Here is a 72089-nt window from a genome sequence, read left to right as displayed (position 1 = left end):
GCTGCCCTTTATCACCCCTCCTCTTTGCACTGGCAATAGGGCCCCTGGCACACAAAATCCGCGCCAATCCCGACATTAAAGGACTTGAAATTGGTGGTCCACCACAACCTGTGTCTCTTCGCGGATGACATCCTCTTGTTCCTTACGTCCCCTCTCATTTCGGTACCCAACCTTCTATCTACCCTGTCCCAGTTCGCACAACTTTCAGGCCTGATTGTTAACCCCGGAAATTCGCGAGCTCTCAATGTTTCTCTGCCCCCTTCTCTCCTTTCACAACTACATACGGTGCTCCCCTTCTCCTGGGCGCAGCGCTCCCTGCCCTACCTGGGGATTAAGTTGACAGCGGACCCGCTGGAGCTTTTTTCGGCTAACTATCCCCCCATGCTCCGCCATCTCACAAACTTGATGACATCTTGGTCCTCCATACCTCTAGCCTGGATGGGACGCATCACTGTCACTAAGATGGTCATTCTGCCTAAAATATTATATCTCTTCAGGGTGCTTCCAATTAGTGTCCCCTCTTACTATCTTCGCCAGCTTCAGCGACGCACCTTTTCCTGTTTGGTGCAAGTCTAGACCTAGAATACCCGGCAGAACACTCTTTCTCCACAAACTCCGAGGCGGCCTAGGCCTCCCACACTTTACCAAATACTACCAGGTGGCCCAACTGGCCCAGCTGCCCAAGTGGCATGCCACTACCGAAATCCCCTTTGGGTATCCCTAGAAAGGGTTGAATGCGACCCACTCTCCATTGCTAACTTATTGTGGCTTACGCCCTCCAATCGCAGGTCCATCTCTAATCCCATCATGCGCCACTCCCTACGCCTCTGGGACGCCCTAAAATTCAAATCCAAACTACAATCACCCCACAACCCGCTGCTCTCTTTTCTACACAACCCATCCTTTCCCCTGGCCTGGGAATCCCCCTCCTCCTTCCGAAATTGGACGTCAGCTGGTCTACTTCAGGCACACTCTTTGATAGCATCCAACACCATTAAACCTTTCTCTGCGCTTCGTGAGTCCCACCACCTGCGGAGCTCTGAAATGTTCCTTTATCTCCAACTAAAACACTTTTTCGCCAAATGCATCCACACCGTCTCTTCTTTGCCCACCATGACTGCTTTTGAACATACCTGCCACCGTGACCCACACACTCGGGGCCTCATCACCCAGCTGTACTCCAGACTCATGGACTCCCCTGACAACACTCCTCCCACTTATACTGCTAAATGGGATCAAGATCTGGGGTCCTCTTTGGATATTGAGGACTGGGCTAAGATCTGGCACACGACAAAAGCGGCCTCCAAAAATATAGTTGCCTTGGAAACCAATTACAAAGTGCTGATGCGGTGGTATTTAGTACCCACGCGTATTGCGAAATACCTACCCTCCCACCCTGCCACATGTTCCCGAGGCTGCCTGGAGACAGGCACACAAATGCACATCTGGTGGACTTGCCCAACAGTAAAAACCTTCTGGAAAGAGTCTTCCACATTCTCTCGACCCTGATGGCTGAATCAATCACACCTGACCCCCTCTTGGCTTTGCTCAATGTGAAGCCGGACCCTGTTTCTAAATCTAGAGACAAACTATTCCTACAAGTCACCACGGCAGCCAAACAAACCATTGCAAGAGTATGGAAGTCCCCACACCTCTCCTTGCCTGAGGTTAAGCAACGGGTCACTACCGCCATGATTCACGCCAAAATTGAGGCTGTTCTGTTGGATAAAGTAGACAAATTTGACAGACTCTGGCAGCCTTGGGTTGACAATTTCCTTCCCTCCAACTTCGACAACTCCCTCCTACTGCCCTGATCCTAATCTGAGGCTTACCAGCTACTACTTCCTGTTCACTGACCCCCCCCCCCGGCGAACCTTCCTTCTTTCCACCTTCCCCCTCTTTCTCTACTCTACCTCCCCATATGTCCCCCTCCTCCCCTTCTGCACCCCTCTTCATCCTCTCCCCTCCCTTCCCTGTTCCACCTCTCCACATGTTTCTGTTCTGGCACCAACAACACACCTGTTTGAGCCTGTCAAGAACAACGGAGTACACTACGCAGGCCCCCATGTTTAGCCTGCTTTCTTGGTTTTACTGATTGTAAACTCTGTTTCCCCCGTCTAGTTGGTTAACCATGTGGATTCTCACACCCACCTATTCTTTCTCACGTGCTACTGTGATATTGGGCTATGTTTGCCCTTGATTGGCCTGCTGCTCGGCCGCCCCCCCCCACCCCACTTGGGCACAGAGTGTTCCCTTTATGGGGTGCCTGTGGGCTGGCAAAGCCAGTCGCAGATCTCTAGCCATGGCCCCCCTTGTTGCCTCTTATCCACCTACTCCTAAGTTCGACCCATGGTTATTGTAGCCGTTATTCTGTTAGCACATATGGATTGTACTTATCTTGTCACTCTTTTTAGCAATTGTTGTTACCTGTTTACTTTGTTCTCCAAAAAAATGTTTGAACAAGAAAAAAAAAAAAAATCAGCTTTCTCAATGAACATTAACCACTTACCGCCCGCCCGCCGTCATATGACGGGCGGGACGGTGCGGCTATTATCCTGGGCGGACGTCATATGACGTGACCCAGGAAATGCACGGCAGGCGCGCGATCGCGGGCGCGCCGCCGTGCACTGCTGGTGTCGGGGTGTCCCCGGGACACCCCCCGTCACCGGCAGGGGGGAAACAGCCACTGGGCGTGGCTGATTCCCACGTGATCGGCTGTGTTCCAATGACACAGCCGATCACAATGGAGGCGGCCGGGAGATGACCGCACATGCGCGATCGGGAGCGCGCAGCGCGGTCATGTCGGTGGCACTGTGTTCCGTAGGAACACAGCTGTCACCGGCAGTAGTAAACAGTCACTGACAGTGACTGTTTACTATGTGATCGGCTGTGAATCCATTCACAGCCGATCACAAAATGTAAACAAAGAGCAGTAACTTACTGTTACTAGCTCTTCTCCCCTCACACACTGTTTCCAGTATGAGGGGAGAAGAGCTAGAAATAGTGAGTTACTGCTCTGTGTACCTGCAAAAGTAAAATCACACTAATAAAGGTCCCCCCACACAGTCCTCAGCCCCCCCCAATGTCACCTGTCACCCAACAGTCACCTCATCAGTGCCCAGAAATTGACACCCATAACGTTCACATGTGAGCGCAGCGATCGCGGGCAGAATCACCGCGATTCTGCCCGCAATCCAGAAATCATTGCAAATTGCGGGACGCCTGTGCGTTGCCCGTTTTTTGCAATAGCACCCCAAACGCTGTGCGATGTTGCCACCATTTCCGCCTGCCGAATCGCGGTAACATCGCGCAAACATCGCATGACGCCCAAAAAAGGTACAAGAGCTTCTTTGGGGCGTCATGCGTTGTTTGCGTGATGTTACCGCGATTCGGCAGGCGGAAATCGCAGCAACATCGCACAGCGTTTGGGGTGCTATTGCAAATCACGGGCAACGCACAAGCGTCCCGCAATTTGCAATGATTTCTGGATCACGGGCAGAATCGCAGTGATTCTGCCCGCGATCGCTACGCTCACATGTGAACGTAGCCTAAAATTCACCGGTCACCAGAGACTGCCATCAGTACCGCCGTGCACCATCGCCCGTCACCTGTCACCCATCAGTGACCATCGCCCGTCACCTGTCACCCCATCAATCACCGTCACCTGTCACCCCATCAGTCATCGTCACCTGTCACCCCATCAGTCATCGTCATCTGTCACCCTATCAATCATCGTCACTTGACACCCCATCAGTGATCGTCACTTGTCACCCCATCAATCATCGTCACATGTCACCCCGTCAGTGATTGTAAACTGTCACCCCATCAATCATCTTCACTTGTCACCTCATCAATCATCGTCACCTGTCACCTCATCAGTCATCGTCACCTGTCACCCCATCAGTCATCGTCACCTGTCACCCCATCAGTCATTGTCACCTGTCACCCCATCAGTCATTGTCACCTGTCACCCCATCAGTCATTGTCACCTGTCACCCCATCAGTCATCGTCACCTGTTTGCCATATGCATGCAATCACTTACTGACCGCCTAACGACTATATGCGTCGGCCATTAAAAGCTAAATACTGGGGTTATGGCAGCAGATAGCCCCCATAACCCCAGTATTTTTTGAAACGGCGGGCGGTCGGCTTTCAGATAAGGGTGGTCCCAGTGGCAAATTCGCCGCGGAATTACCCTTACGGTGCAGGAGAAGAGGTGCCCCCCCCCCCTCCTGCCGCGTCCCAGATGTTTTCCCAGCTTACCGGACCCCCCCGGCAGCGGGGGAAAACTATCCGGTCCCGGATCCTCAGAGACAGGAAGTCGAGTGAGGGCAAGATGGCCCTCACTCAACTCTATGGTCTTGGAGGACCGGAGCTACGTCAAAAGACGTTGCCTAGCAACCGGTTTAAAGGGCCGCTTTTTTTTTTCTTTTTTTTTTTCCTCTTTCAAAAATGTTTTTTTTTTCTTTTCTTTTTTAGTGTAGTTGTGAGGTGTGAGGTCTTTTTGACCCCAGATCTCACAATAAAGACCTGTCATGCCTATTTCTATTACAAGGGATGTTTACATTCCTTGTAATAGGAATAAAAATGATCAAAACATTTTTTTTTAAACTGTGTAAAAATAAAAAAATAATAAATAAAATAAATAGGAAAAAAAAAAAAATTAAAGCGTCCTGTCCCCGTTAGCTCGCGCGCAGAAGCAAACGCATACGCAAGTCCCGCCCACATATGTAAACGGTGTTCAAACCATACATGTGAGGTATCGCCGCGATCGTTAGAGCGAGAACAATAATTTGAGCCCTAGACCTCCTCTGTAACTCTAAGCTAGTAACCTGCAGAAATTTTTAAAATGTTGCCTATGGGGATTTTTAAGTACCAATGTTTGGCGCCATTCTGTGAGCATGCGCAATTTTGAAGCATGACATGTTGGGTATCTAATTACTTGGCGTAACATTATCTTTCACATTATGGAAAAAAATTGTGCTAAATTTACTGTTTTATTATTTTTTAGTTAAAAAAAGTGAATTTTATTCAAAAAAATCGCATCTGGAAGACTGCTGCGCAAATATGGTGTGATAAAAAATATTGCAACGATCTCCATTTTATTCTCTAGGGTCTCTGCTAAAAAAAAATATATAATGTTTGGGGGTTCCAAGTAATTTTCTAGCAAAAAAAATGATTTTAGCTTGTAAACACCAAGTGTCAAAAATAGGCCCAGTCTTAAAGTGGATAAATGGACAACTTTGTGTAAAGCGCTACTTGGATGTTAGGCCTATGTGTGTGGCCAGGCTGTGAAAAAGTGTTACACATGTGGTATCGCCATACTCAGGAGGAATAGCAGAATGTATTTTGGGGTGCAATTTTTGCTATGTACATGCTATGTGTTAGAAATATTGCATAAATGGACAGCTTTGTGTAAAAAAAAAATGTGTTTTCATTTTCTTTCCACATTTTCCAAAAACTTGTGGAAAAAAATGACATATTCAAAAGACTCAATATGCCTCAAAAATTATACGTTGGGCTGTTTGCTTTCCAAAATGGGGTCATTTTATGGGGGTTTCCATTGTCCTGGTGCTCCAGGGCCTTCAAAAGTGCGATAGGTTGTCAGGAAATTATGTGTGTAATTTGTGCTCCTAGAATGCCGGACGGGGCTACTTGAATGTTAGGCCTCTGTATGTGGCCAGGCTGTGAAAAAGTCTCACACATGTGGTATCGCCATACTCAGGAGGAGTAGTAGAATGTGTTTTGGGGTGTAGTTGCAAGTATACATGTGCTGTGTGAGAGAAATACCCTGTTAATATGGCAATTTGTAAAAAAAAAAAAATCTTCATTTTGCAAAGAGTTGTGGGAAAAAATTACAACTTCAAAAAACTCACCATGCCCCTTATTAAATACCTTGGAATGTCTACTTTCCAAAAAGGGGTAATTTGGGGGGTATTTGTACTTTCCTGACTTTTTAGTGTCTCAAGAAATGAGATAGGCCTTCAGTACATCAGGTGTGAGCAAGTGTGATCAATTTTCAATGATTCGCACCATAGCTTGTGGACTCTATAACTTTCACAAAGACCAAATAATATACACTTACTTAGGTTATTTTTACCAAAGATAAGTAGCAGTATAAATTTTGGCCAAAATTTGTGAAGAAAAATGACTAATTTGCAAAATTTTATGACAGAAACAAAGAAAAATGCGTTTTTTCACGATATTTTCAGTCTTTTTTTATTTATAGCACAAAAAATAAAAAACCCAGTATTGATCAAATACCATCAAAAGAAAGCTCTATTTGTGTGAAAAAAAGGACACAATTTTTGTATGGGTACAGTGTTGCATGACTGAGTAATTCTCAGTCAAAGTGTGAGAGCGCTGAAAGCTGAAAATCGGTCTGGGCAGGAAGGGGGTGAAAGTGCACTGTAGGCAAGTGGTTAAAGTGAGGAAAATCTGGAATCAAAGCTCTAGCATGTAAGGTCTACTGATATGTTAATCTTTGATAACCTGCTCAAAGCTACTGAAATATTTGATACTGAAAATTTAAATAAAAAATTAATAAAATGTATAGTTTTACCCATTGAAAAATATTCCACATGATATGGCAGTTTTTTTCTGATTATATCTGTCTTTTTAATTTATTCAAATACATTTTCAGTTGTTCCTGAAAAATGAAATATCATGTACTAATATTTTCTTCTATGTATTAAATCAGTCAGGTAGATGGAAAGTATAAGAACAAAGTTACGAATGCGTTTTACTGCATGATGTGTGGGGCAGCATAATAAATTGTTCCCTTGAAGTTGCACCTATTGTATACTTTATGTGCACATTACATGTCTAAGATTTTATTCCTCTTCTGTTCACTCTGATTTGATTGCACTAAAGTCTTTTATTGGAATGTAAATTAACAATGTTCCATTCTTTACTGCTTTATATAAACCAGCTAATCATGATGGATGGGCAAATGCTTTATGTAAAAATATTACAATAAAATGCTTCATTGTTTCCAGTAGTTCACTCTGAAAGGAGCTAGAGAAAGTGATACATTTATGAAGATAAAAGATTAATGCACTTTATGATAGTTGTTGTGTGCTGTATTTTTAAAGAAATCAGAATATTATCTTATAGGGCATAATAAAATGTAAGCTATGTTACTGAAAAGTTAAAATGAATACAGTAATGCATAACTAACAGTATAACTTATCTTACTTTGTCTCAATCAGACGTGTGAAATGAAAAGCAGTTGCCCCCCACAGAGTGTTTTTAAAATGTTTAATAAAAGGGACAGAAGCAATTGAGCACTGTCTGTGCTACTCTTTTTATTTGCACTAACATACCATTATTCAGGACAAGCTTACTGAGTATGTCACCTGCTTCAAGGTCCAAGCAGTATTAATAAACAAATGATTTAGCAGAATGTTAATTAAAAAAACAAAAAACAAACAGAGGGAGAGGTATAGATGGGGGGGGGGGGGGATACCAGTCACAGCGGGGGTTGTTAACCACTTTACCACCGGAGGATTTTGCTGTCTTCCGTCCAGGCCACTTTTTGCGATTCGGCGCTGTGCGACTTCAACTGACAATTGCGCGGTCGTGCGACGCCGTACCCAAACGAAATTTACGTCCTTTTTTTCCCACAAACAGAGCTTTCTTTTGGTGGTATTTGATCACCTGTGCGATTTTTACTTTTTGCGCTATAAACAAAAAAAGAGCGTTTATTTTGAAAAAATAACAATATTTTTAACATTTTTTTTATATGAAATTCCCCCCAAAAAAGATGTAAAAACCAATTTTTTAAAAAAATTTTGGCCAATTTGTTTTATGCTACATATGTTTGGTAAAAAAAATCGCAATAAGCGTATTTTGATTGGTTTGCGCAAAAGTTATTGCGTTTACTAACAAAGGGAAAGATTTCTGTCATTTTTGGTGTTTTTTTTTTAACGCGTAATGGCGGCGATCTGCGATTTTTTTTGCGGGACTGCGACATTGCGGCGGACAGATCGGACCCTTGACTGACATTTTTGACACTTTTGGGGGTACCAGTGACATTACTGCAGTAATCAGTGCTATAAATATGCACTGTTACTGTAAAAATGACACTGGCAGGGAAGGGGTTAATTTTATTGGAGAGGGAGGGGTTAATGTATGCCTGGTGCTTACTGACGTGTAGGGGGGGAGGTGACTGAGTGAGTCATGGACAGATCGGATGTCCAGCTATGCTGAACAGTCCGATCTGTCACTCCCTGTCACTATGGAGATCCGCCCGCTGTGTTTACACACAGCGGGCGGATCTCCAGACTCGATCCCCGACGATCGGGTAAGAGCAGCGGCGATCGCCGCTGCTCCTCCCCTGGCCCGACTCCCGCTGTGAATGAAAACAGCGGGAGCGAGCCTCCGGCGGCGCGCAAGCGCCGCCCAGAAGGGGGAGTGTCCAACGACGTTAATACTACGTCGCTGGACGATAACGAACCACTCTGCCGCAGTAGTATTACTGTGAGCGGTTGTAGAGTGGTTAATCTGTTGAATAATTAATAAGAAAACCCTTACCAAAATGAAGATCATAATCTTTTGTGTCAAATTGAAATATCATTCTTAGTTCAAAAGTTTTTCTTTCCTAAATAGTTTTAAGTTCCCTTTAGGAACTAAGACAGTTCAAAAGTTTTCCTTTCCTGAATAGTTTGAAGTTCCCTTTAGGAACTAAGACATTGAGGTCTTCCATAGTGTGCTCCGGTAGTAAGAAATAGTTTCCCACAGGTGTGCAGAACTCATCTTTTTTATGTTCCTTTATGGTGTGTCTGTGCAAATTCATTCTTGTCATCAACTTGCAGTGTTTTTATTTTTGCAGGGTTTGCTTTCATTATTTGTGACTTTAAAAAGAAGGAAACTTCATTCTGATTATAGTGTATTGTCTGAGATTGGGTGGTTGTCTGAATGCCAGTATTGGGGGTTGTTGGAATATTTATTTCAGAGTTTCATCCTCTGGTATAATGGGATGTAAATCTTTGATTATCTTTCTTATCCCTTCCCTTTGGAAGCCTTCCCAGCAGTGGACCAGCCTGTCTCAGCCACCCTATTAAAGGACATACTGCATTCCTTGTGGACCTCCATACACACAGATATGACGCAGTGCATGTCTCAGACAAAGCATTTGGGAGAGAGAGTAGACATTGTCGAAGCCTCTATGGGAAAATGTGCACTCTCCTTTAACACTCTCATTGACGCTCATAATGGTCACTCAGAAGACATTGCCTGGCTCAAAGACAAGATAGTAGACCTAGAGGATAGGTTGAGGAGGAACAACTTAAAGCTCAGAGGAGTACCTGAGTCAGTGCAACCTCAGCATCTGGGAAAAATGGCTAAAGATCTCTTTTCTGCTATAGTGCTTTCTCTGTCTGAAAATGAATTAGCGATTGATAGGATCCACAGAATCCCGAAACCTAACTTCATAGCCCAAGATCAACCTCATGAAGTCCTCCTCAGGGTCCATTTCTTTCAATCGAAAGATAAGATACTATTAGAGTCCCGACAACTCCACACCCTACCAAGCGAATATCCGCAGATTCAGATACTTCCTGATTTATCTAGGCACACACTTCAGAAGTGCAGAAATCGGGCCACCATCACAAAGGCCCTGAGGAATCACCGCATCCCCCACAAGTGGATGCACCCTGCCTTCCTGACCATCACGCACAATGGATCCACAGTCACCATATCCACCCTAGAGTAGGGCCTGTCGCTGCTGCAACGTTGGGGGGATCATCCTGGAACAACCGCCTCCTGCTTCAGCCGCCATGGCTCCGCAACCTCTGTCTGGCCGTTATTAGTGATGTCGCGAACATAAAATTCGCCGTTCGCGAACGGCGAACGCGAACATCGGCGAATGTTCGCGAACCGGCGAACATTGCGAACCGCCATAGACTTTAATAGGCAGGCGAATTTTAAAACCCACAGGGACTCTTTCTGGCCACAATAGTAATGGAAAAGTTGTTTCAAGGGGACAAACACCTGGACTGTGGCATGCCGGAGGGGGATCCATGGCAAAACTCCCATGGAAAATTACGTAGTTGACGCAGAGTCGGGTTTTATTCCATAAAGGGCATAAATCACCTAACATTCCTAAATTGTTTGGAATAACGTGCTTTAAAACATCCAGTGTGTGTATACGATCAGGTATGATGTTGTATCGATCAGGTAGTGTAAGGGTTATGCCCGCTTCACAGTGACAGACCAAACTCCCCGTTTAACGCACCGCAAACAACCGCAAACAGACCAGAACCGACCAAAATGGGACAGGAACTGGGCTTTAAGGGTTAGGGTTAGGGTTAGGTTTAGTGTTAGGGGCTAGGGTTAACCCTAAGCACTAAAAATAACCCTAACCCTAGCCCTAACCCTAGCCCTAACCCTAATTCTAATTTTTTTTTCTGGTTCTGGACATGCTACAGAGCTGAAACTTCACAGGTACACTTTTTAGACCCCCAGACACTGAATCACACAAAAAAAGTTCTTAAAAATTGTAATTTTTTGTTAGAGAGCAAATTATTGGAAAAATTAAAAAAAAATAAAAATAAAAATGTTCTTTGGATTTAGCATCTGGGGGGTCTAAAAAGTGTACCTGTGAAGTTTCAGCTCTGTAGCATGTCCAGAACAAGAAAAAAATATGAATTAGGGTTAGGGCTAGGGTTAGGCTTAGGGCTAGGGTTAGGGCTAGGGTTAGGGCTAGGGTTAGGGCTAGGGTTAGAGTTAGGGTTAGGGCTAGGGTTAGGTTTAGGGTTAGGGTTATTTTTATGGCTAGGCTTAGAGGGTTAGGGTTAAGGTTAGAGGGTTAGGGTTATGGTTAGAGGGTTAGGGTTAGGTTTAGTGTTAGGGGCTAGGGTTAGGGTTACGGTGAGATACTTAGGGTTAGAGTTAGTAGCCATACCCCTACCCCTCTAACCCTCTAACCCTAAGCACTAAAAATAACCCTAACCTTAGCCCTGACCCTAACCCTAGCCCTAACCCTAACCCTAACCCTAGCCCTAACCCTAATTCTATTTTTTTCTGGTTCTGGACATGCTACAGAGCTGAAACTTCACAGGTACACTTTTTAGACCCCCCAGACACTAAATCACACAAATAAATAAAAAATATTAAAAATTGTCCTTTTTGATAGAGAGCCAATGATTGGAAAAATTAAAAAAAAAATAAAAATAAAAAAATTCTTTGGATTTAGCATCTGGGGGGTCTAAAAGGTGTACCTGTGAAGTTTCAGCTCTGTAGCATGTCCGGAACCAGAAAAAATTACGAATTAGGGTTAGGGTTAGGGTTAGGATTATTTTTATGGCTAGGCTTAGAGGGTTAGGGTTAAGGTTAGAGGGTTAGGGTTATGGTTAGAGGGTTAGGGTTAGGTTTAGTGTTAGGGGCTAGGGTTAGGGTTACGGTGAGATACTTAGGGTTAGAGTTAGTAGCCCTACCCCTTCCCCCTCTAATTCTAACCCTCTAACCCAAAGCACTAAAAATAACCCTAACCTTAGCCCTGACCCTAACCCTAGCCCTAACCCTAACCCTAGCCCTAACCCTAATTCTATTTTTTTTCTGGTTCTGGACATGCCACAGAGCTGAAACTTCACAGGTACACTTTTTAGACCCCCCAGACAATAAATCCAAATATTTTTTTTTTTTTTTAAGTTTTTTTTTTTTTTTTAAGTTTTCCAATAATTGGCTCTCTATCAAAAATGACAATTTTTAAGAACTTTTTTTGTGTGATTTAGTGTCTAGGGGGTCTAAAAGGTGTACCTGTGAAGTTTCAGCTCTGTAGCATGTCCAGAACCAGAAAAAAAGATCAATTTTCAGTAGAGCAGGGATGGTGGGAACCCCTTTTACACCTATATGATCTTTTTTTCTGGTTCTGGACATGCTACAGAGCTGAAACTTCACAAGTACGCTTTTTAGACCCCCCCAGACACTAATCCAAAAAAAGTCATGCCTGCCACCGTATATATCAGTGGTGGGTGGGCAGTGGCACTGCAGTGGGCACAGTACACTCTGTGGACCTGGCAGTCACTGGCACCCAGGCAACTGCAATTATAAAAAAAATATATATATTTTTACTTTGCAAGCTGCTGTGCCACCGTATATATATCAGTGGTGGGTGGGCACGCAGTGGCACTACAATGGGCACAGTACACTATGTGGACCTGACAGTCACTGGCAGCCCAGGCTGTTGTCGACCCCGGGCTTGACTCTTCGGTGCCTGCTGGGGGCCGACAACTTTCTTTGTACTCTTTGTTGCATAGAGAACAGATCTACGATGTCTGGAGGTGTCAACATGGCTCTGAAAGAGACTACTCTCACTACTCCTCCAGGCATCACTCCGATTCATGAATAGACATGTTTTTGACTGACCTCCCCTTATTGGGCATGGTCTCCTCTTCGGCTATCAGAAACATAATGTGGTCTGACGGACCAAGGAACGGACGTCTATTTGGCGTTGCAATGTCAAGAGATACTACAAGATCCTCTCTCTAGTAAATTGATAACAGAGCATTTACATGAGTTTTTCAAGCTTAATGCCCATTCAGTGTCAGACCCTTGGTCACTATGGGGAGCACACAAAGCATTCATATGGGGTATATGCATCCAACAGAGTGCGAGGGCACGGGTTTTCTTTTAGAGATCCGAGACCTCCCACAAAAGCGCTCCCACACAACTCATTGCCATAGCTTTAGCCCAGAAGAGGAACTCCCTCAAATCACATGTTATGGATCGCTATGATCGCCACCTTATATCGCTTAAGCTCTGCTATTATGCCCACGCCAACAGAGCAGGCAAGGTCCTAGCTGCCAGAATCAAACAAAAGCGTGCTAATGGACGCATTTCTCATTTAACCCACCACAGTACTGGGGCCAAACTTACCCATCCCCAAGACATTGCAAACAAATTTGCAGCCTTTTACAGCTCCCTCTACAACTTAGCTCAGGATCCCTCTACCATACAACCCAGTTCGGAGGCTATTCAACGCTTTTTAGACAAACTATATTTACCCACTCTCAACAAAGACCACCTCCAGTCACTATCTTCCCCGTTCAAGACTTCTGAAATATCAAAGGCCATTCATACTCTTCCTACTGGTAAATCTCCAGGCCCGGGCGGCCTTTCTAATGAGTACTATAAAATCCACAGTGCCATTCTGAGCCCCACCTTAGCTGAGGTGTTCAATAAAGCCACTCAAGCTGCTGCATTTCCCCATGAAATGTTAGGGGCCTATGTCACAACAATCCCCAAACCAGGTAAAGACTAGGGATGATCAAACTTTTGAAAAGTTCGGTTCAACCAGAACACCCGGATTTCCCAAAAGTTCGGTTCGGATTCCCGGATCCCATTGAAATCAATGGGGCCCGAACTTTGGGAATCAAAAAACACAATTTTAAAACCTACAAAATTCCCCTAAAAAGTGCCTAGGGTTCTGGGTCATGCCCCAGGGACTATGAATCAGGCAAAAAAAAGTTCTTAAAAATTGTCGTTTTTGATAGAGAGCCAATTATTGAAAAAATTATTGGGAAAAAAAATGAGATTTCTTTGGATTTAGCGTCTGGGAGGTCTAAAAAGTGTACCTGTGAAGTTTCAGCTCTGTAGCATGTCCAGAACCAGAATTATAGCATGCCAAACCTTCAAAAATGACTTTTTTGCTTAACCGCGCCTTTCTTTTGCTCCTAATCAACTGCACAGCCAATGTCTATGATGGGGACGTAATGCAGTGCACTGAGGACAAGATTAGCAGTGGACTTAATGCTTACAACAAGAACAGGCATTAACTTGTCACTGAGGCTTTATCAACTGTGCGATGTGAAAATCACCTGCAAGACCCACACTGCTATGCGACCCAAAGTTGTAACGCCTGTTCTTGTTGTAAGCATTAAGTCCACTGCAAAAGGCTTTGTTACACTGCGTCACACACATCTGCTTTATTTAGCTACAACTTTGGGTTACATAGCAGTGTGTGTCTTGCAGGTGATTTTCACATTGCACAGTTGATAAAGCCTCAGTGACAAGTTAACACCTGTTCTTGTTGTAAGCGTTAAGTCCACTGCAAAAGGCTTTGCTACTCTGCGTCACACACATCTGCTTTATTTAGCGACAACTTTGGGTCGCATAGCAGTGTGCGTCTTGCAGGTGATTTTCGCAACTGTTCGATCTGCATGAGATGTCTCAAAAAAGGCCCAGCATGAAGAGGTTTGTATAGTGGCCCGGGAGACAACTGGTGCGGCCTTACATGGAGTGGGCCGTCTGCTCTCCCCTCTTGCTTGCTTTGCCTCCTCCTGAACCTCAGATCCAACATCAGACTCCATAAAGGACTGAGCATCAGGCAGGAGTAGATGGCCGACACTGTGGTCAAACAGCTCAGCTGACTCCTCTGCCATGTCTGAAGGTAGGTCTAAGGGAGGACTTGAGGTGGACATGGACTCATCTTTATTTGCTCTGACAACTGCAGAAGACTGACCACTTTTCTCTGCCTGGGTCACTGTAGCTGCTGATGATGACGATGATGAGGGTTTGGTAATATAGTTCACCACCTCCTGTACGTACTGTGGACTTATAGCTTGGCCACTGCAGGAGAACAATCAAAATGGTGGCCTGGCTGAGGACTGACCAACACGTCCACCCTTGCCTCCAGACACCCTAGAAGCTGTGCCCCTTTCCGCAGCAGGGCCACGTATGCCTTTCCTTGGTCTACCTGACATAGTTGTCACTGAGGCTTTATCAACTGTGCGATGTGAAAATCACCTGCAAGACGCACACTGCTATGTGACCCGAAGTTGTCGCTAAATAAAGCAGATGTGTGTGACGCAGAGTAGCAAAGCCTTTTGCAGTGGACTTAACGCTTACAACAAGAACAGGCGTTAACTTGTCACTGAGGCTTTATCAACTGTGCGATGTGAAAATCACCTGCAAGACACACACTGCTATGCGACCCAAAGTTGTAGCTAAATAAAGCAGATGTGTGTGACGCAGAGTAGCAAAGCCTTTTGCAGTGGACTTAACGCTTACAACAAGAACAGCCGTTAAGTTGTCACTGAGGCTTTGGCAACTCTGCGCGGTGAAATTCACCTGCAAAACGCACACTGCTATGCGACCCAAAGTTGTCGCTAAATACAGCATATGTGTTTATCGCTGAAATGTATTTTTCACAATAGCTGACTAGCAAGCACGTATACCTGCTGTAGATATATCAGCAGTGCAACGTGCGCACTAGACAGAACCCTGACAATTAAAACTATCCCTACAAAAACTAGATTATTGAATCTGACTATAGTGGTATATAGTACCCTAACTACACTGCATATCCCTTTCCTCACACTAAAAGAACAGCTCCATACAGCAGAAGATAATTTCTAACTGACACTGTCTCTTTAAATTTTTTTTTCTAACTCAAACAGCACAATCGCTGTATTTCTAACTACACTGACAATCTTTCTGTAAGCTGACTGCTCTTCTGCTGATCTGGAGCTTTACAAGCAATCAGCTATGCAGCAAACGTTGTTTAACACAGCAGGAGAAACACAAATGCTTCCAGTCTCTACCAAAGCTTCTGTATTACAGTGCTAAAGGTTAGGCGGGGCTATGTTATATACTGAGGGTCGTATTCACTCCTGATTGGCCTCTGGTCCCCGTAGTCACTCCAATCACGTTCCTAGCAGACTCCTGCCCCCTCATTGGCTTTTACTGACGTTTCTGGGCCAATCAATGCCTTTTAAAGCCCGCTTCCTGTCCCATTGCATTTTGGGTGGTTCGGGTGACCGAATTTCCGAACTTTTACCTCAAAAAGTTTGGAATTCGGCCGAATTTCGAACACCCAATGTTCGGGTCGAACCGATGGTCGTCCCGAACCATTTGTTCATCCCTAGTAAAGACCCAAGTCTCCCGGCAAATTTCAGACCTATTTCCCTCTTAAATAGTGATGTCAAAATTTACGCCAAAGTATTGGCAGCCCGTTTACATCATGTTCTCCCCCGCCTGATTAAAAATGTTCAAATGGGCTTTATGCCCGGTCGGGTAGATGTCAGATGCTACCAGGCGTATCATCAATCTAAAAATCCTGATGACGTCAGATTACAAGCTGACGAAACGCATCGGGACGTATGACCGTGACTGCGCCTTTACGTCATTTCCGGCTCCCTGGTGGAACACAGCTGGACCGCGGAAGGCGTTCCTGTTCCAGAGACGGAGATTGTTATCCTTAATTGCCCTGTTATCGCTTATACATGTAAGTGCAACTGATTTCAATAAATTGCCTTAACACTTGAACGTAGTTCACTATTGAGACCCTTCTTTTCCTTCGGGTACGTGATGTGGGAGCCCATCGCCTGTTTTCTGGCATTGAAGGAGGAGTCGTTCTGGGTGTTATTGGAAGTTGGTGCTTATTCCATGATCTGTTGTCTGATGTCTTGTCTATACATGCCTGATTGACCCCCTATAACTGAAGAGGTCCACTCCAGCTGGTAAGCCTGCACACTAACTGGGTGTTCTCGCTTTCTGGTGGAGGTCTATCATCATTATATTGAGTGTTTGTCACCGTTTAAATCCAGATATTCATTGCCATTTCACAGACTTTCTTTTTATGGACTATTAACGGATTTATTTATTCATTCACTATATTTGATCACATTATTTATTGATCTTATTTATTTGACAATTTTAGCATAGATATTGTTTTCAATTCATATTAGTGGTATAGTTGAGCGCAATCTTTTTCTTAGGATTAAGTATATAATTTTCACATTTCACAAACACGTGTGGATTGCAGCTTCTATGTTTTGGATTTCCCTCACTAATGAATTCATTTATTTATTAATATATTAATTTATTAATTGATCACCATATATACATATTTTTTATCTTTATCTTTTTGCGTGGGTATTTTGGTTCATCACCATATATATATCATTTTTGTATCATCAATCTAGTCCACTTCGCAGAGAGAACGCCTTTTCTGCTCCTAACGTTGGAAGCGTAGAAGGCATTCGACAGAGTTAATTGGCTGTTTATGCGTATGACGCTAGAGAAGTTTGGCTTCTCTGGTGGCATACTCTCATCACTGTTGGCTCTCTACTCTTGCCCCACAGCTCAGGTCCTCACATCAGGCACGGTTTAGACACCATTCAACATTACTAATGGTACCCGCCAAGGTTTCCCCCTCTCACCCGCAATCTTTAATCTAATGATTGAACCTCTAGCGGAGGCCATTAGATCTGACGATGTGGTGGAAGGCTTCCAACTGGGTGATGTCTCCCACAAAGTCAATCTATTTGCAGACGACATTGTGGTCATTCTCACAAACCCCGCACGCTCACTCCTGGCTATCCATCGTATACTTCTCGAGTTTGGGGCGATCTCATACCACAAAGTCAATACCTCAAAATCATTAGCTCTAAATCTAGGAGTTTACTTTTCCAGGGACTGGACTCATCCGTACCTTTGTTGTGGTTGAGACCCATTCCTGGGACCTCTCTACCTCCTGGATTTTGACATGGGTATGATGACTAGACGCGTATGGTGCTCTCAGGGGATGTCATTTTTTATATTGCCTCTTCTTCCTGGAGTATTTTTTTCTCAGTGAGGTTTACACTGAAGATGTGGAGCTGTTTTCTCCCACATTCATGCCGAACCCTGTTTATCCTGGTACGCTGCTGCATTGGTTTATGTTTATATCAGCTAATAGGTGTTCGGTTCCCTTTATTACCTCAATACCACTGTGATTATGGATGCTTTTGTACTACTGTATGATTTTTCTTGTGACCAGAGATGTGACCCCTGCGAGGGTGCAGTATTTTTTGGATTATTGTATGTACCTGGTTGTCATTACTGCGCTTGTTTCCACCTGTTACCCTTCCCTTTTTTATTTCTGTTGTTTTCAATAAACACTTTTTTGGATTTAAAAAAAAAATCTAGGAGTTAGTCCAAACCTGGTCGCAGCCTTGCAAACCACATGCCCGTACCCTTGGTCCGATCACCAGATCCCCTATTTGGGTGTGAATATAACTCCTTGCCTATTGACCCTTCTCCCGCAAATATAGACACCCTACTGAAAAATATTAATAAAGAAATGGCCGATATGGCCAAAGTGGAACTATCTTGGGGAGGTAGAATGGCCGCTTACAAGATGTCCATCCTGCCACAGGTACTGTACCTATTCAGGGCGCTCCCCATCCCCTTCCCAAAAAAATATCTGGATGCTCTCTCGCGAGGCCTGCGTGACTTCATCTGGTACGGTAAGAGGGCGAGAGTGGCTGCCTCCGCTTTAGCATTACCCAAAAATCTGGGGGGGCTAAACTTCCCGATCTTCGTCTATATTATTGGGCCACCAGACTGGACCAACTGAAGGCCTGGTTCTCTAGCGTTGATGTATATCTATGGTCTTCCATAGAACGCCAACTTTCACCAACTAAAGACCTGCGTCTGCTGCTCCTGAGCGATCTCTGGCTCCCCTGGAAACTCTCCACGCTTCCCCCTACAATACAAGTTTCCCTGTTGGCGTGGCGGATGCTGGGGACCGCACAGGGGGAGCTGACTAAGGGTCCCCTTCATCAGATCTCTTCGATGCTGCTAAGGCTCCTTGAGTCACATATGCCCTCTCTAAAGACATCTCAGCTGGCCCTCTTAGGTTTATCCAAACTTTCACAGTTCTACACGACGGGTTCCCTAAGATCCCCGAAGCTGTTGATGCAACAATTTAACATACCACCCTCTCTCTCCTTTACTATCCTCCGTATTCACAGCTTTCTTACAAAAAACCCTCTACAAACTAGCCACATACCCCTTAAAGCCTGGAACTTCTACCACTCAGACAAGAAAGTTGCCAAAGGTATCTCCCTGTTTTATGACTCTCTACTAAACAGACCTGACCCCTCCAAATCAGTCCCCATGCTTGGATGGGAACGAGATCTTGCCTGCATTTCATTCAGGAACAGTGGTCGAAAGCTTCTAGCTCCACTTACCAATTTTCCCACTGCACGTCCCACTGGGAGATGATGTTGAAGATCACTAACAGGTGGTACTATACCCCATACAGGTTAGCAAAGGTTTTCCCATCACAATCAGACCTCTGCTGGAGGGAATGTGGTCACACTGGAACACTTGCTCACATCCTATGGGATTGCCCTTCCCTAACTAGCTTTTGGAACAGGGTCTTCCGCTGTATAGCTGAATGTACTGGTATTCGACAACCACCTAAGAAAGAATTGGCGTTGTTGAATCTGGGCATAGATGTGTACCCAACTTCCTATAGACAGATGTTCTACACATCCTCCTGGCCTCAAGAATGCTAATTCTCCACAGATGGAAAACCCTAGCTATCCCTAGCTTCTCTGAGGTGGTTGATATTGTTAATGCTAACTACCACCTAGAAAATTCCTTGGCGTACATCTCTCTTTCCTTTCACAAGTTCAGTAGAGTTTGGCAACATTGGAAGTACTCCCACTAATACTGACGTATACAGCATCACCTTATCCTAGCCTTTTATTCCTCACGGAGGGGACAGTTCTGCTCTCCCAACCACTTATGTTCCCAGTTGGGGTGTTGGGAGAGTAGTTGCTGCTCCTCAATTGTGCCAAACTTGAATCTAGCCATATAGACCTATTGTATCTCCAGTGCCAATAATGCCCACCTACCTCGAGTGTGCCTATGTTAACTCCATACCAGTTGTTTGTTTAGGGACACGTTTGATGCTCTTTATGTGCCTTATCCCCATTAACTGTGTACATTAATGCTGGAAAATCTCCAACTCGCCCATTGTTTGTATTATCCCTTTGTTGAATCTACGGTTATCTTGCAATGTTTACATGTACTGTATGTTTGTTAAAATCTCAATAAAAAATATAATTAAAAAAAAAGAAAGTACCCCATCCCACTGGGTGATACAGTTGATAATATAATTTTGGAATCCATGTTTGGGCATTTTGATATGTGTAAATTGGATGTATGTGTAAGTCTGATTAAAACTTGGACAACATTGGAAAAAAAAAATATATATATATGTATGGCAATTGAATTGCCTGTAGGAAAAATAGAAATATATACTTTACCAAACAAACCGTCCGGATTTCACAGACAGGGTCGGATCGGATAGCAGCGGGTGTCAGTGGAGATGTCTCCGCTGACTTCCGCTGCTCCATAGGGCTGCATGGAGCATTCGATCAGGTCCACCTGAAAAACTGACAGGCGGGCCTTATTGGAAAGCCCGTGTGAAAGGGGCCTAATTTATCCAATTTGTGGGTTGGGCAGAATGTGAGGCTTTTGGAGAGGACTGTTATTTCTGGTTCGCAGCTTGCTATCTGGGTAGTTCCTAAAGGGAATTTCAAAACTATTCAGGAAAGGAACTAAGAATGATAGTTCTATTCAATATAAAAGATAATGGGCTAAATTTTAATTTAGGTATGTTTTTTTTCTTACTCATTATCCAACAGTGTTTACGACCACCCTCTGTGACTGTCACTCTTCCCCCCCCCCTCCTCAGTCTATAGCTCCTTCTCTGTCTTACCTCACTGACTATCCTAATTTTATTGCCATTGCTGTGCACATTTGTTTGTTTTTTTCTTTTTTCTTTCCCTCAGAAACAATTAAGTACTGTCCGTGATACTTTTTTTATTTGCACTAACATACAATTTTTCAGGACAAGCTTTGGGGGTATGTCCCCTTTAAGGTCCTAGCAGTACTTTTCTTTCCTTCAAAAATTGTCCTTTTTAACATTCTGCTTAAACTTTTGTGAATTAGTACAGCTTGGACCTTGAAGAAGGGGACATACCCCAAAAGCTTGTCCTTAAAAATTATATATTTAAGCAAATAAAAAAAGTATCACCGTACTCAATTGTTTCTGTCGCAAGTGCATTAATATGGCTACAATCACCTCAAGCTGATAAAAGGGAACATTTTTAAATGCAAACTGTCCATGACTGAACTGAAAGTAAAAAACAAAGTTATGGCTATGTTTTAATAGGGTAGTTTACTGAAGGAGTATCAAATGTTTGCTTAGCAAAGTGAAAATTCATTGAACTCTCCAAATAGGGTGAAGTTGGAGCTAGAAGGAGTTAAGCTGGCCATACATGGATTGAAATTCATCAGGTTCAGCAGAGACCAGATGGATTTCAAATTATGGATAGGCAGGGAGGTTGTACAGAAGTTAATCTTCCTATCAACTTCTGTACAACTACCCTGTCAGACTTTCTCTGCTTGATCAGTGCTGCATGCTATAGCCGGCAGCTCTGATCAGTGTATTTTGATGGTGAAGATTTTTCCCTGTTATCAGAATACAATATCTCAGTGGGGAGGATTGAACTGGTTGGTTGAACCAAAAAACTGACTAATATATATGCTGTTTCTGTACAACCACGTTGTCGATTTTTCCCTGATCAGTCAGTGATGCAGATGCTCGCTGTGTATTCTGATGACAAGGAAGTCTGCCCGCTGTAAGAATACAGTAGCTCGGGAGGATTTCCTCATCTACATTGAGTGTGTGAATGGGGGAAATTGTGTCCATTTTTTTTTTTCATTTACCCGCTGGGTTTAGCTACATTCAACTGGACTTCTGTAATGTTAAGGACATTTTGTTGTTTACCAAGCCACTTCTCCAGTTCCAATGAGTGTCAAGAAGAGACCCCAACATTTATATCCACACCGTGAGACATTTTATTCTAATCACCATAGAATGAGTAAATATTGATTGTCCAAGAACAGCATGGGGGTTATGAAAGTTGTGGAACCCCCCTGTTCTCGTTGCATAATCTCATTGTTGATGTCATGAAGCCTGCATAGGTGTTAGTGCCATGATTTACATGGCTAAAGTTGTTGATTGTTTTCAGATTACCAGGGTAGAGATAGGAAATCAACATTTTATGTTGAAGAAAGATGGTGTTGAAGGCCCCCTCTCTGTTCCGAAATGGTTGTTCCATTTTGAAATATATGGATTCTTTTGTGCCTCTTGTGAACCAGTTGCCCTTTCTTTGGAGGTGTGCGAAAGTGATTGTGCAGCTTAACAGCCACCCAAATCACTTTCGGCAGAAAACAGACAAATAGCTTGAAAGATTTAACCACAGTTATGGCTACTAGAGGAGCTGGGAGTGTGTTTAGAAGCCTGTGCTGCTGCCAACATAAGCCATATCTCAGTGGCAGTGAAATAATTAAAGCCTAACCCAGCAATTTTTTTTAAGAAATGAAAGTTAAAATTTCTGGAAGGTATTTATTTTTTGTGAACCCATTTTTGTGATATTACTTCACTTCCTGTTCCTTCCTGTGGGTGGCGCTATGAAATATGATACCCAATGGAGAGGGAGGGGGCATTCACACAGAGACCAAATGGTGGTATAAATTCTTGTATTTGAACAATTGGTTATCAAGGTAGATTGCATTAACACTTGCAGTAGTAACACTAGTAGTAACACTTGTAGAAATGCTTGGAGTAACACTGGTAGTCACTAGTACTCCATTCTTATACAGGATACATTCAGATAATGCAAATGTCCAGTCATTAATAGCACAGGTTAGAGCACAAGGCATACAGTAAGGCATTAATTTGTAACAGCATGTCATTTAGCAATGACACAGTAAGACAGTGTTTTTTCTCACAACAGCAAAACATTATTCCAGGCAAGGCCTGCTTTACCAAGGGTGGCATCTGCTGTAGGGTTGGCTAACTGAAAACACACTAGTGGCTTTCCTAGTTTGGACATAGGTCTGTGGCAGCAGCTCTGGTGACCAGAAAGAAGAAGAGTATCAGCAATATTCCTATACTGTCCCTCCTTGAACAGGAACCTTTCCCTATGATCAGTCCCACTCTAAAAAGACGGTTACCTGTCTCTAACATAGCCACTAATTAAAAGGGCATCAGACCTAGCAGGGCACTGCTATTTATTAACACTGCCCCACTTAAGATGAATGCTGAAGGTGACCAGAAGTTGCAACTTCCAGTCAGACAGGTGAGCCTCTGCTCTATCCGTACAGCAGTGCAATCCCACTTATAGGATGGAGGACAAACTGCACCTGTCTAAATACCCACAGTAGAAAAGGAAGGCAAGAGGGTATACCCAGGACAGGAACACACAGATATGAAAAAAATAAAGCATTGTCAGAATACAAATTTGTTTGTTCTCCCGCCACTGGTTATCTGAGATTCACTGTAAATAATTAGGATCCTGATCAACATCAGGAGTTGGTTTAAACCAGGAGTAAAGAATTATCTCTTAGGTTAGTAAAGGTGAAGCCCTGCTTGCTTGAACTATTTTAGTTCTCTGGAAGTACATAGCATTTTCATAGTCTGAAAAGTTTAAATCACGCTCATGGCTGCAGTAGGAGCTGTTAGCATGTATCTGTTTGTTCGGCGGGCCTTGGGCTGTAATGTAACAGTGATCTAGGCAGTTGTAGAACTGGGCACTGTGTACTGCCTACAACCTACCCCTCCCCTCCAGGGCTCCCTGACTAACCTGTTCATCCCAGGAGCCTGGGAATCAGGATGAGAATAGGGAACATTTGTTTCTGGCCTCAGTGCATTTTCTGGCTGTTTTGGCTGGGGAAGCAACTAATCAAGAAAGGTATGGGCCTGATTGACTGAAGAATTATAATACACATTATATATAGCAAAATACAGGTTTTAATGAAAAGTGACAGTGTCAGTGTCAAATTACCCCCCACCACCAATATTCACCTCTCCAGTGATCCTCAGCCATTTCTTTTACGGTAGCAGCTGATTACATAATCCCTTTCATCGTGTAACAATTCTCTTGCCTATTGATGTCTGATGTCACACAATTCCTCATACTGGAAAGCAATGGCAGCCTTGTACTAGCTGCAATAGAGTAAGGAGTGGTGAGTTATTGTGGTAGAAGTGTTATTGTTGTAGCATTGAGTTATTGAGTATCAGTGGGTCAGTTGATACATTAGCTGTACAACTAAATAGGCAAAGTGACAGTGTCTATTTAAATTATCTAAAATAAATAAAAAAACAATACTATAATTTCCTGTTAAAAGTTTTTCAAAAGCCAAAACTACTTTCAGAAATTATGAAGTCCATACCAGGCCCTTATCTGGGCGTGCAGCCTGGCAGGTCAAGAAAGAGGAGGATGAGCAAGGTCCTCCCTGAACAATACCAGGCCACATGCCCTCAACATGGGATGGTGGGTGCTTTGGGGCAAGAGGGATATGGGTGTTTAACAAGGGGTCCCACCCGCCATGTGAATGGGTATCAGGTACATACAGTATCACACAAAAGTGAGTAAACCCCTCACACTTTTGTAAATATTTTATTATATCTTTTCATGGGACAACACTGAATAAATAACACATTGCTACAATGTAAAGTAGTGAGTGTACCCAATTAGCCATTTTCCCTCCCCGGTGTCATGTGACTTATTAGTGTTACAAGGTCTCAGGTGTGAATGGGGAGCAGGTGTGTTAAATTTGGTGCTATCACTCTCTCATACTTGTCACTGGAAGTTCATCATGGAACCTCATGGCAAAGAACTCTCTGAGGATCTAAAAAAAAATTGTTGCTCTACATAAAGATGGCCTAGGCTATAAGAATATTGCCAAGACCCTGAAACTGAGCTTCAGCACAGTGGCCAAGAGCATACAGTGGTTTAACAGGACAGGTTCCACTCACAACAGGCCTCGCCATGGTCAACCAAAGAAGTTGAATGCACGTGCTCAGCGTCATATCCAGAGGTTGGTCTTTGGGAAATAGACGTATGAGTGATGCCAGCATTTCTGCAGAGGTTGAAGGGGTGGGGGGTCAGCCTGTCAGTGCTAAGACCATACGCCACATACTGCATCAAATTGGTCTGCATGGCTGTCATCCCAGAAGGAAGCCTCTTTTAAAGATGATGCACAAGAAAACCAGCAAACAGTTTGCTGAAGACAAGCAGACTAAGGACATGAATTACTGGAACCATGTCCTGTGGTCTGATGAAACCAAGATAAACCTATTTGGTTCAGATCGTGTCAATCGTGTGTGGCGGCAACCAAGTGAGGAGTACAAAGACAAGTGTGTCTTGCCTACAGTCAAGCACGGTGGTGGGAGTATCATGATCTGATGCTGCATTAGTGCTGCCGCCACTGGGGAGCTACAGTTCATTGAGGGAACCATGAATGCCAACATGTACTTTGACATACTGAAGCAGAGCATGATCCTACCCCTTTAGAGACTGGGCCGCAGGGCAGTATTCCAACATGATAACAACCCCAAACACGCCTCCAAGACAACCACTGCCTTGCTAAAGAAGCTGAGGGTAAAGGTGATGGACTGGCCAAGCATGTCTCCAGACCTAAACCCTGTTGATCATCTGTGGGGCATCCTCAACTGTAAGGTGCAGGAGCGCAAGGTCTCTAACATCTACCATATCCATGATGTCATCATGGAGGAGTGGAAGAGGACTCCAATGGCCACCTGTGAAGCTCTGGTGAACTCCATGCCCAAGAGGTTTAAGTGCTGGAAAATAATGGTGGCCACACAAAATATTGACACTTGTTGACAGTGGTTTAGATATGAATTGGCTGTGTGTTGAGTTATTTTGAGGAGACAGCAAATGTACACTGTTATTCAAGCTGTACACTCACTACTTTACATTGTAGCAAAGTGTCATTTCTTCAGTGTTGTCACGTGAAAAGTTATAATAAAATATTTACACCCGGTTACGTCACTTGGTGACACTGCTCCCTCGTGACATCACAAACCCAGCATGCACCGGTCTGTGGCATCAGAAGAGGGTGGTGCCACCAGATAACAAGGTTTTGATTGTATGGCTTTCTATACATCCAACCATAAAAGTCCATTGCTGGCTGGTATTGCTGTTAAGAAAGGCCATTGTCAAGAGATAAGAAAACGGGAGGTTTTTTACAAGTAAAATCCAGAATGGGCCATCTGAGGATCCTAAAGAGAATTCAGGGTTACCTAGTTTCAGGTAGCGAGGTGAGTGGGTTAGGGATAAGTTATGTTTGAGAGAACAGATCCTTATGGTGGGACTAACTGTCGGTGGATTTTCATAAAGAGAGGGATGTGTGGGAAACACCATAGAAGCCTTTTTAGGGGAAAATACGAACAGTCCTGTTCTAGTATATCCCACTGTTTGGTGCTTATGTGTTTGCATCAGTCAATCAATTTGGTTAGATGGCATGCTGTCTGATATATTCTCGTGCTCTTTGGGGAGAGAAAGGAGGGTTTTTTTTTTATGACAGTCAATCAATTTGGTTGATTGACTTCACATTTTTTTTTCAATAATTGTCTCTCTATCAAAAATGACAATTTTTAAGAACTTTTTTTGTGTGATTTTGTGTCTGGGGGGTCTAAAAGGTGCACCTGTGAAGTTTCAGCTCTGTAGCATGTCCAGAACCAGAAAAAAAAGATCATATAGGTGTAAAAGGAGGGTCCCACCATCCCTGCTCTACTGAAAAATGATCTTTTTTTCTGGTTCTGGACATGCTACAGAGCTGAAACTTCACAGGTACACTTTTTAGACCACCCAGATACTAAATCCAAAGAATTGGTTTTTTTTAAAAAAAAAATTTTCTTTCAATAATTGGCTCTCTATCAAAAATGACAATTTTTAAGAACTTTTTTGTGTGATTTTGTGTCTGGGGGGTCTAAAAGGTGTACCTGTGAAGTTTCAGCTCTGTAGCATGTACAGAACCAGAAAAAAAAGATCATTTGTATTAGTGCAATTATAGAACTGTAATATGGCTTTGCTCTTTTCACACCTTGCCGGTTTAGTAGCAGGCGTTTTTTTGGGCATTTTTTTGGGCATTTTTTTGGGTTCTATAGAGGCAGGCAAAACTTTTGAACTTGTGTATAGTGGTATATATACCCGTATACACAAGTTCAGATGTTTTTCCTGCCTCAAAAGAACCCAAAAAATGCCCAAAAAAACACTTGCTACTAAACCGGCAAGGTGTGAAAAGCGAGAAGCCACTAACCTGTTCTGTAAGTGTTCTAATACAAATGATCTTTTTTTTATGGTTCTGGACATGCTACAGAGCTGAAACTTCACAGGTACACTTTTTAGAGACCCCAGATACTAAATCCAATTTTTTTTTTTTCCAATAATATGCTCTCCTTCAAAAATGACAATTTTTAAGAACTTTTTTTGTGTGATTAATAGTCCCTGGGGTATGACCCAGAACCCTAGGCGCTTTTTAGGGGCATTTATTGGGTTTTAGGGCTTTAAAATGGTGGTTTTTTATTACCGAAGTTCGGGTCCCATTGATTTCAATGGGGTTCTGAAATCCGGGCCGAACTTTCGGGTAGTTCGGATGTTCTGGCCGAACCGAACTTTTGAAAAGTTCGATCATCCCTATTCTTTATCCTGAGTGAATGCCTAATGTACCTCTAGCCATCAAATACTACATTCTCTGCTGTCAGTTAAACCCATGTGAGCTAATTTTTGGAGCCTATACAGGCTGACACTAACTTCTGTATCCTGTGTGAATGCCTAATGTACCTCTAGCCATCAAATACTACGTTCTTTGCTGTCAGTTAAACCCATGTGAGCTAATTTTTGGGGCCTATACAGGCCGACATTTATTTCTGTATCCTGTGAATGCCTAATGTACCTTCAGCTACAGAATTCTACGTTCTTAGCTGTCAGGTAAACCCATGTGGGCTAATTTTTGGGGCCTATACAGACCGACACTTACTTCTGTATCCTGTGAATGCCTAATGTACCTCTAGCCATCAAATACACTACGTTCTTTGCTGTCAGTTAAACCCATGTGAGCTAATTTTTGGAGCCTATATAGGCCGACACTTACTTCTGTGTACTGTGAATGCCTAATGTACCTCTAGACATCAAATACTCTACGTTCTTTGCTGTCAGTTAAACCCATGTGAGCTAATTTTTGGAGCCTATACAGGCCGACACTTACTTCTGTATCCTGTGTGAATGCCTAATGTAGCTCTAGCCATCAAATACTACGTTCTTTGCTGTCAGTTAAAACCATGTGAGCTAATTTTTGGAGCCTATACGGGCCGACGCTTACTTCTGTATCCTGTGTGAATGCCTAATGTACCTCTAGCTATCAAATACTACATTATTTGCTGTCAGTTAAACCCATGTAGGCTAAGTTTTGGGGCCTATACAGGCCGACACTTACTTCTGTATACTGTGACTGCCTAATGTACCTTCAGCCACAGAATACTACGTTCTTAGATGTCAGGTAAACCCATGTGGGCTAATTTTTGGGGCCTTTTATGGCCAACACTTACTTCTGTATCCTGTGAATGCCTAATGTACCTCTAGCCATCAAATACTGCGTTCTTTGCTGTCAGTTAAACCCATGTGAGCTAATTTTTGGAGCCTATACAGGCCGACACTAACTTCTGTATCCTGTGTGAATGCCTAATGTACCTCTAGCCATCAAATACTACGTTCTTTACTGTCAGTTAAACCTATGTGAGCTAATTTTTGGGGCCTATACAGGCCGACATTTACTTCTGTATCCTGTGAATGCCTAATGTACCTCTAGCCATCAAATACACTATGTTCTTTGCTGTCAGTTAAACCCATGTGAGCTAATTTTTGGAGCCTATACAGGCCGACACTTACTTCTGTATCCTGTGTGAATGCCTAACGTACCTCTAGCCATCAAATGCTAGGTTCTTTGCTGTCAGTTAAACCCATGTGAGCTAAATTGGAGCCTACACAGGCCGACACTTACATCTGTATACTGTGAATGCCTAATGTATCTTCAGCCACAGAATTCTACGTTCTTAGCTGTCAGGTAAAACCATGTGGGCTAATTTTTGGGGCCAATACTAGCTGACACTTACTTCTGTATCCTGTGAATGCCTAATGTACCTTCAGCCACAGAATACTACGTTCTTAGCTGTCAGGTAAATGCATGTGGGCTAATTTTTGGGGCCTGGAATGGCCGACACTTCTTTATCCTGTGAAAGCCTAATTTTTCAGACTGGAATTGAAAATCGATGGGTCTGTAAAGGTTCCTGCCAAATTTTGGAATTTATGCGGACCCATTTTAGAGATGTGTGAATGGACCCTACATGTATTAGACATGTATTTACCGGCTGCTGTCAGTTCTGGCTGATTTATGAAAAAAAAATATATATTTTTTGCTGTAAAAAAAAAAAAATTAGGGCAGCTTTTCCAATTGCAATATTTCCGTTATGACATTGTCCATGTGCTGGGACTATTTGTGCACAGCTAGTATGTCTTTTGTGGCTGCAAATATGACCTAAAGGTTTTTAAATTTCGCCTCCCATTAAAGTCAATGGGGCCCACCGCGAACTCACGGTTCGCGGACTTTTGAGAACATTTGTGGCTGACGTTCGCGAACCGCTTATCTCTAATGTCAATCTCAAAGGTTTGAAATGCCCAGACTCATCTGACCTTGCCCCAAAAATCAGCACCATGGGATCTTCTAAGCAGTTGCCTAGAAAACTCAAACTGAAAATAGTAGACGCTCACAAAGCTGGAGAAGGCTATAAGAAGATAGCAAAGCATTTTCAGATGTCAATATTCTCTGTTCAGAATGTAATTAAGAAATGGCAGTCATCAGGAACAGTGGAAGTTAAAGCAAGATCTGGAAGACCAAGAAAAATATCAGACAGAACAGCTTGCAGGATTGTGAGAAAAACAATTCAAAACCCACGCTTGACTATACAATCCCTCCAGAAAGATCTGGCAGACACTGGAGTTGTGGTACACTATTCCACTATAAAGAGATACTTGTACAAATATGGTCTTCATGGAAGAGTCATCAGAAGAAGAACCTCTTCTACGTCCTCACCACAAAAATCAGCATGTGAACTTTGCAAATGAACATATAGACAGGCCTGATGCATTTTGGAAACAAGTTCTGTGGACCGATGAGGTTAAAATTTAACTTTTAACGGAATGAGCAAAGGTACATTTGGAGAAGAAGGGGCACAGAATTTAATGGAAAGAACCTCTGTCCAACTGTTAAGCATGGGGATGGATCAATCATGCTTTGGGGTTGTATTGCAGCCAGTGGCACAGAGAACATCTCACGAGTAGAAGGAAAAATTGATTCAATAAAATTTTAGCAAATTTTGGATGGTAACTTGATGCCATCTGTGAAAAAGCTGAAGTTAAAGAGAGGGTGGCTTCTACAAATGGATAATGATCCTAAACACACCTCGAAATCCACGGGGGATTATATCAAGAGGCTTAAACTGAAGGTTTTGCCATGGCCTTCACAATCTCCTGACCTCAACATAATTGAAAATCTATGGATAGACCTTAAAAGAGCAGGGCTTGACAGACAGCCCTGAAATCTCAAAGAACTGGAAGACTTTTGTAAGGAAGAATGGGCAAAGATACCTCAAACAAGAATTGAAAGACTCTTGGCTGGCTACAAAAAGCGTTTACAAGCTGTGATACTTGCCAAAGGGGGCAGTACAAGATATTAACTCTGCAGGGTGCCCAAACTTTTGCAGACACCATTTTTTGTTTTCTGTTATTTTGAAAGTGTAAATGATGGAAATATAATCTAACTTTTGTTGACATATTATAAGACTGTCTAATCTGTAATTTGATGCCTTTTGGAGATTTTTCCATCTTTCCTTGGCTTCTTTATGCACATTAATACAAATTTTTTGCTGGGGTGCCCAAACTTTCGATCACCACTGTATAATATCACAAATATAGATATATTTATTCTAGCTGGTAATGCTATGGCTGAAATTTTTATGCCCTTGCTTTCGAAATGTTTGATGCCTGTCTACTTACTTTGTTATGGTGGCCCTGGTGTTCCGGTTGTGCACGGCACTAGATATGGCTCTAAAGGGCACTTAAAGCATTCCCATGATGTGAATTACATTACTGGAATGCTGAATTTATATCTGTTGTTAACTACATGTACTTTAAATAATTGGATGTACAAATTTGTGACGTCTCTAACTTTACCTGATGTAAAAAAAACAAAAAACAAAATAGATATAAAAAATATTTAAAAAATGAAAGTATCCAGTATGCTCAACAGCAAAAGTTTATCTTTTTATGCACTACCAGAAAATATGAGCATGAGAAGTTGATTTGTTGTTTTAGGAAACAAAAAAATCCCTTTCTGAGCACTTAAATGTCTCATGCCATCCATTTTTCCCAGGCTGTAACCCTGCTTTCGGATTTACTTGATGAAAGCTACTGAAAATTGTGTTTTAAAAATTGGAAATCACAAACTATTATTGTTTAACCCCTATAGCTAGCCTTTCCCAGTTCCCTTTGTATGTCTAGCCAACCAAAACAGAACATAGTTAACATTTATTAAAACTGTAAAACTGTTTCTTTGTTATTAAATATAGATTTGAAAAATCCATTTAGGTGTTACACCAGAAATGCATTTATTAAATATAGCAAAATCAATCATCCCGGTGTATTGGAATTCTTCTAATAAAACTGAGGTGAGGTGAAAAAGTTGAAAGCGCAAGTCAACTCAATCTCTGCTATATTAATAATTACAAATAATTCTAAATCTCAGTGGGTTTCTGGTGCTTCTTATTTAAGATACAAGTAGATATCTCATCCAGTGTTGCCAAAGGGAAAATATTGTATCACTTATAAAAATATTTGCTATCTGTTATATCAAGAATTCTTTCTGAATACAAGTGCCAATGTAATATTTCAAAAATGTCTTCAGAGTCTGTTAAGGTCTTAATGTGCATATGGCAATATTTTATTTGGAACCATACTCCTTTGTTCTCCCCAAACCATGATCAATGTCTTGTCAAATGTTGCAAGTAACATTGAGAGAAGAGATTTTGTGTACAACATTTCAGGAAACACAAAACCTAAGACATTTTTATAAAATAATATCACACTTTAATTTTATTAAAATAATACAATTTGATTTAAATATCAACATATGCATCAAAAGAGTGCATTGATATATATTACAATGTATAGCTATTAGACAATAACACTATCATTTGAGTGCTAAAAGCTTGCTTAGAATCCTTGTGACCTGTTTCGCTACTGAATCCACCTATTCAGAACTGAATATGTATAAAGTACAAAGAAATTAAAATGTATACATCTCAAAAATTATAAGCATGGAGTGAAAGGACAAGCATATCTCGGATACTGATCGTTGGAGTCGGGCTGACAGGGAGCCTGTGTGCTTATCTCCTGAGGAAGGAAGGGGACGGCCGCCTTTAGCTGGCAGTGTGGGATAAAGCCCGGGAAGCAGGAGGGCGCATGTCCACCAGCCGTTGTCCTTCAGACCCGAAGTGCACAGTTGACCTGGGAGCCCAGTACATTACTGTCACCCCGGATTATGCTCAGAGGCACAAACTGTTTCATGATGAGCTAGTGGCAAAGGGAATCCTAAAACCATTAAATACTGTAGTAGAATGGATAGCGATGAAAGATGGATCTTATAACCTTAAATATATATATATATATAAACTTGGACACTAACTGTCAAGGAAAATATATCTTTGCGCTTGAAGAGGAGTCAATCTCTTGACTATTATAACAAATAAATATTGCTGCTACTTAAACAAATAATGGAAGATATTTGTAAATACATAAATGGAAAAAAGAGTAGCGCACGAGATCAACTATATGTGACTCAAGATGTTGTAAGCAAGCTATGAAGGATGCTGCTAAACAAACATTTCAAAACAGAAGAATAGTAATCAAAAAAGAAGAAGAAGAACTAATGTCCATTCAGTCCATGAAATCCAAGGGTAAGTGAAATGAATTGGATTGCTAGGTCACCATCCACCACCAGGTGTCACACCAAAGAATAGTAGGATTGGCCACTCACCAGAACTCAATGCTCAGGTGTTCTCACACAAGAGCAGACTGCGCAGAAATGTTAGATGGATATAGAGCCAGAACCTGTTCACCACTGCTTCATAACAAATCCTTGCACGCACTCCCTCGGTGTCAGGATATCATGGAGAGAAAGAATGGCCCCACATAGTGAAGTACCGTAACCACAAATGCGTCCGAGCTCCGCTTCTCTCGGCCTGCCACAATGGTTGTGGCAGGCCGAGAGAAGCGGAGCTCGGACGCATTTGTGGTTACGGTACTTCACTATGTGGGGCCATTCTTTCTCTCCATGATATCCTGACACCGAGGGAGTGCGTGCAAGGATTTGTTATGAAGCAGTGGTGAACAGGTTCTGGCTCTATATCCATCTAACATTTCTGCGCAGTCTGCTCTTGTGTGAGAACACCTGAGCATTGAGTTCTGGTGAGTGGCCAATCCTACTATTCTTTGGTGTGACACCTGGTGGTGGATGGTGACCTAGCAATCCAATTCATTTCACTTACCCTTGGATTTCATGGACTGAATGGACATTAGTTCTTCTTCTTCTTTTTTGATTACTATTCTTCTGTTTTGAAATGTTTGTTTAGCAGTATCCTTCATAGCTTGCTTACAACATCTTGGATCTTATAACCTGTTGACTCCACATCGAGTGTCTTCTATTGTCAAACACTACCTCAGCCAGTCAGCAGGTGCTGATGTCTTCTACGAGAGACATGTCACACAGATAAACCTTAGAGGTGGGAAATGGGAAGTGTCCTGCAAATCTGGATCCCCTGAATCCTTTGATGTTGTCGTTCTTACCATGCCAGTCCCACAGATTTTACAGCTGGAAGGCGATGTTGGAAAATTAATTAATGAAAACCAGTGGCGGCTACTGGAAACTGTGAGCTACTCCTCCCCTTATGCCCTGGGACTCTTTTATGAAGCTGGCACACAGATTGAAGTCCCCTGGGCAGCCAAGTATATCACCAATAATCCCTGCATACGCTTCATCTCCATTGATAGTAAGAAATGCAATGTAGAGTCTTCAGATATTGGACCATCACTTGTAGTCCACACTAGTGTACCATTTGTAATATAGCACTTAGAACAAGAAAAAGATGAAGTGCAACATGTGATTTTGAAACATCTTGATACAATACTACCAAATCTTCCTAAACCAAAGAGCATCAAGTGTCAGAAATGGAGATACAGAGACCTTTCCGGATTGTCCAGGTGGTCAGATAAGTCTGCACAGCAAGCCCTTCCTTCTTTGTGGTGGCGATGGATTTACACACTCAAACTTTGATGGATGTACAGAATCAGCTGGGTGAATTGAAGAAACTTTAGACTCTTGTTTTAAAAATTGACATAGCCATATTGCGACCATGCCAGTTTTTCAGAGTAAGCGTTATGCAGTCGTGCTCTGTCTAATTACATTTCTTGTTTAGAGTGAATCTAAAATAGAAACCTTTTATTAAGAGAACAGCTAGTAACCTTAACAGGACCGAATACCTTTTCTTGTTTGTTATGGAATTGCAAACTGATTTATTATAGATTGCGTGGGTTTGCAATGCTGCAAAAATAAAAGATATCGTTTTTGCAAAAAAAAAATTATAAGCATAGTGCAAAATGTTTTGTTCAATATCTGTATGGATCTATCTGTAGTCAACATACAAGTTTACGTGCATATATCTCAATTATTGCAGCCTTCAAGCTTCTCTCATCAGCTATAGATTAGTGAGTTTTCCCAGGCTCTCAGCTGTTTCTATCAGCTGTGGGATAACAAATCTTCTAAGACTCCTAGCTGCTTCCATTAGCTGCAGAATAACAAGTCTGGCCAAACACCCTCTAGCTGGATAAGTCCCCGGTGCAGGAGGTATCCTATTTAAATATTATCTGTCCCTGGCTCTGTGCTTAGTTAAGATAGCATCTACTTCCTGGCTCAATGTCTTTTTGCTTGCCTGACCCAATTCTGCTATACTTGTCTTGGATTAGGGTTGTTTGCTACTAACCTTGACCTTGAAACTGTTTTTGGACTATGCTTACTTACTACCTGCTCTGGCACTTGGGCAGTCCCAGGATTCTGCTGACTGTCTACTGCTTGACCTTAAGACTACAGGTACCCTTCTTTGTCTCATTTGCTCTGTCCAAGTACCACCTGGTAAGGAACTATTGTATAGTGTTAGAGAAAGATCCAGGGGCAACCAGGTAGCATTAGGTATGCTTGCCCTAAGAGAATAGGGTTTGCTAAAGACAGAAGAAACACCAGCCAGCCATAGTTCCGGACCTAGGCACCTGGCTGTGCATTACACAAGCATGGTGACAGTAAATTTAAATTGACAAATTCTATATCCATAAAAACAGATTCAAACACGTCCCCATTCCAGACTTGCCACAAGGACATAATGATGATAGGAAGAATGGAAAAAAATAGAGCTCCCCATGGAGTGAGTCAGCAGAGAATCATTGAGAAACATATGTATGTAGGCATCCTCAAATGTGCGCATAAAGTCCATTTTGCCAATTGTCAGTGGCACAACAGTTATATAATAAAGTTTTTGAACGTCATTTTGTTTTCTTGGTTTTTGGTTTTTGCATTACTACACTGCATTTTCTTAAAAGTGTGGCACCCTCCTGGGTGGACACATTTGGTGGCTCTGTTCTGCTTATCAGGAGAGCCAGATCTGCTGGTTTAGCCTGCCCCGTGTTTCCGGTGTGATTTATTGGGTCTGGGGGAATCTCCCCACTGTATCCAATGAGGGAGCTTGTTGGACAGTGGAGGAACCCTAACCAATAGTGCACAAGGGTTTGTGGCTTTCCCAGTGGGTGGGCATTGCTGTGATGCATCCTGGGATTAGTGATAGATTTGGAGGGAGCATGTGACGGGGTGCCTTTTGGCAGGAGCAAAGTCCAAGGAGGAGGTGGATGGCTGTCACTCCTCCTGCTGATGTGAAAAAGTTGGTTCAGGCAGTCGGCCTATGGAACCAAGTGTGGAGCTGGGCTGCAGAGGATCCAGTGTGCTGACCAGTGGAGCTGTTGGGCAGAAGACTTTGGGGAAAACAGTATCGTGAGTACTAAGGGATCTGCTCAAGGGTCCGCCTAGGAGAGGAGATCACTTCAGAGAAGTCAGGGGATCAAGGAGCCAGCTCACACAGATTGTTACAGGAAAGGGGGTGCCAAGTAGGTAACTCTGAAGATTAGGGACAAAGGGGGTGCCAGGAAGGGCCCTGAAGTTGTTCTACGATACAGTAAAGTTTACCTCAGGATACAGTATACCTCAGAAAGTTCATTCAGTCCTGCATCACAATTTGTGACAGACTGAAGCAGCGGTCTAGCGGTGACTAGCTATATTCAGCATTACTCAGCATCATACAGTGTTAATCAGCGCTATTCAGCTCTATTCAAGTTGTCCCAGCCTATTGTGCATAGTTCTTCAAGTTGGAGTATCCCACTCATTCCCTTCTTCTATCCAAGTTCCAAATAAAACCTAAAAACCAAAGATACTGGCCTGCTTCTTGTCTGAGGTAAAACACTTGTAAAAATGCCAGACTGTTCTCTTGTTGCTAATGGTAACCCAGGGGAACCCACACACCGCAGTTCCCTTGGGAGTAGTGCTACAAAAGTTTAATAAAATGTCAAAACTTTGCACTTTGCACTTCTCATGTTTTTCCTGCTTTTTTGGCCAGCTAATGCCTCCTGTTTTGATTTTCCTGCAGTTTTCTATTGGAGGAGGGCACACACGCCTCCAGGGGGCCTAGAAACCAAATGTACATAAACTGCGGGACTCCGCTTACCCACCATGATCGGGCACAACTGACATTTGTGCCCAATCAGAATTATTGATCCTCAAGAGAAATTGTGAAAGCATTAACGTTATTGCTTAGCTATACTGTAGCACCTAACCTGTGGACATTATTAATTATATATTATTTTATATAATATTGTTTCTAATTATGGTTTCAACTATCATTATGCTTGTGTCATTATCATTATGCTCACAGTGATTGGCGGTGAGGTGGATGGATATTGGGTTGTCTCAGTCCGCTATTGGCCAACATACTACAAGCAACCACCAGTAGCCGAGGGTGTGTACCTCGGCCCCGCCCTACTTCCGGGTCATAGTGTCTTTTACCATAGAGATTAGTAGAATAAGAGGAAGTTGTCTTGTAAACCTTGTCTGCTATTGGTTAACACACTGGAGCAACCACCAATGGCCGATGTTGTTTATCCTGGCCCCGCCCTGCGGGGTGATGAGTAAGGATATTTAAGGTTACCGCCAAACCGCCGCGGTCACGCTCCCGGGGAAGAAGTGGAAATCACGAAACGCGTCGGGGCGTGACCAGGCGGTGTAACCAGGTTTTGTAAGAGGAGTTTGGAGCACCCAGAAGGCGCGACGTCCACGGCGTGGAGCCTGGACATCATCTCCCGAAGGGCATCCCTCTCCTATTGGTGACTGTGATATGCGTTTGATGACATACAAGAAATGTGAGTGTGCTACCTTATGTTTTTAGTTAATAAAGCCTTTTAAACGGTATCACGCTATTGGGATTATGTTTTTTCCCTCTCCATATGCTGCTGAGCTTCTTTTGACTGTGCTGGTGTGATTTCCGGTGTGGATACTCTGGACCAGTGACCATCATTATAAGCTTGAATGCTCAAACACGAAAGTGGGTTGGGCCACAGCATCTGGTGAGTGGGCAATTCTCCTCCCCCCTTGGAGCACGGTGGTGGTGGTGATCCCTTTGAGAAACACGCTTCTGTATTTTGTCATCCCAGGATATAGAGTGAAGGAATATGGACTGTTTCTGTCATTTTTTCCTGCTGCCTATGTAATATTTAATAAATATTTATTGCATTTGGGACTTTGTGCAGTCGGCACATTATTTTTGGCACTTTTCTTTTTGATAAGTTTGCGCTACAATATATACATAGAGATACTGTGGAGTGTCTATCTACTATATATCTTTTCTATATCATTATGCTTAATTTTACTTGCTTTTTATGCATATCCATGAAATTGTAATTTTTCAATAAAATTTATACTTTTTATAAAATTGTGTGTACATGTGAGTGCCTAAAAAGTCCCACCAATAGGGGAAACTTTTTCTTGTATCATTATGCTTAAGGCCTTATGCACACTGGACATTTTTTTACAGCTGCTGTTTTTGGCTTCAGATGTTTTTTTAATGCAGCCAGGAACCTCCCCAACATGTTATCCTATGCGTCCATACACACATAGACTGTTATCAGCAGTTTTTGGCAGAGGTGTTTTCTGGCTGGAAAAAGTCCCAGAACTAGTGGGTTTTGACAGTAGTTTTTCGGCTGTAAAAACAATCTAACTCAAGTTAAAGCTTAAAAACGCCCCAAAACACAAAAAAAAAAAAAAAAAGCTGAAAAATGCAGCTATACTGCATTTACTAGTGTTTTTGAGCCATGTGCTTTTGTGTGGATAGTTTTACTATACATATCGTTTTGTATAGTTTTACTAAATAAAAAAAAAAATAAAAAACCCTACAGCTGAAAAACGCTAAAAAACGATACTGCAAAAAAATCTGAAAAACTCCTTCTACAGCTACAGCTTTCTACTAGTGTTTTATAATGTCCAGTGTGCATGGGGCCTTATAGTTATGTTATTCTTTTTGAATTAGTGTTGATGGCAAGATGATGTTGCCATATGATATCAGGGGGTGGGATTGAATCTATTTTCTGTTTTTTGATTAGTGGATGGTTCTTTAAATGTCATTCTGTTTTGCACTGCACTTGTCACATGCATGATGAGGGGGTCCTGTAAGGCTCCAAAATGTTGCTATTATAATCATGATCACTGAATAATACTTTGGATTGATTCTGGAGATTCTTGGTATGCTGGTGACATACATCTTGCTTTGGCAGCTAGACTTGGTCTCACCTATCAAACCTAAGAAGAGGAAAGAAGGATGGGCTCAGGTACAAAGGGACCAAGCAGTCCTGTTTAAGGAGGTAGAATAAATCCCATCCAAGCCAAAGCAGAGTAATAGAGACCCATGGGGACCATCGGGAGAAAGAGACCTGGCGGATGATGGAGTGCAAACCAAGAAACTAGGAATTGCAGTGCACCCCTCATCCATCATTATCCAGCCAGAACAGTGTGGCCTAAACCTCATCAACCATCATCTAACCACTAGAAGCAGTTTTTAGAGAAAAGGTTGCATCCATGAAAAATATTCACCAGACACTGGAGTAATGAACAGCCTTGGCCATTCTTGCATATGAAGAACATTTTTTACACTTGCTGTTTTAAAGGGGACCTCAGATTGTTTGCAATACTTTGTGACGATACATGATTTGTTGATTACAAATACATTCCTTGGATAGATGTGTGCTCCACAGTTACAGTTAAATGGCTCCACAACTGTCAGACTTTGCAATAGATTTACAAACTGGCCAGTGGTTAGTTAGGGTTCAGTAAATTGCAGTAAGGCCCCATCAGCTGAATCTCTCTTGCTATATATAGGGGACATTGGGTTACATTGATTTTTATTTATTAATATTTGTCGTACTGCTCTAAATTCACTCAATGCATGTTGTGCAAGGCCTTTCACTGGTGAGAGAAAGAGAATAGAGAATAAACACCACTATTCATTTATTTATATTACTGAATGATAATGCTGTCAACATTCTATTGTTTTAACTGCTGTTAAGGCTGTTTTAATAAATCCTAGTAATCTGCTATTGGTACATTATTGTACTTTGGGTCCAATTACAGGGCAAGTAATCACTGGGTGGGGACATCATCTGGGATTTTCCTTGCCCTTCTTAGGAATAATGACTTTGCCCAGATATGAAACCCAATCAAGAACATGGATTCTAGGGATGATCGAACTTTTCAAAAGTTTGGTTCGACCAGAACACCAGAACTTCCAAAAAGTTCGGCCCGGATTTCAGAACCCCATTGAAATCAATGGGACCCGAACTTCGGTAAGCAAAAAAAAAACATTTTGAAGCCCTAAAACCCAACAAATGCCCCTAAAAATTGCCTAGGGTTCTGGGTCATACCACAGGGACTATTAATCACACAAAAAAGTTCTTAAAAATTGTCATTTTTGATAGAGAGCCAATTATTGAAAAAATTTAAAAAAAAAAAGAAATTTCTTTGGATTTAGTATCTGGGGGGTCTAAAAGGTGTACCTGTGAAGTTTCAGATCTGTAGCATGTCCAGAACCATAAAAAAAAGATCATTTGTATTATGTCACTTATAGAACAGGGATATGGCTTCGCTATTTTCACACCTTGCCGGTTTAGTAGCAGGCGTTTTTTCTGGCATTTTTTGGGGTCTTTTGAGGCAGGCAAAACATCTGAACTTGTGTATAGGGGTATATATACACACATACTTATATGTATATATACACCTAGACATATATAGGTGTGATAGTAGCAGAAATATATGCTTGCGCTAATGAAATAATTAACGAATTAACGAATTAAAGAATTTAAGTGTTAGGGACTGCAGATATAACAGGATGCCTTGTCGTGGCTCTGCAGCTTACATATGTGTTTGCAAATGCGTGTCAACTAAACCCCTGTTCTTTATGTATATTGAGACAGGTCTACTTGGTTGGTGGCAGACTGGAGGGTGAGTACATCAGACTGGGGGCTGGCTGGCTTCCATGCACCTCTTTTAATCCTTTTCAATTTGGTTTTTCCGATACAGGGATGGAGACGCTGGGCATACCTGCCAGTGTCTCATCTAAAGTCCCACATAGCCCACATTGTCTATGTAACTAGGGATGGAGGCACCTCGCCTACAGGCTAGTGCTTCATTTAAAGTCCCACCGTGCGATTTTCGTGCGTTTTTGGTGGATGCAGTCTAATTTGACCCCAGTTTTTTCATATACAGGGATGGAGACCATAGCATGACCTGCTTGTCTCATGTAAAGTCCCAAATATTTTATGAAATTAGGGATGGAGGCACTGAGCTATACAGGCAAATTGCCTCATATAAAGTCCCAATCTGTGTTTTACACTGCATCCGCCAAGGGATTGGAGGTGTATGCTTCTCAGCTGGTCGTTTTCAGTTTGTACCATCTTAAGAACATTGCTATTAGAGCATTGAGATACCATACCAGTCGTGGATGAAAGTGGGGTGGGGGAAGTTTGGGCTGCTCCCTCCCACCTGCTTCCTATCCACCCATTAGCATCCATGTGCTCCCAGAGTGGAGACACTTACATTTAAAAGTGTTAGGGACTGCAGATATAACAGGGTGCCTTGTCGTGGCTCTGCAGTTTACATATGCGTTTGCAAATGCGTGTCAACTAAACCCCTGTTCTTTATGTATATTGAGACAGGTCTACTTGGTTGGTGGCAGACTGGAGGGTGAGTACATCAGACTGGGGGCTGGCTGGCTTCCATGCACCTCTTTTAATCCTTTTCAATTTGGTTTTTCCGATACAGGGATGGAGACGCTGGGCATACCTGCCGGTGTCTCATCTATAGTCCCACGTGGCCCACATTGTCTATGTAACTAGGGATGGAGGCACCTCGCCTACAGGCTGGTGCTTCATTTAAAGTCCCACCGTGCGATTTTCGTGCGTTTTTGGTGGATGCAGTCTAATTTGACCCCAGTTTTTTCATATACAGGGATGGAGACCATAGCATGACCTGCTTGTCTCATGTAAAGTCCCGAATATTTTATGAAATTAGGGATGGAGGCACTGAGCTATACAGGCAAATTGCCTCATATAAAGTCCCAATCTGTGTTTTACACTGCATCCGCCAAGGGATTGGAGGTGTATGCTTCTCAGCTGGTCGTTTTCAGTTTGTACCATCTTAAGAACATTGCTATTAGAGCATTGAGATACCATACCAGTCGTGGATGAAAGTGGGGTGGGGGAAGTTTGGGCTGCTCCCTCCCACCTGCTTCCTATCCACCCATTAGCATCCATGTGCTCCCAGAGTGGAGACACTTACATTTAAAAGTGTTAGGGACTGCAGATGTAACAGGGTGCCTTGTCGTGGCTCTGCAGCTGACATATGCGTTTGCAAATGCGTGTCAACTAAACCCCTTATCTTTATGTATATTGAGACAGGTCTACTTGGTTGGTGGCAGACTGGAGGGTGAGTACATCAGACTGGGGGCTGGCTGGCTTCCATGCACCTCTTTTAATCCTTTTCAATTAGTTTTTTTATTAAATAATTAACACTAATATGGCTCCGCTCCTATAACACCTATATATGTGTAAGTGTAAAATACATATAAGTATGTGTGTATATATACCACTATACACAAGTTCAGATGTTTTGCCTGCCTCCAAAAACCCCCAAAAAATGCCTGCAATAACACATCTGGGCGGTTTCTTTTGGGCGCTAGCGTTTTTTTGGGTTCTTTGGAGGCAGGCAAAACATCTGAACTTGTGTATACGGGTATATATACACACATACTTATATGTATATATACACCTAGACATATATAGGTGTGATAGTAGCAGAAATATATGCTTGCGCTAATGAAATAATTAACACTAATATGGCTCCGCTCCTATAACACCTATATATGTATAAGTGTAAAATACATATAAGTATGTGTGTATATATACCACTATACACAAGTTCAGATGTTTTGCCTGCCTCCAAAAACCCCCAAAAAATGCCTGCAACAACACACCTGGTGTTTTTTTTTTCTTGGCGCTAGCGTTTTTTTGGGCATTTTTTTGGGTTCTTTGGAGGCAGGCAAAACATCTGAACTTGTGTATACGGGTATATATACACACATACTTATATGTATATATAAACCTAGACATATATAGGTGTGATAGTAGCAGAAATATATACTTGCGCTAATTAAATAATTAACACTAATATGGCTCCGCTCCTATAACACCTATATATGTGTAAGTGTAAAATACATATAAGTATGTGTGTATATATACCACTATACACAAGTTCAGATGTTTTGCCTGCCTCCAAAAACCCCCAAAAAATGCCTGCAATAACACATCTGGGCGTTTTTTTTTTGGCGCTAGCGTTTTTTTGGGTTCTTTGGAGACAGGCAAAACATCTGAACTTGTGTATACGGGTATATATACACACATACTTATATGTATATATACACCTAGACATATATAGGTGTGATAGTAGCAGAAATATATGCTTGCGCTAATGAAATAATTAACACTAATATGGCTCCGCTCCTATAACACCTATATATGTATAAGTGTAAAATACATATAAGTATGTGTGCATATATACCACTATACACAAGTTCAGATGTTTTCCCTGCCTCCAAAAACCCCCAAAAAATGCCTGCAACAACACACCTGGGCGTTTTTTTTTTTTTTTGGCGCTAGCGTTTTTTTGGGCATTTTTTGGGGTTCTTTGGAGGCAGGCAAAACATCTGAACTTGTGTATACGGGTATATATACACACATACTTATATGTATATACACACCTAGACATATATAGGTGTGATAGTAGCAGAAATATATGCTTGCGCTAATGAAATAATTAACACTAATATGGCTCCGCTCCTATAACACCTATATATGTATAAGTGTAAAATACATATAAGTATGTGTGTATATATACCAATATACACAAGTTCAGATGTTTTCCCTGCCTCCAAAAACCCCCAAAAAATGCCTGCAACAACACACCTGGGTGTTTTTTTTTTGGCGCTAGCGTTTTTTTGGGCATTTTTTTGGGTTCTTTGGAGGCAGGCAAAACATCTGAACTTGTGTATAGGGGTGTATATATATATATATACACACACACTTATATGTATTTTACACATACACATATATAGGTGTGATAGGAGCGTAACTATATTGGTGTTAATTATTTCATTAGCGCAAGTAGTGTTTTCTGCTCCTTTCACACCTATATATGTGCAGGTGTATATATACATACATGGGTGTGTATATATACCCCCTATACACATGTTCAGATGTCATGCCTGACTCCAAACATGTTCTCAAAAAATCCCTATAAACGCCTGCAGCCAAAAAGCAGGCTGACCGACGAGAAGCCATATTAGTGCACCGAATGTGACTTAAGATAAACTATCTTTTCTCTATAGCGGTCACCCTGATATGGAAGGGTTTTGTCACCCTGCCATAGCAGTCAGTGTCAGTTCACCCTACACTACACTACGGTCACCGTGGCACTTAACACTTTTCCTACAGAAACTAAATTTTTACATCTAACTAAAGTGTAAAAGAGCACTCTAACTACACTAGATATCCCTTTCCTCACACTAATAAATGCTAAATGACACTTTTAAAGTAAAATTAACAGAACTTCTTCCACTCTCTTCCATGTCCCTGTATTACAATGCTAGGAATTTGGTGGGGGCTATCTTATATACTGGGGTGTGTATTCACTAATGATTGACCTAGGGACCCCCTAGTCACTCCAATCACATTCCTAGCATTCTCCTGCCCCCTCAATTGGCTTTTACTAATGGTTCTGGTCTAATCACAGGCTTTTAAAGCCCATTTCCTGGCCCATTGCATTTTGGTCGGTTCTGGTTGCCGAATTCCGAACTTTTTCAAAAAAAAGTTCTAAATTCGGCCGAACCTCGAACAGTCAATAATAAACAAGCAAAACATTGGGGGAGCAAACCCTGAACATGTATATCTAAAGCCTGTGCAGCTATGGACCAAGCAACATGTATATTAAAAAAGAATAGCGCACACATGCAAAAGAAATGACTATCAAATATGGAGACAATCCATAAATAAAAATGGGGATTTAGTCCCACCATATGGCCATATCGTGCTCAAGCCCACCACTGCGTCAAAGTACCCCATTATCAGTGGGTCCTACACTATCCATAAAAAAGGGGTGAATCCAGACTCTCTAACCCTTGGAGACAACACTCCTTGCTGGGAAAGATGTGCTAATGCACTACAAGGGACTCCTCCTATATTTACGAGCACGATATGGCCATATGGTGGGACTAAATCCCCATTTTTATTTATGGATTGTCTCCATATTTGATAGTCATTTCTTTTGCATGTGTGCGCTATTCTTTTTTAACCACTTCCCGCCCGCCCTATTACAAAATGACGGCGGGAATGTGGTTGTGTTATCCTGACCGGACGTCATATGACGGCGGCAGGATAACACAGCTCTGGGCGCCCCCCGGGGGCGCGCAGAGCGGCGATCGGTGATGCGAGGTGTCAGTCTGACACCCTGTATCTCCTATCTCGGTAAAGAGCCTCTGACGGAGGCTCTTTACCATGTGATCAGCCATGTCCAATCACGGCTGGTCACATAGTAGATAGGAACAGCCGTTGATCGGCTTTCCTTAGTTCGTGCCTGACAGGCACGAGTAAAGGAGTGCCGATCGGCGGCTCCCCTGACAGGGGGGGGGGGGTCGGCACTGGTAATCAGATCATTGATTACCAGTGCAAACCCTCGGGGGGGATGCCACTAGATCCACCAGGGATGCCCACTAGGACCCCAGGGATGCCCACTATGGCCACCAGGGATGGCAATCAGGGCTCAGGGAGCCCCCCATTGCCCTCCCCATCAGTGCTGCCCACCAGTGCCCTCCCTGTCAGTGCTGCCCACAAGTGCCCATCATTGCCATCCTTTAGTGTCGCCCACCAGTGCCCATTATTGCCCACCAGTGCCGCCTATCAGTGCCCATTAGTGCCCATCAGTGCCGCCTGTCAGTGCCGCCCATCAGTGCCCATCAGTGCCCACCAGTGCCGCCTATCAGTGCCCATTAGTGCCCATCAGTGCCACCTATCAGTGCCCATCAGTGCCACCTATCAGTGCCTATCAATGCCGCCTATCAGTGCCTAGCAGTGCCACCTATCAGTGCCCACCAATGCTGCATATCTGTGCTACCTATCAGTGCCACATATCAGTGCCTATCAGGGCCGCATATCAGTGCCGCCTATCAGTGCCACCCCATCAGTGCCACCCCATCAGTGCCTCCTCATCAGTGCCTGTCATTGCAGTCTCATCAGTGCTCATCAGTGCAGGAAAAAACATATTTATTTACAAAATTGTATAACATAAACGAAAAAACTTTTTTTTTTTTTCAAACTTTTCGGTCTTTTTTTATTTGTTTAGCAAAAAGGAAAAAACCCAGAGGTGATCAAATACCACCAAAAGAAAGCTCTATTTATGGGGGGAAAATGACATAAATTTGGTGTAGGTACAGTGTTGCATGACCGCGCAATTGTCATTCAAAATGCAACAGCGCTAATAGGGGAAAATTGGCCTGGGCAGGAAGGGAGGGAAGTGCCCTGTATTAAAGTGGTTAATACTCGAACAGTCAATGTTCGGGTCGAACCGATGGTCGACCCGAACCGTTCGATCATCCCTAATGGATTCAGAAAGTGATATCAAGTGACACAAATACCAAGACAATGCTAAATTTTACATTATATTTTTTTCATCCATAAAATCTTTATTCAAAAAAAGAGAATTTTACAAACTTGAGCAATTGAAAACAGAAAGTGAATAATAACAAACATATGTCTTCTCAGAGGTAACACTCTGTTGATCACATACAATCGGTGCTATGAGATGTCAAGAGGTGAGTTAACAAAAGAAAGAAAACCAAAATAAGACAAAGGGATAGGGTAGAGGCGGGGCTGGACATTGGGTGGAGGTGGAGTCCTTCCAATATAAAGTGATTATTTGTATACCAGACTATGCAGAAAGATGGATATTCAGAGTAAATTGAGGTAAAGGCAAAATACATGAATGCAAAGTAGAATATAGCAAAAATATGAGTGTACAATGTGAATCCCCCTTACATCCGCTTAATGATCATCGGGAGTTTCCTCTCACAACCCTTGTTTTAGGGGGGGAAACACCCAAACTCGAGCATGTTCTAGTGAGCGGACTAGGGAGACTTCACTACTAGAACCATATCAAAAGCATACTGAACTAACTACCGGCTTGTTGTGGGTGGGTACCTGTTATAAGATCAGAGTATTGTTGGGTCGTTTGGAAGTGAAGCCAGCATGTCCATGTAGTATAACATTTTGAAGGTGTGTCTTTTGAGATATGTATTAGCTCCTCCATTTCTGAGATTTTGTTCACTCTTTTGAACCATTCAGGAATGGTGGGAACCTGGCTGGAGCCCCAGTGGATAGGGATGCATAATTTAGCTGCGTTAATCAAATGAATGGGGAGTGTTTTGCGATACATCCCAAAGGGCGTGTCGGAATGATGAAGTAGGAATTGAGCAGGGTTATACTCAAGGGAGTATGTTGAAATGTCGGCTATTAGTTTGTGAATTACATTATATTAAGCCTCCTCACCAAAGATTCGACCAAGACTCAATTCTGTTTTGTGGTTGTAGATTTGTCTGCCAAGAACCAGGGCATTTTCATGGACTCCCTTAGGGCCCTGCACCTATGTCTTATTTTGGACTACCATGGCACTGTTGAGCATTGTGCTATTTTGTTGAGTCTTCCTGTCAGTGTGAAACTGTACAATGTATGATGTATAGGCAGACAGCCTACTCTCACAGTCTGCAGGAATCTGGCATGGCACCAGTGATCTGCTGATCACTGGTGCAATGCTTTCCAGCCTCCTCCAAAAAATAGTAAATTCACATGTTTATACTTGCAAAAATATGTGCATTTATTATTATTTTTTTAAAGGTGAACTTATCATTTAAGGGCCTATTTCCACTGATGCATCATAAATTTTTTTTTTTTTTCAGGTTTGTGTGCATTTTGTGTGTATGTGCTTTGCTTCCACTTTGTATGTGTCTGATTTCTGCTTTGCATGCATTTATTTTATAGTTCATGGGTATTTGGCTTCCCGTTCCTATGCACTTTTTTCCATTTCACATGTGTTTTGTTTCTGGTTTGTATGCATTTTGCTTACAGTTTCTGTGTTTTACATCTATTTTGTTTGCATTCATTTTTGCTATTTGTTTGGATACATTTTTCTTTCAGTCTGTAAACATTTGAGCATTTTGCATACTGGGCCATTCAAAACAAATTAAAATAAAGAATACAATATTTTTGACTGGGAGCTTTGGTTTCCTTTTTAGGATATCTTAATACTAAAGCAGTAGACAATCTTCATACAATACATTAACAATTAGTCATTCGTGTGCAGAAATATTTAAAGGGTAACTCCACTTTTGTGGGGAAAAAAAAAACAAAACAATATAGCATATACAATTGCGACACAAATCATATTGTAATTGAATGTTATTAAAAATGACCTTTCCTTTTCAATCTGCAGCTGTTGTATTTTCTGGAATTGCAATGCAATATGGCTACCTGGAGGTGTTCTGTGCATAGAATGTGTACTGACAACACCCCAGAAACATCATTTCCTGCTTGTGTGATTGACTCACCAATTTTCCCAGAAGTCTGCCTAAGATACAAGTCCGTTTTCTGGCATTCTCTGCAATAAAAACGTCATTTTGGTGAGACACTCCCAATAGGAACACGTCTAAAGGAATGCAGGCCCAGCAGCTTTCCTCATTAGAGCCCTGCAGCTGCACAGCTGATAGATAATTATGAATTCACTCCCATTTGACCCACTCAGCACAGAGGCACACACAGCCGCACTCTTTTCAAATATTGACAGCTTGCACGGGGAGCTTCTCCCTGTACTGCTTTCACAGGGAGAGAGGTAATCGGTGAGTGGCTGCAGCAGTGGGAACATGTAACATGTTCCCAAAAGCGAGTCTATCTTTTAAAATATTTGTATATGCTATCATCATTAAAATTGAATTTATGTATTTTTCAGTTATGTGCAATCTATTTCAATCTCTAGCTTTCAATAAATTAATACTTGCTAATCCTGCTATGAAGACCTGTGACATGGTGTGACAATTTTCTTCAGAATAACAAAAGGTAGGAATCTGCAACAAAGTTTGTTAAAATCCTTGTAATGTGCAGAGATCACCAACGTGGAGTTACGCTTTAAACAGGAATTTTCTCTTTAAGTCACCGGATAATTTAAATAAATATTCACACAATTTATTGTGGGACAACTCTCAAGTCCTTTAGTAAATCAGCCTGTGTTTTACTAAATGATGATACCAACTTAACATTTTTCAAGCAATTTTTCAAGCTTGGAAATAAGTAATTTGCTGTATCTTCTTCCTATGTTTTTGTAAAACTGAAAAAAGGATTCTTCCACAAACTGGCATAAAAATAATAGCAGGATGTGTTACTTTATATACCAACATAAAAGAAAAATGATTTTCAACATTAGCTGAAGTTGTTATGAACAATATAGAATGCTAGCTAACATTTACTATTGTTGTCACAGTTTTATGGAAATTCTGGTCAACACACGAAGCCCCATTTCTTTGTTTCCCTGAAAGTGTGTAATAGCTGTGACATTAAAACCACACACATGTCAGTGGAATAAAACAGCTTGAACTCCATCTACTGCAAGCCAGTGTGCTGCCCTTGGAGTAATTTCTGCTGAGAGTTTATCACTACAGAGTGGGAAATGGCTCCGGCTGATCACACGCAGTCTATCGCATACTGATGGAGCCTGGCACATCAAATGCAAGCTATCATTTCCTCAGCTGTGTTTCTAGACACTGTGCAATAAATGGCTGAAATACCACTGCGGTGGACTCCTATATTTTCAGAGGAATTTCAATAACCCCAAACACCCTAGGCATTTTTAGCCCCCCCCCCCCCCTTCTCCTCCATCGCCCATACTCCAGGGCTGGATCACAGCTGTGAAATATCGAACGGTTTGAGAAGAGCATGAGGGAGCCCGCAGCTTGCAAACAGAATATCAATGTTGTGGCACAGACAGGTCTGTGAGATGGTTATGAGCTGTTCATAAGACCCCTGCTGCAGAATGTAATCTAATCTTTGTGAAATGAAGCTAAAAGTGCCTGTGAAATCCTTTTTTATTGCATTAACAGTTCAGACCCAGCTGATAGGTATCTGACGTACGCAAATATACCCACTACTAGGTTAGACTTACCATGTAGATAGATTAAAATCATGCTGTTTCTAAAATCTGAACAACTCAACTCTTCTTTGGTTTCCATTCAATTCTTGTATTCTGCCTTTTCCCACTATTCGCTAATTTGCTTCTAAGCTTCCAGGTCTTGTCTTTAAGGATGCTGTCATTACACAATATGCGCTGATTTTAAATGGTCTTTACATTGTACATTTTGCCCCTGACATTCAATCAAACTTAAAGTATATCCATTAGTTAAAAAGCTAAAGTCAATTGATGAATACGTCAAAGATATCAAGAGGTTCCTGTATGTACCTTCAGCCATTTTCAATTGCAGCTGGAGATCCCAAAAAACAGTCACATTCTAATCTGCAAGATTTTACACCCTCTGGTATGTGTTAGATGTTGACATCCTCCCTCCTCCCTACCTTATCTTCCTTTTGGCTTATAATTATATTGGGTAGCTTCACTGGCCTAATAGGAACTTACATAGATTTTGACCATTTAAAGTGTTTGCTACCCCAATGTTTCATATTTCTGATCTTTTATATTATGTATTAGAAATGCAAAGTATCCTGCATTGCTTCATTTATGTTAAATACCTGGTGATCCTGCCATTCCCCCTGCTTTTCTATTTCAAACTGACCACACTGGGCATTAAAGCACATCTCAAAGTGCACAGTCTTCTTCTTTGCATTCTTATTGGGAGCACAACCTGTCTGTATTCCAATGGTCACACACCTGCACAGGAAATCACAGTGGAAGATTAGTGATCACTGCTGTTTCTTTCTCCTGTTGACATGCACCCCCCCCCCCAGTCTCTACTCCCACCTCTCTAAGCCCCTTATGTGGCTACAAACAGAGGTCATGTGATCACTTAAAAAAGAAAAAAAAAAAGGTAGTTGTAATTTTTTTAATATATGCATTTCTGCTTTAATGGCTTGTTTTAAAGGGAGATGATTCAAATGTACTATAAGTAATTTTAAGTTTCCATACTGGTGACTATATTCAATTAATGTTTTTAGACAATCTCTGGTGAAAACAATATTAATGGGGGTAATGAATGTGGTACGCCAAGGATTTGACATTGTTTTATACCACAAAACATATGGCTTTAAAAAGCAGGGTAATGGGGAATTCACCTAGTGAAATATAATTAGTAATGAGCAAGCCATGTAAAATCTGCTCTCCTAGGGAATTCTTGAGTCTCAGCCCATCTTGTTTCTAATAATGTTTTTTGCACAAACAACATTTTTTTTTTATATAAAATAAAAAGTTCTCTTTGCCCCTGACCAATACCTTGCATCGATTGCAGACCTTTTGCACGTGTGTGTAAAATGGGTGCAAATAAAAATAGGGTGGAAAGTGTATTTGACTAGTGATTGTGAAATAAAATGTTATGTTTATTTGTGATGTTATATTTTTGACATACAAGGAAGAAGATGGAGAAAAATTAGAAAATAGGGGTCAATTTATCTTAGAAATCCCAGCACCCATGAAGTCAATAAGTGCTGTCTCCACCATAAAAATAATATGAATTACTAATGTCACATTTCTCCCTGTTATCAGATTGAGGAACCATACAAACCATAAACGCTCCCCCTAAACAATTTGCCACTGCCTAGGTTCAGGAAAGTTTACTCTGGCTTGCTTTGCTTTGACATTGTGCATTGTGTACATTTGTAGCACTTATTTGCATTTGAGATGCTTTTTTTTCTCCATCCAAGTGGATATGAATGCAAACACTGAACAAACTATTTCTTTGAGATTCACATTATCACGTGTTTGGGATGCACACACAATCACGTGTTCCTGACATGCAAGAGAAACACGCCGCTCTTTAGCAGATGCACAGGGGAGATGCCATTCATTTTCAATGGCACCCTTATACATCTGAAAAATGCCTGCTTTTCAGCACACCAAAGACTGCACGGTGCCACAGCACCATGCTTTTCTGTGCAGCATGATTTACAAAAAAGGGGACCATGTTTCTGCAGGTAGGGCAGCCCAATAAAATGAATGTGCTGCTCTACCTGTAGAATGTAGATAGCACAGATCTGAATGGAGCCTAAAGGTGGGTATACACTAGTAGAAATGTGTCCAACATTTTTTGTTGTAAGAACATTTACCGTATTTGTTTTTTTAATCATTAGTTGGGTCTAATCAACATTCATTTTTTACTGTATTTACAAGAAAATTTGAAGAAGCAGGATGAAAATGTTTTCCTTGAATATATGAATTTCTAATAGTCTGTGTGGTTTTTGTTCAGTAAAGTCCATTATTTCCAAAATCAAATGTTAACCACTTTACGACCGGCGCACGACGATCTACGTCGGCACTCAGCCCCGGCCAGGCAAACTGACGTAGGCCTACGTCAGCACTTTTTGCCGGCCCTGTGCGCGCTCCCGCGCGCCCCCGCCGCCACCGATGGCTTGATTGGGTTCAGAACCGATCAGTCATCAGGTCCAGGCCAATCATTTTTGGTCTGGACCTGTTGATCGGTCCTGCCCAATCAGATCATCCTCTAAGCCTGTGAAATGTAAACACAGGCTTAGAGGAGATGTGCCCTCCCCCCACAACGGTCTTTTTGGATCCAGCGTGAGAGGAGAGCACATCTTACTGTGAGTAATTGCACCAAGCACCCACACACAGCTAGATAGGCACATTTCACCCCCGATCGCCCCCCCCAATTGACCCCTACAGCACCTGACACAACACACACTATATACAGCATATAGCAGTTACCTATATACCTGTATAAGTGTGATTTGTGAACAGGTGTAGCACTTGCGACCCCCCCTTTTCCACTTAAATTACCCCCCACCCCCCCTAATAAATATTTAACCCACTGATCTCCCCTGACCCCCCCCTGATCACCGCCGTTAACCCCTACACCCTCTGTCACATCAGCACTAATACAAACGCAATATACGGTGTTATTGTATTTTTGTATTAGTGTCATTGTGATCAGAATTAGCGCAGGCGACTAAGTTTCTGTCCCAAGAAGGTTTAGGGTCCCCGCCACCCGCCCAATAAAGATTTAAGCCCCTGACCCCCCCCTGATCACCCCTACACCCCCTGCCATAACACACACCGTATACAGTATATAGCATTTTGCTATATACCCGTATAAGTGTGATTTGTGGTCAGGTCTAGCGCTTGCGACCCCCCTTTTTCCACTTGAATTACCCGCCACCCCCCCTAATAAAGATTTAAAACCCCTGATCCCCCCTGATCCCCTCCTGATCACCGCTAGTTAACCCCTACACCCTCTGTCACATCAGCACTAATACAAACGTAATATACTGTGTTTTTGTATATTTGTATTAGTGTCATTGTGATCAGAATTAGCGCAGGCGACTAAGTTTGTGTCCCAAGGAGGTTTAGGGTCCCCGCCACCCGCCCAATAAAGATTTAATCCCCTGATCCCCTCCTGATCACCCCTACACCCCCTGCCACAACGCACACTGTATACAGTATATAGCATTTTCTATATACCCGTATAAGTGTGACTTGTGACCAGGTTTAGCGCTTGCCACCGTTCCTTTTATCCTTAGGATACCCGCCAGTCCCTTCCAATAAAGATTTAAACCCCTGATCCCCCCCTGATCACATCCCGTTAACCCCTATACCCTCTGTCACATTAGCACTAATACACACATAATATACTGTTTTTACTGTATTTTGTATTGGTGTCATTGTGACTTGAGGTTGCGCTAGCGAGCTAGTTTCTTTCCCAAAGGAGGTTTAGGGTCCCCGCCACCCCCCCCAGATCCCCGGCGCATAGTTTAGAAGTAACCCCTTGATTGCCACACACGCACGCACGCACGCACATACACTTCCATTTCTAGTATAGTGTTTGAACAGATCAATATCTGATCTGATCAGAACTATACTAGCGCCCCCATAGTTTAGGGTTCCCAAAATGCGGTGTTTGCACGATCAGTACTGATTCCGGCCAGCACCTGCGTTTAACCCTTTCACCCAGGCAAGTGTAGTAATCAATAGATTACTGTCACTTGCAAAAAAACACAAGACACAAAACCGCTGTGTTAGCAGAGTCAGGCCTGATCCCTGCTAGCATTAGCAGTTTTTTTTTGTAGCGCTTGAAATAATCTTCGACAACCAGGTGCTTTTATTATCTGTGAGTCGCATCACTGTACGGGTAAATTTAGTTACCAAAATGACCAAACGTTCGTACAGGGATGAAGAGCTTATCAGTTATATGCTGACCGAGTCATCTGATAGCGAAGGGGAAGCTACAATGACCGAATTAGTGTCAGTATATGAACCTGATGACGGCAGCGGCTCCCTGACAGATAGCTCCGACGACAGATTGGTCCCTGTTAGACCCAGGCGTACCCGACCCCATTCTGAAGTTGTTGAGATGCAGGAATCGCAGGGTGCTCGTATGGAGCAGAGTGTGGTTACTAGTGCCGCTCATTTTTCTGGCGACCTGGCAAGCGCCAGCGGCCTAGTACAACCTGGACCTAGTACAACCAGCACTGCAGTAAGACCTGGTGACGTGGCGAGTCCCCTAAGTGCAGTTGAAGCTGGTGCGGTGGCTAGCACAAGTAGTGGCCAGCAGCCACCGTGTATTCGAAGACAGGCCCGTAGAGCCCATAGTGCCCTCCCTGATGCGCTGGCATTTCCTAATTGGCAACCCACTGATACTACAGCGCCAGTACTTCCCCCATTCACCGCCCAACCTGGAATCCACGTGGAGACAGCTGGTTTTACGCCCCTGAACTTTTTTGAGCTGTTCTTCACGGATCTATTGTGGATCAATCAAATTCATATGCACAACAGTTCATCGCCGCCAACCCAAATTCGCACCTTGCCAGACGATTCGGCTGGAAACCTATAACGGTTTCCGAATTTAAGATCTTTCTGGGCCTTTCCCTCCACATGGGCATAACTAAACAGAGTGAATTGCGGCTATATTGGTCCACTAGCCCAGTTCACCATATGCGCATGTACTCTGCCTCTATGTCCAGGACGAGATACGAGCAAATTCTGCGATTTATGCATTTCAGCGACAATGAAATCTGTCGTCCTCGGGGAGACCCTGCATACGATCGGCTCCACAAAATTCGGCCCCTCATAGACCACTTCAATCAGCGGTTTGCAGCCTTGTTTACCCCCGAACAAGTTGTCTGCGTTGACGAGTCCCTGATTAAATTTACTGGCCGCCTTGCTATGAAACAGTACCTCCCCAGCAAGCGTGCCAAGTACGGGGTCAAACTGTATAAATTGTGTGACAGGGCCACAGGCTATACAGTTAGTTTCCGGGTCTATGAGGGAAAAGATAGCTGTGTGGAGCCCCCCAACTGCCCAGACTACATAGGGAGCAGCGGTAAGATCGTTTGGGACTTGGTGTCACCCTTATCCGGAAAGGGGTACCATTTGTACGTGGACAACTTTTACACAAGCGTGCCACTATTTAGTCACCTTCTCGATTTACAAATTGGCGCATGTGGCACCGTGTGACCTAATCGCCGGGGCTTCCCCCAACGGCTTGTAGATTCCCGTCTTAGTCGGGGGGCGAGAGCCTGCTTGAAAACGGACAAATTGCTTGCGGTGAAGTGGAAGGATACACGGGATGTTTATGTTCTGTCCTCCCTTCACCCAGACACGACGATCCAAATTCCTACGGCAACTGGCGTTATGGAGAAACCCCTCTGTGTCCACGAATATAACCTTAATATGGGAGGGGTGGACCTTAACGACCAGCTTTTGGCGCCGTATTTAGTTGCCCGTAAAGCCAGACGCTGGTACAAAAAAGTGTCTGTTTACCTATACCAATTGGCTATGCTGAACGCCTTTGTCCTATACAGGGCGTCAGGACGAACTGGATCTTTCTGGGAATTCCAGGAAGAGATCATCCTTGCCTACCTGTACCCAGGAGGCATGCCTGCCCAACTTCCCCTTCCAGATGCAGTGAGCCGGCTGCATGAGAGGCATTTTTCACATGTCCTCCCGAGTACCCCTACCAAAGATGGCCCCAAAGAAGATGTCGTGTCTGTAGCAAGCGCGGATTTAGGCGTGACACCCGTTATTATTGTCCCAAATGTCCTGACCAACCTGGTCTCTGCATCGGGGAATGTTTCGAGCGCTACCATACACTAGTGGATTATTAGCGTAGGGTACAGCACGACACAGTGTAGGGCACATAAACACAGGGTCTCGAAGGATGTTGGATGTCCATCGACATTTTGAGAGACCCAAGCTGGAAGAGAAGATCGCAGAAGATAGCAGTCCCTCCCAAATCAAGAAATAAAGGAACAGTTAGAAAGAAAAATAAAAGGATCCAAAAACTGTTGTGGTGTCAGTAATTTTATATGTCCTTCTACTCCTTCCTACTATACTTTTTTCAATGTCCTTTGTTTGTTTTTTCATTCTTTTGTGACCTGTTTCTCTTGCAGGTACTCGTCGGCTACCACGCATTGATTTTATATATTCTGACACAAACAGCGTTTGCGCTCAGCATATATGGATACCTTTGCTGATAGCAGCTGTGGTGATTTTCTGATTTCAGCACTGCAGTTAAAATCCTATTTTGGTATATGTGGATAGTGCCGTGTATACCCATCATTAAATTCAGTGGGTGGTTGTTTGGGCGGTTAATGATGAAGATCCAAAAACTGTTGTTGTCAGTCATTTTATATGTCATTCTACTCTTCCTACTGTACTTTTTTTAATGTACTTTTTGTTTTTTCATTCTTTTGTGACCTGTTTCTCTTGCAGGTACTGGTCGGCTACCACACATTGATTTTATATATTCTGACACAAACAGTGTTTGCGCTCAGCATATATGGATACCTTTGCTGATAGCAGCTGTGATGATTTTCTGATTTCAGCACTGCAGTTAAAATCCTATTTTGGCATACGTGGATAGTGCCGTGTATACCCATCATTAAATTCAGTGGGTGGTTGTTTGGGCGGTTAATGATGAAGATCCAAAAACTGTTGTTGTCAGTCATTTTATATGTCCTTCTACTCTTCCTACTGTACTTTTTTAATGTACTTTTTGTTTTTTCATTCTTTTGTGACCTGTTTCTTTTGCAGGTACTCGTCGGCTACCACGCATTGATTTTATATATTCTGACACAAACAGTGTTTGCGCTCAGCATATATGGATACCTTTGCTGATAGCAGCTGTGGTGATTTTCTGATTTCAGCACTGCTGTTAAAATCCTATTTTGCTATACGTGGATAGTGTCGTGTATACCCATCATTAAATTCAGTGGGTGGTTGTTTGGGCGGTTAATGATGAGTAATACTACGCATTATTCCTGTGCTGATTTCTGATAGGTTCTCTTTTTTTCCGTTCAGCCCACAGGCTGCATGAAAAAAAAAAAAACCTATATGCCAAACAAGGACCAGCAATGTACTGATGTACTGGTACGTTGCTGGACTTTGAGTGGTTATACCAGGATGATGCCTGCAGATTTAGGCATCATCTTGGTATCGTTTTTTTACAGCCAGCGGTCGGCTTACATGTAAAAGCAATTCTAGCAGGTAATTGGCCGCTAGACTGCTTTTACATGCAGTGGGAGGGGCCTCCCCCCCCCACCGCCGCCTTCCGCAGCCTTCCGTGGTTTTTCTCTGGCTCTCCTGTCCCACCGGTTAACCCGAGAGTGCAGCCGGTGGTTCAATTATCTAACCATAGAGCTAATTGGAGATGAGAATGGCTCCAATCATCTCTATGGCCTAAGATGCCGGAGGCTACGAGCATTTTATGACTTCTGTTTCGCCAGAAATAAACAGGGCCATTGGGAAATTGGGAAAGTATTTTATCACACCAATTTTGGTGTGGTCAGATGCGTTAAGGTCAGAGGAGAGATCTAGAGTCTAAAAGACCCCAATTTTTTTTAAAAAGAGTACCTGTCACCACAGATTGCTATCATAGGGGATATTTAAATTCACTATGATAACAATAAAAATGATTTAAAAAAAAAAATTAAAGGAAAGGTGTCAAAATAACATAAAAAAGCAAAAGAAAAAAAAAAAAAAATTGAGTCCCCCCCCCCTTACCCCCGGTGCTTGCGCGCAATGGTGCACGCAAGCGGTGGTCTAGTGTCATATGTAAACCGCAATTGCAGCATGCATGTGAGGTATCGCCGCGATCGCCAGATCGAGTGCAGTAATTCTTGCAGTAGACCTCCTCTGTAAGTCTAAAGTGGTAATCTTTAGAGACTTTTAAAGGTTTTTAAAAATGTACATATGTTTTTGCCGCTGCGCAGGCATGCGCAATTTTTAAAGCATGTCATGTTAGGTGTCTATGAACTCGGCATAAGATCATCTTATAAAAATTTTACCAAAAAAATTGGAATTATATAGTGTATTTGTGCAATAAATTAAAAAAAATGTATTTTTTTCGTAAAAATTGCGTTTGGAAAATCTGTGCGCAAATACCGTGTGACAAAAAAATTTGCAACATCCACCATTTTATTCTATAGGGCCTCTGCTTTAAAAAAATATATAATGTTTGGGGGTTCAAAGTAATTTTCTAGTAAAAAAAAAATATTTTTTCATGTAAACAAAAAGGCACAGAAAAGGCTTGGTTTTCAAGTGGTTAGAAGAGTGGGTGATGTGTGGATAAGATTGAGCATAGAATGCCGGGACTGTTCAAACACCCCCCTAATGACCCCTTTTTGAAAAGTAGACACCCAAAGCTTTTTTCTGAGAGGCATGGTGAGTCCATGGAGTATTTTATATTTTGCCACAAGTTTCGGGAAAATTATTATTTTTTTTTTTTGTTGTTTTTTTACAGAAAGTTGTCACTAAATGATATATTGCTCATGCATGCCATGGGAATATGTGAAATGACACCCCAAAATACATTCTTTTGCTTCTCCTGAGTACAGGGATACCACATGTGTGAGACTTTTTGGGAGCCTAGCTGTGTACATGCCCCCGAAAACCAATCCACATCTTCAGGTTTTCTAATGGCGTAAATTGCTGATTTTACCCCTGACTACCTGTCACAGTTTCAGAGGCCCTGAAATTTCAAGATGGCACAAAACCCCCCCAAATGACCCCATTTTGCAAAGTAGACACTCCAAGCTACTGGCTGAGAAGTATGGTGAGTCCATGGAATAGTTTATATTTTGCCACAAGTTTCGGGGAAAAACATTTTTTTTATTTTTTTTTATTTTTTTACACAAAGTTGTCAGTAAATGATATATTGCTCACACAGGCCATGGGTATATGTGAAATGACACCCCAAAATACATTCTGCTGCTTCTCCTGAGTACAATGATACCCCATGTGTGAGACTTTTTGCCAGTCTAGCCGCGTACAGGACCCGGAAAACCAATGCGCACCTTTAGGCTTTCTAAAGCCCCGTACACACGCACAGATCGTCGTCATACAAATGTTCGTCTTTTCTCCCCGGGATGTCGGTGTCTGTTGAAAAGTGCAAAGACAGCACAAGGACAGCACAAGAATTTTGTCCGCAGACTTCAGCTGACTGCAGAAGTGATGTCATGTAATGGTTAACTTTCCCTGTGTTTTTTATTTTCTGAGCATGCCCAGTCTTGCAAATCTGCGGTCTGTCGGCTGATTTCTGTACTGACAGGCGAACAATCGTCCGTTCTGGTGTCCGCAGACAAAAATTTTCATGTTTGCAAGAAAGACTCTTGTCCGCGGATTGTGCGCAGACAGCTGTCGGAGGCACCATACTAACACGCGTACAATCGGCAGATCTTTCGTCCGCCGACGTTTGTATGCCGACGATCTGTGCGTGTGTACGGGGCTTAAGGGCGTAAATTGTTGATCTCACTCCTTACTACCTATCACACTTTTGAAGTCCATAAAAAGCCAAGATTGCACAAACCCCCCCCAAATGACCCCATTTTGCAAAGTAGACACTCCAATCTATTTGCTGAGAGGCATGGTGAGTATTTTGCAGCTCTCATTTTTTTTGGAAAATGAAGAAAAAACAGGAAAATGCATTTTTTTTCCTCTTTTTTCAATTTCCAAAACTTTGTGACAAAAAGTGAGATCTGCAAAACACTCAACATGCCTCTCTGCAAATAGCTCAGGGTGTCTACTTTCCGAAAAGGGGTCATTTGGGGGGGGGGGGGGGGTTGTGCTGTCTTGGCATTTCATGGCCTCCAAAACTGTGATAGGTAGTCAGGAGTGAACTCAACAATTTACGCCCTTGGAAAGCCTGAAGGCGATGATTGGTTTTCGGGGTCCTGTACTCGGCTAGACTGCAAAAAAAAACCTCACACATGGGGTATCCCTATACTCAGGAGAAGCAGCAGAATGTATTTTGGGGTGTCAGTTCACATATACCCATGGCATGTGTGAGCAATATATCATTTACTGACAACTTTGTGTAAAAAAAAAAAAAATATATATATATATATTTCCCGGAACTTGTGGCAAAATATAAAATATTCCATGGACTCACCATGCCTCTCAGCAAATAGCTTGGGGTGTCTACTTTCCAAAATGGGGTCATTTGGGGGGGGGGGGGGGGGGTTTGTGCTATCTTGGAATTTTAGGGCCTCCGAAACTGTGATAGGTAGTCAGGAGTGAAATCAACAATTTACGCCTTTGGAAAGCCTGAAAGCGGGGACTGGTTTTCGGGGACCTGTACTCGGCTAGACTGCAAAAAAAGTCTCACACATGGGGTATCCCTGTACTCAGGAGAAGCAGCAGAATGTATTTTGGGGTGTCATTTCACATATACCCATGGCATGTGTGAGCAATATTTCATTTACTGACAACTTTGTGAAAAAAAAAAAAAAATATATATATATATATATATATATATGTATTTCCCGGAACTTGTGGCAGAATATAAAATATTCCATGGACTCACCATGCCTCTCAGCAAATAGCTTGGGGTGTCTACTTTCCAAAATGGGGTCATTTGGGCGGGGTTTGTGCTATCTTGGAATTTTAGGTCCTCCGAAACTGTGACAGGTAGTGCAGAGGTGACATGCACAATTTACGCCATTAGAAAACCTGGGAGTGTTGATTGGATTTCGCGGTCCTGTACACAGCTAGGCTCCCAAAAAGTCTCACACATGGGGCATCCCCATAATCAGGAGAAGTGGCAGAATGTATTTTGGGGTCTCATTCCACATATACCCATGTCATATGTGAGAATTTTATCTTTTAGTGACAACGTTGTGTAAAAAAAAAAAAATTAAAAAAAAAATAGTAATATTCCCAAAACTTGTGGTAAAATATAAAATATTCCATGGACTCACCATGCCTCTCAGCAAACAGCTTGGGGTGTCTACTTTCCAAAATGGGGTCATTTGGGGGGGTTTTGTGGTATCTTGACATTTCAGGGCCTCCTAAACCGTTAGAGGTAGTGAGAAAATGCAATGAAAAATGTACGCCCTTTGAAATTCTGATGGTGGGGATTTGTTTTTGTGGTCCCGTACACAGCTAGGCTCCCAAAAAGTCCCACATATGTGGTATCCCTGTACTCAGGAGAAGCAGCAGAATATATTTTGGGGTGTAATTACACATATACCCATGGCATGTGTGAGCAATATATCATTTCAATGACAACTTTGTGTAAAAAAAAAAAAAAAAATTTTAGTCATTTTTCAAACACCTGTGACAAAAAAATGAAATATTCAATGAGCTCAACATGCCTCTCAGAACATTCCTTAGGATGTCTACTTTCCAAAAAGTGGTAGTTTGGGGGGGTTTTGTACTGCCCTGCCATTTTAGCACTTCATGAAATGAGATAGGCAGTCAAAAATTAAAGCTGCGTAAATTTCAGTATTTACACCATAGTTTGTAGACGCTATAACTTTTGCGCAAACCAATAAAAATACGCTCATTGAATTTTTTTTTGTCAAAGACATGTAGCTTAATATATTTTGGCCAAAAAAAAATACATAAATTGAGTATATTGGATATTTTTTAAAAGACAAAGTTGAAAATGTCATTTTTTTGCAAAATTTTCGCTCTTTTTTTATTAATATCGCAAAAAATAAAAAGCGCAGAGGTGATCAAATACCACCAAAAGAAAGCTCTGTTTGTGGGAAAAAAAGGACGTAAATTTCGTTTGGGTACCACATTGCATGACCGCACAATTGTCAGTTAAAGTCACGCAGTGCCGAGTCGTAAAATACCCCCTGGTCGGAATGGGGGTAAAATCTTCCGGGGCTTAAGTGGTTAAAAGAAAGCAAAATCTTGAAGTACTATGAAATAACATTGGAATGTACTGAGAGTTTTCACATAATTTTTCCTAACAATTCTCATACAAATTTTTGTTTGAAATTCTACTAGGGTATACACAGCTTTACTCAAAAGCATATCAAAGCAACTCAAAAGCAAGTTAAAGCAACTTGAAAGTAAAACAACTTCCTCAAAATGACTGAAAGCATACAGCAATTTCCGTGACTTTTATTCAGTGCCAATTTACATGATCCCTTAGGGCCAGTTCACACTAGAGCCTGTCCCTGTTTTGACACCCCAATCATTTTATTGCGCTGCCAAAGTACTGGTACAAGGGCAAGCACTACTTTTTCAGATCGCATCACACCAGCCCGCATGGTAATGAAGTACTACACGGTTTGGTGGCCACAAATGTGCTGCATTTGCTGGATCCGTTTGAGGTGCCATTAACAATTATAATACCAGCACACATTAGGGCAGCACATTCACGTGCATTACAAGCAATGCTCATTCCACACATTCTATTGTGAACCGGCCCCAGAACAGTAAATGACTGCCTTTCTTTGTTTGTACAGAATGTTTGAGCACATATAGGGTTGAATTTACCAGGAGAAAAGCCTAAAGCGATGTAAATTCCGCTTTTCTATTTATACCTACAGGTAAGCCTATAATAAGGCTCATCTGTACATACAGTGAATATCTCCTAAATGTGCATGTTTAGGAGACATTTACATTTGTAGCAGCCTGTGAAATCACCAGCAAATGCTAGTGGGCTCCTGATTGGGCCCCCTTTTTTGTGCCCTTTTCCCTTTGTTCTAAGATTCCCCTCCGTTTTGCCCCCAATCAAGATGGCAGCAGGGGGTTGCATCAATATCACTCATGCAGGGGCGGCCACCTAGTGCACGTGCAATTAGCACAAGTCCTGGACCAAAGGTGACATGGGGACCAGCGTTTAGTCATTTCTGCTCCTGTGGGGAAATAAAAAGTGGTGGGCCAGGTCGCAGTAGTTGTTAGTAGCTTCCTGTGTACCTGTACTTTTGTAATCCATGTTGAAGGTATGTGGGTGGTATTCCATTCGATTGCAGTTTGTGGCACAGTAGAAGCCCTGTATGATGGATCTAACTTAGCTCTGTGGTCGTTGTGAAGTCCTGTTTGTATCTACCACAATTATAGCAACTAAGTGTATGGTAACTTTTGGGATTGCCTGTGAGTTGCAGCTTGCCTAGAAAGGTTTTTTATTTTTTATCTAGTGCTTTGGTATGTACATTATGACTTGGGGAATATTGCTAGCTCTCCTTGGAAAATGTGGAACTTATAGTCAACCCTTGCCAGCTTTTACTCACTATTGTTATTTTATTGTCTATGTAGCACCCTCCTAGGTAGGTGCTAGGTAAAGCATAGAGTGGCCCTGTTTGCTTATCAGGAGAGCCTGATCTGTTAGTTAGCCTGTCACATACTTCCAGGTGTGACCTATTGAGTCTGGGGAGTCTCCCCACTGAATCCATTGAGGGACCATGTTGGACAGTGGAGGAAACCTAGCCAATAGCACACCAGGGTTTATGACTGTCCCAGTGGGTGGCAATTGCTGCAATGCATCCTGGGATTGGGAATAAATCCAAGAGGGCATGTGACAGGGTGTCTTTTGGCGGGAGCAAAGTCCCAGGAGGAGGTGGATAGCTGTCTCTCCTCCTGCTGAAGTAAGGAAGGGAGTCCAGGCAGTCAGCCTAGGGACCAGAGGTTGAGCTGTGCTGAAAGGAGTCAGTCTGCTGACCGAGTGGAGCTGCTGGGCAGAAGACTTCAGGAAAAACAGTGTCATGAGTACTCAAGGATCTGCCCAGGGGTCTGCCTAAGAGAGGGGACCACTCCAGAGAGGTCAAGGAGATCAAGGAGCCAGCTAACCCAGAGTGTTACAGAAAAGGTGGTGTCAAGTTGTTAAGCCCTTAGGATTAGGGATAAAGCGGGAACCAGGGAGGGCCCTGAAGTTGTTCAGCAGTACAGTCTACCTCAAGGAATAGCTTGCCTTAGGACAGAATTACCTCAGGAAGCTTAATGAGAACCTTTCACAGCCAAGGGCAAAGTGAAGCAGCGGCCTAGCTGTGACTAGCTCAATTTCTGTGTATTCAGCATTACTCAGGGTTAACCAGCATTTATTCAAGTCATCCCTGCCTGTTGTACATGGTTTAGTTCAGTTGGAGTATCCCACTCATCCCTTCTCCTATCCAAGTTCCTAATAAAACATAAAAACCAAAGAAACTGGACTGGTCCTTGTCTGAGGTAAAGACATTTGGAAACATGTCAGAATGTTCTGCTGTTGCTAATGATAACCCAGGGGAACCCGTCACCAGCAGCTCCCTTACCCCCATACCTCCTTAGAGAGGCAGGATTTCCAAAGAAACACATTGAGATGTTGAACCTAAGTTGAAGACACTCCAGGCAGACAGTATTGTGTATTAGTGTTTTGTAGGAAAGAATTTGACCCTGTTCTTAACTTTTTGAGAATTGCAATAAATTTATCCAATTTATCTAATTTGTGCCCTGACATCTGAAAAATCCATCTTTACTTCCAAATCAATACTTAATTATCAGGATCTGGTGCCCTTAGGAACCCCCTTTTCTTCCATATTTATGTCAATGAAAGCAAATTATTCTCTGATTGGATTGGGTGCAAAGGGGGGTGGTGGTGACATCATGCTCTTCACCCTGTCTAATCAGAAAATGCTTTGCATTCTCTCACTCAGTACGGAACATGAAAGCTACTGGAGATCAGTGAAGTAACAATGTCCACCACAGTGATTTCCATTTTCCAGGGGGATCCAACAGCATTTACTTATTTTCTCATTATTTGTGGACTGTGCTTTTACCACAGTGGCAAGATCGTGGACAGCATTTCTATGCCTGTAAGGCTACCCCTGCCCTCCACCCCAATATGGAAGGTAATGTTTCCACATTGTTGGACCACATGGTCAGTAGGTGGGTTCACCAGACCACAGACACATGGTCCTGAAAGAATGGGCCGGGTCAGTATATATCAGATACTGGGTGACTCTTCTGGCAGCTGGGAAGTATGCAGGATGGGGCACACCACTGGAGCTGGTTGTGCAACCCTGCAACTCTACAGATGGTGATGTCTCCTCCTCCTCTTCAATGCTCTTTTTAGGTGAGCCATCCTCTAAACCACCAGACCCACACAGGAGTTGAAGAGGTTGTAATGATTTGGACAAAATCCTGTCATTCAGTGTTGCATGCCTAGGAGACAGGAGTCACACTGGGGCAGAGATTTTTTTATACCAGAAGTGGTTAACCCCACATCATTTTGTGCCTGCTAAGGTCATGTGTGACAACTGCACCATCCTGCTGTATCCCTTTGACAGGAAAGTACACACATGTGCCTGGCACATATACTCAATCTCATGGCACAGCGCTTCCTCTCTAGGTAATCTGTCTAATTGGATCTTTGGAGGCAGGCAGTCATTTCAGACATTTCAGACAGTCAACCCCATCCAGTGTGTGGCTGGGAGAAATTCAGTAGGAACTCCATCTGCTCAGAAACCACCCAATATGTGACTACTGGAACTCTATCTTGATAATGTTGCAATGTCTGCACATGCATCAGTGAGACGTAAATTAATACCTAGTGATTAAAGCAAGAAGACAGGTGTGGGGGAGCTGGGATCCTCATATGGAATGCATGTACTGTATTGTCATAATTTAAAGGAGTTGTATAGTCAGAAGGTTTTTTATCTTAATGCAGCCAGTCAGTTAGCCAATCAGGAGAGAGAGAGAGAGAGCAGAGCCGAACTCGCAGCTTCATGTCTGAATGGACACACAGAGCTGCAGCTCGGCTCAGGTGCCCCCCACAGCAAGCTGCTTGCTTTGGAGGCACTCGACAGAAGGAAGGGGCCAGGAGCATGGGCATCCACAGAACTTTTTTTTGGGGGGGCATCATTTTAAGGTCACCCATGCTCCGCCCCTTTTCAACAATGCCATTAAGGGGAGGGGCTTAGTCATTAATATTATTTTGAGTATTTATTTTTAAAGAGCAAACAGCAGCATTTTTTTAAAGCATTTGTTAACCTAAAACAAAAAAAAATTGATCATGTTCCCTTAAAGCATGTTATACAGCACAGTGCTTTGCTGTGTAATTTGGCTGATCCTGCCTGGCTATACCCTCCCCTCTGTAAACTGACCACAGTATACCATGTCTGCTGAGCCCTGACACCATGGTCAGTTTACGTGCCTCTGTCATCCGCAGCCCTCCTGTCCTCCTCTGTCCTCTCTCCCCCCTCCCTCCCTGCCTGTCTGCTCCTGTGTCAGTACCCGCCCCCTCCCCTCCTGCTGCTTTAGTTTAATTTAAAGTTTAATATCCTGTCTACAGTCTGTTTAATAATCCTGTGTGCCCCTGTGTATGTGTTTTATAAAAATAAGCCATTCTTTACAAGTTTTCAGAGCGCCAATTGCTGCTCACGTTACCCGCCGCATCTCTCCTCCTCTCCCTCTCCCCCTGCTCCCCTCCCGACTGACATCAGTGAGGAATCCTCAGCCCGCCTGCTGCAGGCAGCTGTCAGATGGGGGGAGGAGAGAGCCGATGGGTCATGTGAGCAGCCGATGGGTCACGTGAGCGGCGCTCTGCCCTCTTAAAAAAGTAAACCGTTCTTTACCAGTTTTCAAACACATACACAGATACACAGGATTATTAAACCGACCAGACAGGATGGTATAAAGTGGCTTAACAACCACTTGAAAGGGGAAGTTAAGATTCCGGGGGGGGGGGGATTTTCCCCCATTGCCCCTACCTGCAAACGCCCACGGCCAGGAGCAGCAAAGGGGGACTCAAGAAGAGGAGGATCCAGGTTGCCCTGTGCAAAACCAACTGCACAGAGGAGGTAAGTATAGCATGTTTGTTATTAAAAAAAAAAAATGGAGACTTTACAATCACTTTAGGGAGGCAACCAGATTAGTGAGCTATAACAATGAAGGCATCATGCTCACTATTCCTGTGATGGTCCTGCTGGGGCAGACACTGCATGAATTATAGATAGGAGATTGAAGCCATAGCAGCAGGAGGAACCTCTTTTCTGGTTTCACAAGTGACCAGGCTTTGAGGAACTCCTCAAACTTCAGGGACCATTTTCTAACCCCTTGATCACCAATAAAGTTAATCCCTTCCCTGCCAGTGTAATTTTTACAGTAACAGTGCATATTTATAGCACTGATTACTGTAGTAATGTCACTGGTACCCCCAAAAGTGTCAAAAATGTTAGAAAGGGGTCCGATCTATCCGCAGCAATGTCGCAGTCCTGCTAAAAAAATTGCAGATCGCCACCAATAAAAAAAACAATAAAAATTACATAAATCTTTCCTAACGCAATAACTTTTGCGCAAACCAATCAAAATACGCTTATTGCTATTTTTTTTACCAAAAATATGTAGCAGAAAACAAATTAGCCTAAAATGTTAAAAAATTTTGATTTTTGCAATTTTTTTTGAGAATTTCATATAAAAATGTGAAAAATATTGTTATTTTTTCATAATTGTCGCTCTTTTTTTATTTATAGCGCAAAAAATAAAAATTGCACAGGTGATCAAATACCACCAAAAGAAAGCTCTGTTTGTGGGAAAAAAAGGACAAATTTATTTGGGTACAGCATCGCATGACCGAGCAATTGTCTGTTAAAGTCACGCAGTGCCGAATCGCAAAATAGGGCCTGGTCTTTGAGCAGACAAATCTTCCAGGGCTGAAGTGGTTATGCCAGCCGTAGATGGGTTGAAATTTGGCCGGTTCATCAGGAACAGGCTGAATTGTGGTCCATCTGTGAGCAGCCAGGTTGTACTAAAGTTGATCTATCGGTCAACTTTAACCAGCCAATCAGGTTTTTTTTTTATATTAATACTGCTGTAAGTATGCAATATTGCTGTGAGAGGGATTCCCCCTTTTAACACTGAATGTGTTGATGGGAGAATCAACTGATTTTATTTCCTTCCTGTGCAATTTTCCTGAATTAAGTTTTGAATCAGGCAATCTTTTTCTTTCTCCAGTCTGCTGCTCAGTGATCTAAGTAGTAAACGGAGACATGTATCTGCTTTATTTTCCTTAAAAAAAAAAAAAACGGTTAAATTGTTTTCATGATAGACTGTGCATCAATCTCATTGGAGAGATGGGATTGATTTATTCAGCAATTCAAATGTTTAGGCTGGCGTTCCTGATGGTTAGATGTCAATGGTTGGAATCTGATGGTTGGATGTCAGTAGCATGTAACTCACCCGTTTCATTGCAGCTGCTGGTCTCCTTCCAGTATCCTTGTTTTGGCTGAGCTACACTCTCCCTCTCTGTCTGGCCACCAAGTTGATAAATTTACCCCAGCATCTGGGTGGAGACCAAACCTGTTTTAAGTCATTCAAGCTCTCAGCGTCTTGCTCGTGATAGTGTTTGTAACATTTGCTTCAAGCTACCTGTTTCCCTGTCTTGTTCCCATGCCTAGATCTGCATCTTGTTTGAATTCCCTTGTTGGCGAGCTTGTTTGGATTACCTTGTTGGTGACCTTGGATAAGATTTAGACTATGCTCAGAACTCTGTCTGCCTTTTGATCATGGACTGACTCTGACTTCTCTTTGCACTCTGCTTGCTCTGAGCCAGGACTGTCACTGGACTGCTCTGCCTGTCTGGCATCTGCAAGTACTGGTTTTCTGTGCTTAGTTCACACCTACCTCAAAATGGTAGCCAGGCATTATAGCATTGTGTATAGGACCTAAGTACCAGTAGGCCTGCTTGCCTTATGGGAAACCTATAGGTGAAGAACACAGCAGCCACCCGCCTGTAATAATTGGCAATCAGTCATACATGGAATTTGGTTATGTTTAAATTGTTTGTCCTGTATAAACTCTCTGTCAGCCTTATGTTTACATGCTTCCTTACAGAGCATAGATCTGTTTTCAGAAATGTAAAGACCCTTTGTGCTAATAGAAATTAAAGAAAGTGTGACCACTATGTACGTACACTGTCTCGCCTCTCAGATCTGACCACAATGACGCCTGTAGAGTATTTATGCCGCAACTTTGATAAATTACGGGGCTACATTTCCATGGTTTATAACGTGTTAACTGACTCACCTATAAAACTTCCTTATATGCTACGTTGGGAAACCGACATCCAGGACACCCTTGAGCTGGTGGACTGGCATGTTATGGCTCAGGAGGCTTCCAGGTCACTGATCAACACCTCCATCGTAGAAGCGAATTATAAAGTGTTGCTCCGCTGGTACATGGTGCCGGCCAGAATAGCAACTTTCGTCCAGGGCGCATCTTCTCTGTGCTTTCGGGGTTGCGGCCAGGAGGGTACCATGTTTCACGTTTGGTGGCAGTGCCCCAAAGTGCGGCGTTTTTGGATCAGGGTGTACAATTTTATTTACACCTTGACCCAGGTTAACCTAATCAAATCTCCACAGCAGGCCCTGTTGGGTCAGAAGGTGGGTGCGGCCACGAGAGCGCAGAGGCGGCTTATCACTTTTATCTTTACAGCAGCTAAAATTACCATAGCCAGGTCCTGGAGGTCTCCTGTTATACCATTTGAGCAGTTGAGGCACAAGCTGTCCTGGATTATGCTGAATGAGCGGCTGTCGGCACAATTGGACGACAAGCTGCGCGGATTTGATAAAGTGTGGGAGCCCTGGCTCAGTTATCTGACGGGGCCGGCTTGAGGGAGGTCCAGGGGGCAGGGGGTGGGTCCATTCTTTTTCTAATCTTCCTTTATTCTATCGCTTCTTCTTCCCTTTCTTTTCTCGCGTCTCTTTTTTTCTTTACCTTCCTTCTTTGCCTTTTCAGTACTTTTCGCTTAGCATGGGGCTGCCTTGAGAGGGCACGTAGCTATGTACCCTAGCACTTTTTACCTACTCAGGGGAATACGCTTTTGTAGTCTATCTCAAAGGCCTCTGTTGGATTGTTATGCGGGGTAAATACTGTGGGTTTACTGTTTGCCTCTGGGCTTGTTACAGTTTGTTGCAGCATGGGCCTTGCCCCTAAATGATACCAAATGTCGTTGTTCTGATGTATATGTTAAAATTCTCAATAAAAATTATTGAAAAGAAAATAAAGAAAGTGTGACTATGGGGACCCTGTGAACAGAACTTCAGGGAGGAACAACTGTTGAGTGTCAAAGAGCTGTACTCCAGAGTCAGGGTTAAAGAGTTAAAGGGATGAGAAAGGAATATAGATGAAGAGAAACAAGGGGGAAAAATAAGAATGATAGGGAGTAAAAAAAAGAAAGTGGGGGATAACATTAGGCATAGGAATATTAGGAATCAATCACAATGCATGGGAAAAAAGATTGAAAAAAAGAAAAAGATTCTGGACCAGTATTTACCTTTGTAGCACTGGAAGAGACAGGTTCATCTTCATCACTGTCCTCCTATCCTGGTCACAAGCACCTGGAGTTCTGGAGCAGGGCATTTAGCAGTCTCTCTGAAATCAGCCCTCATAAACCTGTCCTCTCAGTGAGAAACCACTCACCAAGGGTAAAGTTAAAGTATAATTAACAGTATTTTTTTTTTTTTTTTCATTTTGGATAGAGTGCAGAGAGATTAGAAAGCTTGTCAGTTTGTATCTTTGCCTGTGCCCCAGTTAGTGAGATTCACCAACTCTATTTGCCCTGTTTAACGTTGTCATTGAAAGTAGAAAGAAAATCCCAAATTTTGGGTTGCCCCAGAAAAACACTGGATCTAGTGACCTGGAGGTCCTCAAAGAATACCCTTAATTTGCAGGAATTTCCCCTCACTTCCTGTTTGGTTATGGGATAGGAAGTGAAGGGAAATCTCTGCATTGGGACACAGATGGCGAAAAAAAATCTCACAGAGGTTATGACCCTCCCTTTTTCTATCCAAAAATGAAAAAATAGGTTTTGGCTATAGTTATATTTTAAGCCCTCTATTTCCACAACTTTCACCAACCCAGGGCTGCAGGCTAAGCAATGGCTTATGTGTCCCTCAAGAATATATCATATTGCTGGAGCTGTCAGGAGAGACTGAGAAAATGGTGTTAAAACCTAGACAACAAAAATTAAGCACAAACGAGAAAACTGGGATTGGTCTCAAACAGCAAGCTTTAACATACAAAACCTTTATGTCAAGGCACAAATACTACCCATTCAAAATATTGGCTCATGTGTTCCCTGAGGGCACCAGCAGTTTGTGGACCTTGTGGTATTGTGTAAGCCCCTGAGGCAAACCAAACAAATAGCATAAGGAATTGAGTCTCATCAAAGCATAACATCAAAGCGTAGTTATGAAAAGCACTCTGCTATTGTTTGTCTGACATCATTTACATTCCCATCTCCCGTCAGCTACCTTGTAAAAAGTGGCTCAGGAGGCACCCATCAGGTTACAAGGTCCATGTTTGGCATGGAGAATTAGTCCATATTTGGCATTGTTAGATAAGAGGTAAGTTATTTATACCAAAATCATTTCTAGCATGACTTTATGATGACAATCATAAGACTGGTGTGTAGAAGTCCTGCACCAGAGTTGTGCTTATAGTTAAAGTATAACTAAAGGCAAAACATTTTTTTTTAGTTTTAGAGGGATTGGAGGGGTTGGAGAGGGATTCGAACACTTGTCAGTTCTTATTGATGTCTGTGCTCCCTTTAACCACTTACTACCCGCCCGCCATCAAATGAAGGCGGACCGGTGTAGCTATTATCCTGGGACGCCGTCATATGACGGTGCACCAGAACAGCCTCTCTCGCGCGCCCCCGGGGGCGAGCGGAGCGGCGATCGTGACCGATCTCGGTAAAGAGTCAATGACATGACTTTTTACCCATGTGATGTGTCCAATCACAGCCGGTCACATGTAAATGAAGAAGTGCCATTATTCAGCTCTCCTCGGCTCACACTGTCAGTGTGTGAGGCGAGGAGAGCCGATCAGCTGCTCCTCCTTATAGGGGACACAGAGAAATGTAATCAAGGCACTGATCACCAGTGCCCTGATTACACAAGAGTGAAATAAAATGCCATAACTGCCCACCATCAGTGCCCACAGTGCCCGCCATCAGTGTCCACAATCAGTGGCCATAGTGCTGCCAGTCAGTGCCCATCAGTGCCTGCTCATCTAGGCACTGACTGGCAGCACTATGGGCACTGAGTGGGCACTGAGAGGCGACACTGATGGACACTGATGGGTGGCACTGATGGACACTGATGAGCGGCATTGATGAGCACTGATGGGCAGCACCATCAGTGCTCATCAGTGCTGCCCATCAGTGCTCATCAGTGCCACCCATCAATGTCCATCAGTGCCGCCTCTCAGT

At 42.7% G+C, this 72089-nt stretch overlaps 1 pseudogene across 1 annotated transcript; it reads left to right on the top strand.

Annotated features, from left to right (window-relative positions):
- The first annotated feature begins 32111 nt into the window (after positions 1–32111).
- Positions 32112–34240, top strand: LOC309547357 (renalase-like; annotated as a pseudogene). Its single transcript has 2 exons — positions 32112–32344; positions 33357–34240. The product of its transcript is annotated as a renalase-like (transcript).
- Positions 34241–72089: the final 37849 nt, after the last annotated feature.

Source organism: Pelophylax lessonae (assembly GCF_965119305.1).
Source record: "Pelophylax lessonae genome assembly, chromosome: 2".
NCBI lineage: Eukaryota > Metazoa > Chordata > Amphibia > Anura > Ranidae > Pelophylax > Pelophylax lessonae.
This window is presented reverse-complemented; position numbering and strand designations above follow the sequence as displayed.